The sequence below is a fragment of the Equus asinus genome, chromosome 6 (assembly GCF_041296235.1).
Source record: "Equus asinus isolate D_3611 breed Donkey chromosome 6, EquAss-T2T_v2, whole genome shotgun sequence".
Taxonomy (NCBI): domain Eukaryota; kingdom Metazoa; phylum Chordata; class Mammalia; order Perissodactyla; family Equidae; genus Equus; species Equus asinus.
Window position 1 is genome coordinate 45,039,882 of NC_091795.1, and position 72,089 is coordinate 45,111,970.

General features: G+C 40.2%; 1 protein-coding gene and 1 long non-coding RNA gene across 3 annotated transcripts; both read left to right on the plus strand.

Annotated features, from left to right (window-relative positions):
• The first annotated feature begins 5,091 nt into the window (after positions 1-5,091).
• Positions 5,092-6,461, plus strand: LOC139045595 (uncharacterized). Its single transcript, XR_011504284.1, has 2 exons — positions 5,092-5,462; positions 6,106-6,461. It is a non-coding gene; the product is annotated as an uncharacterized lncRNA (long non-coding RNA).
• Positions 6,462-29,384: 22,923 nt separating this feature from the next.
• Positions 29,385-50,883, plus strand: CNRIP1 (cannabinoid receptor interacting protein 1). Of its 2 annotated transcripts, none has more exons than XM_014836754.3 (3): positions 29,385-30,135; positions 32,237-32,387; positions 49,875-50,883. In XM_014836754.3, the coding sequence occupies exons 1-3, from the start codon at positions 29,957-29,959 to the stop codon at positions 50,037-50,039; spliced, it is 495 nt and encodes a 164-aa protein (XP_014692240.1). In that variant the 5' UTR covers positions 29,385-29,956; the 3' UTR covers positions 50,040-50,883. The 2 variants fall into 2 exon arrangements, with proteins under 2 accessions (XP_014692240.1, XP_014692241.1); XM_014836755.3 differs by having other exon boundaries at positions 29,575-30,103.
• The last annotated feature ends 21,206 nt before the right edge of the window (positions 50,884-72,089 follow it).

A 72,089-nucleotide genomic window follows, 5' to 3' on the forward strand; every position in this document is an offset into this window, starting at 1 on the left:
TGACAAGTCCCCAAGCACCACGCTCCAGTACAAGTTGAGGCTGCCCCGGGGAAGGAGTGCCTTTTTTCTTTTGTTCAATAGTACCGTCCTCCAGTGAGGCACTGTGGTCATCAGGGTGCTCTGCTCAGAGGGGCTGCCTTCTGCTAATTTACACAATGGTGCTCTTTAGGCTAGCAGCAGCCCTGGGGAGTTCTCCCAGAAATCTGCCAGCTGCAACAAAAACAGAACCTCAAGAAGCACCCCACTTCCATCTCCTGGCTGCAATTCCAAACAATTAGGCACCAGGTCTTTCCAAACAAAACAATAGTGAATCTAAAATTTTCCCTACCTTCTTTATTTGGGCTCGAATGATATGAACAGGGACACAACTCATCTCAACCTCAACACTGAAATACATAGGACAAGAAGCAAACAGAAAAATCAGCAGATGTGAAAAGATTTGATGGTTCCAGACGTAACAAGTTCATGAGGCAGCTGGACACAGGAAGATGCAATCACAAAGCATCTGTTTTTTTCTCAGAACTCCCACTCTGACGATCAGCTCTCTCTGCCCCTTGGATGAAATCTTGAGCAGTTTACACAGATTTCCCAAGAACTCTTAGCTTCAAAAAAAAAAAAAAAAAAGATTCACAGCAGCCCAACAATCATATAACTCTGGTCCAGTGTAATATAAAACACTCCAAACATTGTTTCCAATCTACAGTGTTTCCTCATCCCAGTCTGAAACCTGGAGTGAAGGGGGAAGGCTACCACCAGCTTCTTCACCCTGACTGGCTGCCTCAACCCTGTTTGCTGGGTTTCTGATCTCTCTGGGGTGTAAGGGAGAAATAGATTTGGTGAATACATCATCAGGACTATCCTTGGGTGGAAAACATCTAGAACAGCTGCCTTAGCTCCTATGCTTAGGGGCAAGGGAGAGTTTATTAGGCTCTGTGCCTTATTCTTCATTTTTGTACATCACTTAAACTTAATTTGAAAAATTCTGCTCTTCATGAGAACCTAAGGGACCATCGAAGCTGCCCTATAGTGGAGACTCCTTTCATGTGGACTCATGATGAGCAGTCTCACTCATTCAGTTGCCCCAGGCCCATAGACCATTTGGGTGAGCCCTGGACTAGGTCTTGCTCGGCTGGCACAGCCACCGACTGGCATTGGTGCCCCTGCATGGCAGATGCACCATAGCTGGCTCCTTCTCTCCTAGGGTGTTCATCCTGGCTCTGCTGTCGGAGACAGATGACGATGATTCCCTTGATGTGGACAAGGTCTCCATTCTGAATGTTTCTTTTCACTACCCCCTCAGCCTCTGGAGTGAGTTCTACCAGACAAGCTCTCCATAAGGGGTCCCTTCGTCCGTCCTATTGGTCTCCCAAGATCCTTTTTAAACCAACCTAAGGCAGGCTTCCCTCAGGAGGTCTGTATCTGGCCCCAGAATCCAAGCTCTTAGGCCTCCAAGCAGTGGGATTTTTGTCTCTGCCACTTAGTGGGAGCAACTCTGCCCACAGCCTCCCTTCTTTAAACCTCTCAGATGTGGAGCACTCAGAACGTCCCCTCTGAAACCTCTCTCACTTGGTCTTGGATGAGGGGAGCATGTCCTCTTCTTCCAAATGGGGAGATCCATGGGAGTATAGCACACTGACCACCCTCCAAAAGAAATTTTGAGTATAGTGGGGAGTATAGCACACTGACCACCCTCCAAAGAAATTCTCTCCCCAGCCTTTCCCATCTCAAGATGCAGGCAGGAGCTGGGTGACTGGCTGATGGAGATAGAAGCTGTGGTACCTTTTGTGAGTGCTGCCCGAATAGTCTAGCACAGGGGTCAGCAAACGACAGCCTGCAGGTCACATCCCCCTCGCCACTTATTTTAGCAAGGCCCATCATCTCAGAATGTTTTTTAAATGGTTCAAAAAACAAAAGAAGAAAAAGATTTTGCAGCACATGAAAATTACATGAAATTCACCTTTCAGTGCCATAAATAAAGTTTTATTGGAACACAGCTGCTCATTTGTCTGTGTATTATCTATGGCCGTTTTCGCACTACAAAGGCAGGGTTGAGCAGTTGTTATAGTGGTCATATGACCCACAAAGCCTAAAATATTTTCCGTCTCTCCTCTTACATAAAAAGTGTGTCAACCCCTGGTCTAGCACTTCACTCAGAACGTAAAGGTATATAACACCAGTTAGTTCCTTTCTGGCTAAACTCCCAGATCTGGTTTGATGTGTGGTTACAAGTTCAACGTTCAAAAGAACAGCAGACGGGAACTGCAGGAAACCAAACTGATGAATCAGAAAACTAGCTACAAAAATTGTCCCAGATTCACAGCAAACCTATCATATATGTTCAAAGACTCAATCAGACATTTTCAAGTGTTTAAGGATTTGGAAAGTATACTCTCATATACCCTTTTGAAAAGAAAAAAAAGGACTTGATGTAGTAAAGGAACCAACTAAAAAATTAATCCAAATAACCCTAACTATTTACAGGCAGAGACATCAATAAGAAGCCTATTCCTAAGGCCCAGAGTGTGGACTGTGGTAAAAAATATATTTGAAAGTCTGTTCATGGAAGAGTTGCAGCCCCACTCTCTCCCAGCCAGCACAGCCCAATGACTGGCCCATTCCCGCTCTAGTAGAAGACAGAAGGTTTACTTTGTAGAGAAACAGTTCTCAAACGTCTCGGTCTCTGGACAGCTTTATTCTCTTAAAGATTATTGAAGACCTCAAAGAGCTTCCATTTACGTGGTTGACATTTACCAATTAAAAATGAAAAAGTGAGAAATTAAAAAATCATTCACTAGTTCATTCAAAAATAATGATAATAACCCCATTGCAAGTTAACATAAATCACATATTGTGATGAAAAATATTGTTTTCTAAAATAAAAAATAATTAGTGATGAGCAATAATATTTTACATTTTTTCAAAGCCATTGAATGTCTTGCTTAACAAAACCCACCTGGAGTCTCATAGCTGCTCTGTCTTTGAACTGTTGGGATATGTTGTCATGGTTGAAGTAAATGAAGAAAGTGTGACATCACACAGATATGTAGTCGGAAAAGGGAGTAGACTTTAATAGCCTTTTTAGGTAATTGTGGATATTCTTCTTCCAAACTACACCAAAACTAGAAAAGTTTCTTAAAGTTTAGTTGCAGTGTAGAATTTGAACCCATAGGAATGAAAATTTGGTATTCTGTTCATATCATTCTTATGTGTCACAAAATATTAATCTTTTTTTGATTCTTCAACTATAAAAAATGTAAAAGACAGGGGTGAGCCCGGTGATGCAGCGGTTAAGTTCACACGTTCCGCTTTGGCGGCCCAGGGTTCATGAGTTCGGATCCCGGGTGCGGACCTATGCACCGCTTGCCAAGCCATGCTGTGGTGGGCATCCCACATATAAAGTAGAGGAATATAGCACAGATGTTAGCTCAAGGCCACTCTTCCTCAGCAAAAAGGGAAGGATTGGTGGCAGACGTTAGCTCAGGGCTAATCGTCCTCAAAAAAAAAAGTGAAAGATATTCTTAGCTTGCAGGTCGTATAAAAACAGGTGGCAAGCTCGATTTAGCCCATGGACCATTTTTCCCACCTCTAATCTGAAGGATGGAACTCCGTCTTTATCCAGATAAATAGGCTATAGCATGATCCTTTGTTCTCAACTCTAGACAGCAACAGAAAACCCCACAACTAAATTTCTAACAGTTTTCTCAGTACTCCCTGACATGCGTACATTACAATAAATGTAACAGATTTCCTTTTTGTGGTTTTGGGGACCAGGTGGCATCCCTTAGAGATTATCTCAATTCTAACATATTTGTAAATATATTTGTGGATTTGGGGGATTATCAAAATAATACGAACTTGTAAACATTTCAAACAGTGCAGTAACGAATGAAACAGATACAGAAATGAAAGAGGGTGAATTAATGTTTTCCATTAAAACCGGTGATTCTATATTTCAACAGGTTATTTTCATCACATCAGAGCAGGTAGATGCCAACGTTTCAGAACGGCCTCCTTCCGTCGGGAGAGAGTCTGGAAGGACGCACACGAACCTGTCCCCAGAGGACCAAGTGTTTCGGGAAGCGAGGAGGGGTCATAAGGAGCAGCACCTTCACCTTACACTTTAATCACTTGTACGTCATTTGAACTTGTTACAACGTGCATTGCAATCTTGAGCAGTAATCTCCTTTAAATCCGATAAGCATAAGATTTTTCCCCCTGAGGAAATGATTATAGTTGTGGGGGGAAAAACAGCCATGAGGATGTTCTTTGCAGCTTGATTTATAATAATGTCAGGGGAGAAAATCTAAATGTGCAAGAATAAAAGGTTGGTTAAATGAATTATGAAGCACATAGAGAATAAAACAAAGGCGCTCAACAGAAATAAGTGGGAAGACACGACATGAACCAACTGGAGACTTAATGTGCTAATTTTTACGCAGCAAACTTGGAACTGTTCTTAGGCTAAAAAGATGCCAAGTCTGGTGATGATCTAGGTGCTGTGGAATAAACTGTCAAATTTTTAATAAAAGCGTGTTTAAAAATGGTCCATAAACATTTCAATAGCAATGGGTAGAGAGTACTGGAGATTTTACGGTATAGCTTTGGTGTTCAGTTAACAAACAAATGGCATTCACGAATGCCAAAGTGTCCTCTGTTTTCGTGTAGCTTCAGGACACCGAAGTTTCCAGAAGACTAAGCAGCTTCTCAGGGGTCTGAGCCATCCGCACTTCCGATGGCAGCAGCACTCTCATCCGCGCTCTGCAAGGGGCGCCGTGCTCTCAGCGCAGACACCAGCACCCTTGGCATCAGGCATCCGCAGCTTGGGATGCAGCAGCCCTCGGCTGGCGTCACGGGCTGCAGGAGAGAATGGAAGGAGGGCCCCCGGGGGACACCCAGGGTAACGGATAGGGCAGCGTCCATGAGCCATCTCCTGCAGAATCTCCAAATCCATGGGGGATCCGGGAAGGGGGCCAGAGCTCCCATCACAGAAGGCGTGCACAGAGCTCAAGAAACACCATGTGCAACTGTTGTGTGAGGCTAGATTTCCCCCGAGACTTGCAGGTTCTATATCTGCATCACGGTCACTGGATACCAAGGGGATCTTCAATCTTCAACTTGTTCAGACAAGTTCTTTCCTAAAATGGGCTTCGGAAGATACAGCTGCTTGGAGGCCCAGTTGTCACCCATCCTTCTTACATTGCCTGCCCATGTCCAGATGAGCTAAGTGGAGCTGAGGTCACTGAAGAGATTTTTAAATAAGCTATTTTAAAAGTTACTGACATCATCAGCTCAGAGCTCTCATTCCTGGGTCAGCACAATGTCTTCGCTGCAGTAGCCACAGTCAATGCTGATAACTGCCCTAACTGCCCGACTGGGCAGGACACAGTGGGGACCGGAGCAGGGCGGGGTACCGGGAACTCAGGGAGAGAGCACGCCGTCTAGCCCCTGACCTCCCTTGAAAGGTGAGGAAACTGTTTCCCAACAGGATTTAAACCAAAGGAGACATCACATCATGATTTGGTTCTGAAAATATTTTGGCACTTTAAAGTTTAGAAATAATATGTATATGTTTCATTTTGATTTGAGCAGACTTCCCATTTCTTTAGAAGACATCTTAATCTCACTTATAGAGAAAAAGTTAAAATTTGGGTTTATTTAAATATTTGCCAAATAACTCTGGGAAGGGAACCTGGACCAGATAACATCTAAATTCCTTTCCAACATCTAGATTCTGTAATTCTATGAAATGAGTAGGATTCACTGACATTTGGTTGGTTTGCTTTGGGATAGTTTGATCTCTTTCAAGTTGCTAGTTTCTAGGATACTAAGAACATTAACAAAAGAGAAATAATTCACCTTTTCGTGGGAAGGGCAGATGTCAATGCGTCTAAGGCTTGTGTTACTCTTCCAAATGCAGCTCAATGTTTTTTAAATAGCATCCTTCTTAATGCCTTGATCAACATAAATCCATAATAATAATAAGAGCTAAGGTTTATTGAACACTTAGTGTGTGTTGGTGCTGTGCTAAATCCTTCACTTATTTTTGATCTCATCTAATCCTCACAATTTAACAAACCGTCTATTTTTATTATCTGTGTCTTACAGATGAGGCAGCAAGAGAAGCACAGAGAAGTTCAATGACTTGCCCAGAGCAGCTCAGCTCATAAGGACAAAGAGCTGGGATTTGATCCAGATCTGCCTCATTCCAGAACCTGTGAGCTCTGCACAATACTTGGCCGTAGGGTTACCTCCTGGCCGTGGTGCATGGCAGCCAAGAGAAATCAACCATTGAATTCATGGCAACCCCAAAAACAGCCACCATTTCCACAGGAGAAAAGTCTCCTCGACTTTTTTAAAAAAAGTGCTTACTGTATAAGATTTTGTACAGCAATTTCTTAAAATCTCTCAACAAATCTGAGGGAAGGAAATAAACACTCTTCTTCAAAAAGGTGTTAAAACAATAGGAGTTATGTATAAAACTCTCTGTCTTAATCCAGAAATAAAATTTCGGGGAAAAAATACACATGCACACATACAGATACATGTATATACAAAATGTCAGATGAATATCCTTTAGACTATCCTCCATGAAACTCATCTTGCATCACAGTGTTTAAGATAAAAGCTGAGCCACAAAAAGGTTGAGATTATAGTCTTTAGCAAAGACCTAAGGTGTGCATATTCTAGGTGGCCCATTAAAAGTAGATATATGTGCTCTGAAATGTTATTAAATTGTTATTCAATAAATCATGGCTGTTTTATGGATAGCCATCTGGAAAAAACAGACAAATTTAAATTCAACATCTCATACCTGATATCAAAATAAATGCCAGATGGACCAAAAATGTAAATATTGGGGGCTGGCCCAGTGGTGTAGTCGTTCAAGTTCAGCGCGCTCCACTTTGTGGCCCAGGTTTGCAGGTTCAGATCCTGGGTGCAGACATACACCAATCATCAAGTCACACTATGGTGGCAACTCACGTACAATATGAGGAAGAGTGGCACAGATGTTAGCTCAGGGCTAATCTTCCTCAAGCAAAAAGAGGAAGATTGGTAACAGATGTTAACTCAGGGCCAGTCTTCCTCAAGAAGAAAAAGTGTAAATATTAAAAATGGTATCAGGAAAGTTCTATCATGAGATAAAATTATTTTTATAATCCCAGAATGGGGATGCCATAAGAGATAGATTACACAAAAGTAAAAAAATATGTATGAGAAAAACACCACAAAGAAAGAAAAATACGAATGTCAAATTGAAAAAAAATTTTTTTACATTTCCCAGACAGAAGACTTACTTCCTTGATGTACTAAGAATTCATACAAAGAAATGAGATAAAGACAATAGAAAATGGGTAAAGGACATGAACTACAGTTCACAGAAAAGGGAGTTCAAATAATTCTCAAACTTATGAAAAATGTGTGAACTCATTCATAATAAAAAGAATCACAAAGGAACAATGCGGGGCTATCCTCTCCATGTCAGATGGCTCAGATTCAAACTTAGATTGCATCTCATGTTGATGAAAGTGTAGGGAAATAAGCACGAGGCTGGTGGGAGTGTAAAGTAGAGCCAACACTTCAGAAGGAAATTTGCTAACATTCTTCAAAATTACAAAAAGCACATATTCTTTGACCCAGCAAATCTGCTTTGGAGCAAAAACTCCTACAGATATACTTACCTGTGTGCAAATAACACATTTACAAGGACTCCCCTCACTAAGGTAGAAAGCAGCACCTTCCATCATCCTCCATTTCTTTCTCCTTGTTGGTCGTCATTACATGGACCAGGACTGTCCTTGTCATACACTTATGTGTTTTGTCCGTCTCCCCCTCAATAGGGCACATGTAAGTAAAGGTTGAGCAGCAGGGCTTCTTGGGGAGATGATCCTGGGTTTGCCTTCTCACACACCACTTCCTTGCACAAAGGTGGACGATCACATTGGTTCGAGCTGGTTAACTATCTTGTTTACTGGGAGAGCAGTGCACTGGCACCCTAGCCTTGGGGCCACGGAACTGGAATCATATAAAAAGACAGACGGGGAACTAGGGCAGTACATTCTCTGCCTCAAGATGAATCACACATCCCTTGACTTCGTTGCTGGAAACTGTGTTTGTGCTCCCTGTGTGGAGTGGCTGGGTCACTGATGAGACCAAAGATGCTTTGCATGGTGTTTCCCCTGGCCTGTTTCCCCCTACAGAGTAAGCTTAGTGCTAGACTCAGTCCCGTTCAGCCCAACTGGCTGGACTACCAGTCTGAACCTGGGACCACTGCTGGTGGCAGGACAAAGCGCCCAAAGACAGGCTGCGTGCCCAGCACCTAGAGCAGGACCTGGCACATGTGGAGAACTCTATAAACAATAAATAATGATAAACTAATGGATGAATGAACACATTAAGTAAAAAAGAGCAAAGTGCACAATGGTAACACTGTATGAAAAGATAATATTGCCTCCATTTGCACAGGCTAACTCTGGTCGAATGCACAAGTAATTCGCACTCTTAATAGATGAATATACCACTTCCGCATTTGATAGCAAACGGGTTTTTTTTAAGCTAACACAAAGACTTTTCTTGGAGACTAGTCGTTGGTCTGCTCTATCACCTATGTAAATATGTAAACAATTAAGTAGGTTGTATATCAAGGCAATAATGATTTTGAACTGGAAAATTATGGAAGCAGACATTACTGGGATATCTCCATTATCTCCTTCCAGAAGTGTAGTGTCCTAGGTGCTCTGAGGGACGTGAAGATGCCACACCAAAGGAAAAAACGCCCTGAACAGGAGCAGAAGCTGGGGGTATGCAGTAGATAGGCAGATACTAAGCAAGGTAAAATCCTACTGACCCCACCAGGACAGAGTGTTTGGAAAACAGTATAGCTGAAAGTAGTTAATCATATTGATCTTCCCTATGAAGTTGTTGAGTATCAATGAATAGGTTTTGGGGAGAGGGATGTTGATGAAAAATAACTTGGGTTTTGAGGAGTTTGTATTATGCTTTCTGATCATAGTTAGATAACAGCAAACCACTCCCATTTCAGAACAACTAAAAATAAATATATTGAAGCATAGAAAAATATATTTTTTCAATTCCCTACATAGCAAATGGGACAGAGGAGGAGAAGCTTACAGATGATCCAAGAATTGTCAAAGATCGTTAAGAAATAAACTTAAAAGACGGGGTTACAGCGTCGCCAATCTTTATACCATTCAGAATTAGCATGTGCTTTAACAGGAAGCTGTCCCGCTAACTGGTTATCATGGTGTGGATTCTGTATCAGGAGGCCTGTACTGGACAATATTTACTCATATGTTTTCTATATACGTTAGCCCATTAACAGCTTATTTCCACAAAGTTCACGTCCAACCAACGAGCTGCCAATATCACAAAGTCTTTCCACTCTGGCTGGTAGAAATGCAAACTATTTCCAGCCGTGTATGAGCTCCAGGAATCATTCAACCTACTGCTTTCTGGTGGGGTTCTTTCCTGTCTCTTGGAATTTCACCCCACACATGCACAGATGAGTAGTCAGCCAAAGATTCTAGGGGCCTGCTCTGCAGATACCCTGTGCATTCTTTCCCTCTCCAATCCCCTCCTCACTGACAAGAATTCTGCCCTGCAAATTCCAGCCGGTCTCAGCTAATTCTGATCTCTGCTTCTCAGTTCGGTGAGTTCACTGGGTTCTGTCTCAGTTCTCCTTCCTGCTCCATGGCCTGGAAATGGCCTCACACAGTAAGCTGGAAAATCATAGGGCACACCTTATTAATATTCTTCTTCTCAGGTTTCACAGTCTTATGTTGCCTCCTGTCCGCTGTCTGAAGATAGTAGTTTACATATATTTTGTTTGATTTTCTGGTTGTTTATTACAGGAGGGAAATTCTTGTTGCAGTTATACTTTCATGGGAATAAGTTCAAGTTAATAATTTTATTTTTCTCCAAGACTGATAAAGAGTAGTTCCAAGGTCAAGTTAAATGAAATTGGGGTCATGTCAAATGCACACACACACACACACACACAATAATTCTTATCTTTTAGAGATTCTATTGAAATATTTATGGACTAAGTGATATAGTTTCTGGATTTGCTTCAAAAATATGTGTGAGGGTGAAACTGCAATGGGATAAACCCTGACCGTGAGTTGATAATTATTGTTGTTGGGTGATGAGCACTGTCTACTTTTTTATGTTTGAAATTTTCCATAATAAAAAGTTTTCTGAAATCAATTAGAAGAACCTTTAGTTTAATGCCCATAAATGACTTCTGCTATGTCAACTTGGAATGAATGATCTGAAAGCAGGTGTTGAACAATAGAAAGGGGCAGAACCTGAAGGCATGCAGTGTGAAAAATAAACTGTAGGAAAGGGACACTAAAAAGCTAACGGCAGTCTTCTACTGCTGTATCTTATCAGTTCAGGTGACCATCCTCCCTCAGACAGCCAGATATCCAGAACCCAGCCCACCTGAAGCCAGGCTGACAATAGGCTCTCCATTTACTGTGTGACTGAGAGGTGGCAGAAGCTCCACCCAACGCCATGTTGTTACTGCTGCCAGGACTGCCTGGTCCTTTTTTGGAGAGTGAGATTTCACAAATCGCAAAACCAACCTGTCCTGTCACAAACTGTGGCTAAATAGAACCTGGATCACCATGGTAACGGCAAAGGCAGGCAGTGAGGGAGGGATGCATACTTTGTCATAGAGACAAAAAAGCAGGGGGAAAAGCAAAAGTCAGAGAAAGCATCCTATCCATCCTTCGGGATCCAGCCCAGAGTTCTGACTTCTCTCACCCGCCGTGGCCTCTTCTATATAGCTATGTTTGCAAAGACCTAGTCTGTGCATCCAAGGAAGACATCATTATCTCCGTTTTGTGGAAGGGAAAACTGAGGCTCAGAGAGACTAAGAAACTTCTAAAGTCTAATAAGTGCCAAAGCTGGAATTGAAACCCAGATCTACCTAGTACCAAGGCCCATGTTCTCCCATCTCTGATCCTGTAGCATTTTGCATTTGAGAGTACTCATCCAGAAATTATCCATGAAAGCCCTGTAGGGGAGGAGGACATTTCCTCTCCCCAAATGGGGGTTCGTCTGGCCGGAGAACGAATTAAATTCACATGAGACAGAATAGCAAGAGAAAATTAAACAAAGCTTTATGAGGAACCATGGCCCGGGGCCTTTCTTCCCGAAGGAAGAAAGGGCACCCAAGAAGTGGGGTACACATAGTGGTTATATACCCCCAAACAGGGTGTTTCACATATGATTGAAATGTCCCTCCCACAATAGTCACAAGATTGCCCTGTCGGCACAGTGCTTGATGGACACAGCAGGTAATGGTCTGCTATCTCAATGGGCGTAGCAGGAGGCAAGTCGATTGTCTGGAGCTGGGCGGTCACAGGTGAGAGCAGCAGCAATCAGTTCCTAGCCTAAGGAAAGATGCTTAATCCTTAAAGAAATGCCAAAGTTGGGAGGGGGAGGGAAGTCAGTTACAGGAGGTTACCAGACAAGCACAATAAAATGCAGATTTAAGTCCTTGCCTTTGGTATTGATTAAGAGTTTTTGGAGAGAAGGTCATCTCCTTTCTTCTTCCTGGTACAGAGAGGGAGGCACCTTTTACAGATAGAGATTTACCTTACAAAGGTGTCCTAACAAAGGGCAAGTTCCATTCCTCAGAGCCTCCTTCCCTGTCCCAGTTTATTAAAAGCAATCAGCCTCAAATAATCCTGATGCCAAAGAGACATATCTTGGGGTGGCCAATTCCAGGTCCCCACAGCCCATATGTCATCACTTATAAAATAAACGCTACAGACAATGTCAAAGGCAAAAATGAACATAAAATAGTTTTTAAGCATTTAATGGTCCAAAGTGTTTTGAGAATTCATATTTCATTCCCTAAATTTCAACCAAATAAGAGCATAATATTAGAATATAATAATAAGGGGGAATCTCTTTCCCTTAAGGAAACCTAGAAGAGACATATACAAAGAGCTGCATTAAGAGATGAGCCAAACAAGCAATATTCTGGGCCACCAATCTGTGTGTCAATCTAAGCATCGTTGGTCTAAATGAAAACTACACTGTCCCATCTGGGTTTCCTCCTATACCTCCTCAAATAAGCAGAACAATGTAAATCAGTCTTAATATTGTTCAGAGCCTGTAATAAATCCTTTATTTAAGCATTTTAAAATGTGGTAAAGACAAAGATATTTATCATCTCCAACTGGTTTCTAAGGAAGGTGTTTTTGTTGTTGATTTTTTCAGAATATAGTTGTTTGGGGATTTTTTTATGTTTTGTTGAACACAAATACGATTGTTATCTTTAGTCTATTTGCCTTGTCCTATTTTAAGACAGGAATCAAGGGTGCTCTGGAAGGAATACCATGGTCAATAACTGCTAGTTATTGCTAGTTACAGTACTGCTGCTAATACAGAACACCCAGCACTAACCACCACTGCAGTTAATGAATCCGGAGCATATTTCAGTCTTTGCAACATTCATTCAAGATTCAAAGTCCTAAAAAAGACCGATGCCTCACACCTAATACAAAAATTAACTCAAAATAGATATTAGCTCTAAATTTAAAATCTAAAACTAGAAAACTTGCAGAAGAAAAATAAGAAAAAAATCATTGAGACCTTAGGTTAGGCAAAGATTTCCTAGATTTCCTAGACAGCAAATTCAAGATCCATAAGAAAAACAATTTGAGGAACCGGAATTCTTCAAAATTAACAATTTCTGCTCCTCGAAAGGCATCACTAAGAAAATGAAAAGACAAGGCACAGATTGGGAGAAAATATTTCCAGCTAGCATTTCTGTGCTATGTCTAAAATATATGAAGAACTCTCCAAACTCAATAATAAAAAACAAACAACCCAATAAAAAATGGGCAAAAATTTAAACAAACACTTTGTGTTAGGCTGAACAGTAGGCTCCCAAAGAGGCCCACATCCTAACCCTGGAATTTGTGGATGTGTTACCTAACATGGCGAAAGAAACTTCACAAATGTGATTAAGTTAAGGATCTTGAGGTGGGGAGATTATCCTGGATTATCCAGTGGGGCCCAATGTAATCACAAGGGTCCTTATAAATGGAGGGAGGAGGGTCAGAATCAGGTAAAGTCAGTGTGATCACAGAAGCAGAGAAAGATTGGATGATGCTACACTGCTGGTTTTGAAGATGGAGGTTGGGGCCAGGAATCAAGAATGCGGGTGGTCCCATGAAGCTAGAAAAGGCAAGAAAGGGATTTTCTCCTACAGCCGGAAGAAGAACGCCATCCTGCTAACACCTTACTTTAGGACTTTTGACCTCCAAACTGTAACGTAATAAATCTGTGTTATTTTAAGCCACTAACCTTGTGGTAATTTGTTACAGCAGCAATAAGAAACTAATATACATACACATATGTACATATATACACATATTGACTTCATAACTTTTCTGTAAACTGTTTATATGTTTTATGTACTTTTCTCTCTCCCCATTTCCTCCTTCTCTAGATGGATACATATACATACACAGTTTAAAGAAAACATAAAAACAGTTATATATATACATATGCATAAAACATATAAACATTTTAAGGAAAACTATGAAGTGCATATGTGTGTAACCACCACCCAAGTCAAGAATTAGAATATTCCCAACATCCTAGAAACCCTCATGTGCCCTTCTCCATCGCATATTTCTCCCTCTCGCCAGAGGTCACCACTGTCTTGACTGCATGATAATCATTTTCTTGTTTTCCTTTATAACTTATGTGCACATATAAATACACATATAAAAGTGTACCTGTAATCAGTATAGTAATTTTGCTTGTTTTTTTTTTTAATTTTTGACTGTGGTAAAATACACATAAAATTTTCCACCTTAACCTTTTTTAAATGTGCAGTTCAATAGTGTTAAGTGCATTCACATTGTTGTGCAACAGATCTCCGGAACTTTTCATCTGCAAAACTGACACTTTATACCCATTAAACAACGACTCCCATTCCCCCTCCCCCAGCTCATACTTTCTGTTTCTTTAACTATGACTACTTTATACACTTCATATAAGTGAAATCACACAATATTTGTCTTTTTGTGATTAGCTTATTTCACATAGCATATTGTCCTTAAGCTTCATCCATGTCGTAGCATGTGTCAGAATTTCTTTCCTTTTAAGGCTGAATAACACTCCGTTTGGACGTGTATATCACATTTTGTTTATCCATTCATCTGTCGGTGGACACCTGGGTTGCTTCCGTCTTTTGGCTATCGTGAATTATGCTGGTACAAACATGGTTGTACAGTTCTCTCTCAAAGACGCTGCTTTCAATTCTTTTGGATATATATCCAGATGTGGTATTGCTGGATCATATGGTAATTCTATTTCTAATTTTTTGAAGAACCACCATATTGTTTTCCAAAACAAATGTACCATTTTACATTCCCATCAACACAGTGCACAAGGGTTCCAATTTCTCCACATCCTTGTCAACACTTTTTATTTTCTGGGGTTTTTTACAGTACCTACCCTAATGGGTGTGAGGTCACATCTCATTGTGGTTTTGATTTGCATTTGATGCAAGTGATGTTGAGCATCTTTTCATATGCTTGTTGGTCATCTGTATACCTTCTTTGAGGACATGTCTATTCAAGTCTTTTGCCCTTTTTTTCAGTAGTGTTAATTTGTTTTATTGTTGTTGAGTTGTAGAAATCCTTTATATATTCTGGATATTAACCCCTTATCAGATATATGATTTACAAACATTTTCTCCCATTCCATAGGTTGCCTTTTCACTCTGTTGATTGTGTCTTTTGATACAGAGAAGTTTTTAATTTTGATGTAGTCAAATTTATATATTTTTACTTTTATTGCCTGTGCTGTTGGTATCATTTCCAAAAAAATATTGCCATATCCAATGCCATAAACCTTTTCCCCTATGTTTTTTTCTAAGAGTTTTGTAGTTTTAGGTCTTATGTTTAGGTCTTGGAGGCATTTTTGGTTAATTTCTTATATGGTGTAAGGTAAGGGTTCAACTTCATTCTTTTGTACTTGGATATCCAGTTTACTCAACACCATTTGTTGAAAAGACTGTCCTTTCCCCCATTGATTGGTCTTGGCACTCTTCTTGAAAACCATTTGACCATAAACACAAGGGTTTATTTCTGGGTTCTCTTTTCCATTCCATTGGTCTATATGTCTGTCTTTATGCCAACACCAGACTATTTTGATTACTGTAACTTAATTTTGCTTGTTTTAGAACTACTGGAAATCCTATTATTTGTATTTACGAAGATCTTGGTTTTTTTGTTTTGCATTGAGAGATCCTCTTGTATTTTTGCATACAGCTCTAGTTGGTTCATTTTCATTGAAGTATGGTAGTCTATTGTCCACAACGTATTCATTCTACTGCTGATTGATATTTGAAATTTTTCCTCAAATCTATGATTGTTTTTTGGAAATGGATTGCTGCTACTTGGTCTCATTGGGTTTTAAATTCTTTCTCATAGCCTTTTGAGTATATTTTACAGCCTCTTTTGACCTACCTTTTGGTTCTTTTTGGTTTTTTTTTTTTGAGGAAGATTAGCCCTGAGCTAACTGCTGCCAATCCTCCTCTACTTGCTGAGGAAGACTGGCCCTGAGCTAACATCCATGCCATATTCCTCTACTTTATACGTGGGATGCCTACCACAGCATGGCGTGCCAAGCGGTGCCATGTCCGCATCTGGGATCCGAACTGGCGAGCCCCGGGCCTCCAAAGCGGAATGTGCACACTTAACCACTGCACCACCGGGCCAGCCCCAACCTACTTCATCTTTGCGATTTCAGCTTTTCTTTAACATTTCACCCGTAAGCTACTTTATACTTCCTATCTGATATTCTAATATCTGAAGTTCTTGGTGGTCTAAGTTTGTTTTTTTTTTTTAAAGATTTTTTTTTCCTTTTTCTCCCCAAAGCCCCCCGGTACATAGTTGTATATTCTTAGTTGTGGGTCCTCCTAGTTGTGGCATGTGGGATGCCGCCTCAGTGTGGCTCGATGAGCGGTGCCATGTCGCACCCAGGATTCGAACTGACGAAACACTGGGCTGCCTGCAGCAGAGTGCGCAAACTTAACCACTCGGCCACGGGGCCGGCCCTCTTGGTGGTCTAAGTTTGTAGTTTATTGTTCGTGTGGAATCTCATTCTTTTATTTATGTGGGTTTGATGATCTTTGTAAGCTGATATTTGTTTGTTGAAAAATGTGTGGCCTAAGTGGAGGATGCTTCCTCCAGATACGATTTTCACTCACTTCTTCAAGGAGCCAGGAACTGCTACAAATCTGCGACTACTTTTAATCCATATTTGGAGCATCGGCGTCTCCGGTCCAACCCTCTCTCTCTCCTCCTCCATCTCGCCACTGGCCTGACAGCTTAGTTTCTGGAATGCAGGACTGATACTGCAATTTCATTTGCTTCCTGTTCAATTCTACCTTCTCAGAAGCACTCCAGATTCTTTGGGTTTTTGTTGTCTTGGTTTTTCCCGCCTTTGGAAAGTTCCCTGTTTACTGTGATACACGCAATACAATAAAAATTGTGTTTTGTGTAGGTTCTAGTTGTTTTGTAAGAGGAGAGCTCTTTTAAGACTATCTGTTCCACCATCATGTCAAGAGCAGAAGTCCTTCAGATGTCTTTTTTGGCAGGTTGGTAAGGTATTAAGGGCCTTGCTTCAGATTTTCCTGAATAACTTGCTTTTGTTTTTGTTGCTTTTGTTTTGTTTAATAAAGTAGACGAGAGCTGGATTGTCCTCAGCTGACGACGAGACTAAACCTGGACCACGGGGAGGATCGGTAGTGATCCGGGGAAGAGAAAAAGGTAACTGGGAAGAAGAGCAAAATCTACCAGACAAGTTTGGTTAAGTTTCTGCTGTTCAGTGAGGAATGTGAATCACAAGCTAACCACAAATATGTCCATTGTTAAAAATAATGTGGATTTGGATTTACTTGGACAGAAGCAATGAAATGCTGATTTTGGCTCTAAAGTAGGTGACAGCCAAGGTCTACTACCTAAATCAGGTAATATCTGGAGAAAGAAACTTACCTTGATCTTATTATTTTGGTCTTGTACAGAAATGTCTTCACTATGCTAAGATTTAATGTTCTTAGTTTTTATAGCATACTAATATAAAAAATCTATTTGAAGAACATTCTGTCTTTTGCAAAACCACATTTCAAGATATCTATTAAATTACTCAGTGTACCTTATACAAGAACCCACACACATACAAAATTTCTCCTTAAATTCAGTGCCAGGAAAAACTTTGTCTCTAGAAAAATGTTTCTTTCTTTCTATCAGGCTAAATAACCCATGCGTTTCCTGTCTCAAGTTTTTTCCTTAAATCCTGGAAAAATCAGATCTAAGCTAAGGGCTCAGTCGCGGTAACCAGTACATCCAAGGTGCTTGGTCCCATCTCTGTCTCTGATCCTATTTGTAAAAATATTTGATTATCCTTTCATTTCATATCGTAAAAGTAATACATATTCATTAGTCATTGTGGGAAATGCAGACAAGACATGTTTTCTAAAAGCTTGTTACTTTAAAACCTTATGTGTACATTCTCTGATTGTCCTGCACCTACCCCAACCCCAACTCTATTATTCGGTTGCCAGAAAGGCAAACTGACTCTGAGTTATGCAAGAGAGGAAATTTTTCTGTTGCTTCTACCCATCTTAGGTTTATTGGCTGGGGCCCTGCAAATGAGACTGACAAAAGACAGATTAACAAGGGAAAAACAAACAAAGGTTTATTAACATGTGCACCATACCTACACATGGGGCTAGCCAGTGATGAGTAACTCAAAGAGGTGATTAGAACTTGGGCTTATATAGCATCTTAGCAAAGAACAATAATTTTGTAAAGAACAAAAAGACAAAGGAAAAGGACTTTGCATTTCTAGGGGCAGCAAATTATGGGAAGGCAAATTTAAGAGGAAACTGAAGGTAGCTAAGGGCTGGTTTCAGCAAGCTTCGTTATGTAGGTTCCTCTGGTGCCATCTGTGGGTTGCCAAGGGTCTAGGGGAGTCTCAGTGATTAACCTCTGACCTCCTGGTAGAAGGGGGGGGTGGGTACATCTTTACAAATGTATGTCTTGCTTTTAGGCAAATTGTTGGGGGGAGGGGCAGAGAACTTTTTTATATCTGCTCTTCTCCATTGCCTTCAGCTCAAATTACTCATTATGTTAAAGTGGCATATTTGGGGTGGCAAATTCTACTACCCTTCACTTTTTCTTTTGGTGAGGAAGATCCGTCCCGAGCTAACATCCATTCCAGTGTTCCTCTGTTTTGTATGCGGGACGCCTCCACAGCATGGCTGATGTCTGGAGTAGGTCCATGCCCAGGATCCAAACCTTTGAACCTAGGCCACTGAAGCGGAGTTCTCAGAACTTTAACCACTTGGCCATGGGGCCAGTCCCCTACTCTTCACTTTCTTAAACAACAAAAAGTACTTGTTAGAAGGATACTGGAATGCTCCCATAATTCAAGTAGAATGCCCAGGCCTCAGAATGCACAGGAGCCCCCAGCAATAGAAATCACAGACAAACTCCCTAGGACTCAGCCATCAGCTGACTCATCTCCAAACTGCTTTTTTTCCTGAGCGTTGGCCAGCGTGGAGCCCTGTATTTGGAAATCCCACTAAGACTGCATGGATTGGGGCAGGGCCAGATAGCCAGTGCAGATGAGTATGGGGTGGTTCTGTTACCGTAAAAGAAGAGTGAAGAAAAAGGGGTGTTTCAAACCACTGAGCCACTTGTTTTTTTCCTTCTGTGTGGTCATAGCCAAGTGTTCATGAATTTATCTTGCTCCACACTGATTGCCACCGCTGTGAGAAAGAATCCTGGACTGACTCTCATTCTCCTGGTGGATTTGCTGAGCAGTCATCAGTTGAGAATTTTGGCTTTCTGCTGCCTTCACGCTCCTCCTGCCCCCTCTCCCACAAAGACGACTGAGTCATCTGGAGGAGACAAAAGAGGGAGTCCACACTGGGCAGGAGGCCATAATCCCCCTAAGTACAGTAATTAGAGCAAAATAAAAGTTAATTCTGTTTAGTCTAAACATTAACAGTAGATGGTATGAGTCCGTTCTATGCCCTCAACTAACGGGACATAACAGGCAGTACCCGCAGATGTGTACCTAATGCAGTATTTCTCAATGCTTATGGGAACACTCGTTTATGGAACACTAGTGTACTCAGTGATATTAACATTAGTTTTGAGGAAAAAGTTTTGGCAGTCAAAATACACTTGGGAAACATTGCATACTGTATTATATTTTTAGATATGCAAAATACACTGTCTCAAACTAAAGGCTCTAGGAAGTTCTGCAATTTCTCTCTCTCTCTCTCTGCGTATATATACATATACTAAACTAACAGTGTAAGGATAAAGACTAAAATATGTAGTGATTATACTTCATGGGGTAAGTGGAACTGTAGATATTTTTTCTTTGTTTTGCTTGTCATTATACTCTGATTTTTCTGTATTATATATCTAAAGAAGAAAGTTAACAATTTGTACAAAATGGACGACAGTTTAAAGCTTAAATATCTGTTAGCTACAACAAAGGAAGAGAATTTGTTCTCATCGAACACTGAAAGTGTTTGATAACGTCTCTCATTATCTATTAAAGTACAGCACATTGTTCATTAAATACCTGAATTGAATATAAGCTGGATGAATGTAGCAATATCAGAATGCCTATGAGATTCAATATATCACTATTTCATTATGCAAACATTAATCCCTAAGACATACTCCAGTATCAATGAAAAAATTCTTCATATTCTTTCACTAAGTAACAAAGACATTATTCCAAACGTTCTTTTAAGTCAGGGATTGGCAAACCTTTTATGTAAAAAGCCAGATAGTAAACATTTTAGAACTTGTGGGCCATACAGTGTCTGTTACAATTGCTACTCAACTCGGCTGTTTCAGTGTGAGAGCTGCCACGGCCAACACCTAAACAAAAGAGAATGGCTGTGTGCCAGTAAAACTTTATTTATGAACCCTAAAATTTGAATCTCATAGTTTTCACACTCATTAAATATAATTGCTCTTTTTAATTTTTTCCCAACCATTTAAAAATCTGAAGTCATTCTTAGCCCATGGGCCGTACAAAAATAGGCAGAGTCAAATTTGGCCTAAGGGCCATAGTTTGCTGACCTACGTTTTAACTATTTGCAGTGCAGTGATCACACACACACAAATGTTATTTGTTCAAAAAAACATGCCTATGCTTTTGGGCTTTCTGATAAGGAAGACTTCAGATTTGACCTGACATTTTCTAAGGAGAACGATCTTAATAAAGGCTTTTTACCTGTGGTACCTAGCTCCAAGCTGGCCCCCAGTGATCTCCACCTCCTAGTAGACACCCCTTGTGTAGTTGCTTCTCACATCACAATGCCATGTGGTAGAAGTGATGGTATGTCACTTCCAAGATGAGGTTATAAAGACTGAGATTTCGGGGGCCGGCCCTCTGGCACAGCAGTTAAGTGCACACATTCCACTTTGGTGGCCCGGGGTTTGCCGTTTGAATCCCAGCTTCCAACATGGCACCCCTTTTCAAGCCATGCTGTGGTAGGCATCCCACGTAGAAAGTAGAGGAAGATGGGCATGGATGTTAGCTCAGGGCCAGTTTTCCTCAGCAAACAGAGGAGGATTGGCAGCAGATGTTAGCCTAGGGCTAATCTTCCTCAAAACAAAAAAGACTGAGATTTCTATCTTGGGTGCATGCTCTCTCTCTTGGCTCTCTGCCATGTTGTGTGGTGAGGCCCACATGGCAGAGAACTGAAGCCTCCAGCCAACAGTCAGAGAAGAACCCAGTCCTCCTGACAACACCCCTGGGAATCAGCTTGGAAGCAGATCCTCCACCCCCAAACGAGTCTTCAGATGACTCCAGCCTTGGCTAACAGCTTGAATGCTCTGTGCCAAAATCACCTAGCTAAACTCTCCTGGACTCCTGACCTCCCAGATAATAAATGCATATTGTTTTCAGCTGCTAACTTTTGGCGTAATTTGTTACATATCCATAGATAAGTAACACAGCACCCCCGTTAGACCAAGATCTGCTGGGTTCCTAACACTAACCCCTCACATATTGCTGCTCTCGAGACCCCTCTGCTCTGATTCAAAACCCAATCCTTTGTCTGGGTGCCCAGTCCATGAACCCTGCTGTACTCAGACACTCCCTCAAACTGAGGCTTAATTCCAGCCATTGGAACGTCTGTGTGTCACACATGGAACTAGTAAAAGAAGAGGGTGAAATTCCCTGCACGTTATTTTACATAAAACGGTGGTCAGATATGCAGAATCTAGTGGTTTAATAGCATCTTTCCCTCTCAAGAAGAAAAATAAAAGTTTATTTGCTGCTTCCTAACCTACTTATGTAACTCCCTATCTCTCCTCATTGACACTTTTCAGTATCTTTTCCGACAGTATATTGTGCTTTAAGTGACAATTTTATCTCTGAGAACTGTGCTTTGTTTTTCAACCAGTCGCCTGATTTTCCTTTACAATGCACAATCTATTCCACTGTCTGTTGCTCCTTACTCATCAGTATTACAGGTCCTGTGATTATTCAAGATGACATTTTGTAAAGCATAAGGCAGGAGAAGCAAGAAAATCATGGTCATTCTGCCAAGCCAATCACATGATCCTGACAGAAGCTTGAAGCCAGGCCAGTCATTATTAGCAAGAAATTGTCTCATTGTATTTTGTGATTTCAGAGCATTGAAATTTTTTCATGTCCACAGATACCTTCTATACACTTAGAAAAGTATTGGGATTGTGTATTCTGTGAGTGTGAGGGGGTTTCAGGCACTTGAGCATGTGGGCATTTGGGTGAGTGATGGGAAGAGAGGTGGGGGTCAGAAAGTCGGAAATATCCAGATGCTCTAACTTCCTTATTCAGTTTTTTTCTTTCTTTTTTTTTTTTCTGAGGAAGATTAGCCTTGGGCTAACATCTTTTGCCAATCCTCCTCTTTTTTCTGAGGAAGACTGGCCCTGAGCTAACATCCATGCCCATCTTCCTCTACTTTATATGTGGAACACCTGCCACAGCATGGCTTGCCAAGTGGTGCCATGTCCACACCGGGATCCAAACTGGGGAACCCTGGGCCAGCGAAGCAGAACGTGATCACTTAACCACTGAGCCACCGGGCAGGCCCCCAATTTGTTTCTTAATTAATCAGAGAACTCTAAATGTAGAATAAACTTCAAGAGATCATTAAAAATTCCCATCCGGCCTTTGAACTCCATAGCTATGTCTTCCCCAAAATAAGACAGGGGGTCAAGGTTACCATGCTTAGGGGGCTGAGTTTGACCAGCTTGACAAGGCTTATCAGTGATGACAGGCTTGCCAGGCACTGTGCTCAGAGTTCAGGCGCTGGACTTGGACGATCTCAGCTCAAATTCCTCTTCCGTCACTTATTTTAGTTTTTATTTTTCCTTTCGCCTGCCCAGCACCTTCACTGGTCCTTCTTTGGAAACAGCATCTCCTCATTCGGGGAAGTGCTTCTCTCTTTCCAACCATTTGGTTCTAAAGGTTCTAGTTTCAGTTATTCCTAAGGTCCAGCTGCTCCCTTCCCTCTCATAAGCACCGCTCCATAGACTCTCCCTTCTATTACATAAGATACGCACAGTCTTTCCCTAAGCTGGTTAGAACTGAGTTCCTATAGTTGTGACTACTGGCAAATGAATCCTGATTGATTCAACTGTGCTAGGGGTTTTGGTGTCAATAAAAGAAGAGGAAATTATGATCTGATTGAAACACAAGATACATGAAAAAGAAAGAAATTAGAGAATTAGGTAAAAGAGTATACACATATAATTACTATAGTATCAACTATCTGGTGGTGTAATAAGTTTTCAGCTAAAGTGCATTTAAATAGTAATATTGCATTTGTGAAAAAATTATTAAAATTGCTACAATACCTGCATGTTAAAAGACATCTATTAGTTATGACCATATGCTCAGCAATAAACCCCTCGCCAACCAGATACAACCCGTAACATTGTGCCACAGCCAGCCATTCTGCCACGGCTCTGTAAAAGTGATACTCTGTGTTGAACGTCTAAAAGTTTAAGTATTATTAAAATGACTTTAGTAATCAAATATCAGCATCTTAACACTGAAGAAAATATTGCAATTTTTGAACAAATAGAAAAATGGGAAGGGGGAAAATATTAAGCAAAGTGCATACTTGTCACTTGCCTTTAAGAGAGTAAAAAAAAGAGGGTCATTTTTAAAAAGTGCCCCTCTGAGAAGGGAGACGGTGGTGATGGTTGGTTCCATCAAAAGAATGCCTTTGTCTTCTTTGATCCATACTGAGCTAAAAATGTTTGCAGCCTGAGAGCAGAAGAGAGCTTTAACATGTTTTTTTGTTGGATAATCACATGCACACGATACCAGGAGTTTTTCAGAGACTGTATTGAAGAAAGTGGCATTGACCGATGGCTTAAGTGTAATACATGGAAAACTTGTTTGTAAACACTGAGAAATGACAACTTTATGAGGTTGTTCAGTGTGGAGATGGAGAATGATGAGGGAGGGGAGCAGAGAGCAAAAATTAAATTGTGATCAATGTCTCAGACTATAAGTGGAAATACAGAACTCTAAAAAGACAGTTTGTTCAATGAAAAACTCTAGTTCATGGGCTTCATTGTATTGTTTAAAAACAAAGAAGAACTTTGGGCCTTTTTTTTTTTTTTTTGAGGAAGATTAGCCCTGAGCTAACTACTGCCAATGCTCCTCTTTTTGCTGAGGAAGACTGGCCCTGAGCTAACATCCGTTGGGCCATTTTTAGTCCAGCAATGTGTGTAACATTCTGTGTCACTAAAAGTAGTTGTGTCACCTTTACCTTTTGGAAGGACTCTACAGAGTGGAAAAAATATGTTCTAAAATATTAAGTGTACTCTATTTTATTCATTTTGTGCTAGATTTTTACTAATTCTATTCTAATATTACAAATTTGGGTTATCCCTGTTCATCTTCTCTTCCAGTCTACCATTGCCCGCAGTATTCCAATTAGTTCTCAGTTGACTAGTTGTAAGTTGACCATGAATGCTGTAGGACTTTAAAGGAAGTGAGTATTGGTGAGGGCCAGGCTGGTTAGTAACATCTTTAAGCAGAAGCCAAGACCTGACTTTGGCCTTGATGGATGGGACAATTACAAATAATTTTGAAGAATCAATTCATCCATTGATTCATGTGACAAATATTGAGCACCCACTATTTGCTGGGCTCAGTACTAGGCAGGGGGAATACAATTGTAAATAGAATACAATCTCTGCCCTAAAGGTATTTATACGCTGGTGAGGGGAACAGTGCATAAGCAGGCAAGTAAATGTATATTTTATAATTCCAGGTGGAGATAAGTGCTCTGAAAAAAAATAATAGAGAAGGGTGAAGGCATAGGGTGCTAAAATTAGGCCTCTCTAATGAACTAACATTTGATCAGGAACCTGAATGGAAAGAAAGAACAAGGAATTCAGAGATGCGGAGGGATAGCATTCCAGGGGTTGGGCAAGGGGATAATGGGAAGTTAGTGCTTCATGGGTACAGAGTTTGAGTTGGAAGATGAAAATGTTCTGGAGATGGACGTTGGTGATTGTTGCACAACAAGGAATGCACTTAATGCCACAGAACTGTACATTTTAAAATGGTTAAAACGGTCAATTTTATTGGCATATTTTACCACAATTTTTTTAAAAGGTCTGTATCAATTTCAGAAAGAGTAGAAAGCCATCTCTACAGAACCTAGTTTTAATTGAATATTTATTTACATTTGTGGAGAAAAAGTGAATACTACTGTCCTGGTTGGTCACAGATAACATCCATAGCAGGAAACAGTGAAAGTTTTGTCTGGAATGTAAATTCCTATGTTACATTGGCCCAGAACAAATGCAAGCAAGAACGGATGTAAGGATCACCATCACCGAGCCAGAATCTGCACCACTGACTGTGCGAGGAGGTAACCAGATTCCGCCTAGAGGCCAGCAGACAAACAGGAAGCCTGTTGCTCATCACCATGGCTGCAAAATCCTTTGGGCCTAAGGTAGGGCCTGAATCCTTCAGAACTGGTCCAGAAGGATGGCTTTGTCTTCAAGTTGAGCAAATCAGCATAAGAGAGGAAGTCCTAGTACAAATGTACAATGAACTGGTTGAGATGTCTGATGCTAAGACATCCAGAGGCAGGAGGAGGGAAGGCATATGGCAAATCATAAACCATGGACACTGATTTAAAAATAAAAATAAGAAATAACTCCTGCAGATGTTAAACTGTACCTGAACATAGATTGAATGAAAAATAAAATGTGTTGGGATTGGATTTTACATATATGTTTATGCATATACACACACCCACACACCCACCACACACCCACAATCCCCCCCACACACACAACTATGTCCCAGGTCATAACAGTGATTACTTTTTGAAGTCTATAATATGAATTCAGCACAGAAACTGGGACAGTGGACACAGAATGTTGTTAGCCTGATTCCTCTACCACACCCACCCTTCAAGCTTAATATAACAATTCCAAAAGAATGGTAATAATGGTTGCCTTGTTGACAGACAATGTTTAAGGTCATCAATTTGAGGTAATAATGCTAGACATCTTAAAAAATATAGTAAATATAGTAAATATATTTTTTGGTTTTTTTTTTTTTTTGAGGAAGATTAGCCCTGAGCTAACATCTGCTGCCAATTCTCCTCTTCTTTTGCTGAGGAAGACTGGCCCTGAGCTAACATCTGTGCCCATCTTCCTCTACTTTATATGTGGGACGCCTGCCACAGCATGCCTTGATAAGCAACGCATAGGCCCATGCCCGGATTCAAACCAGCGAACCCCAGGCCACCAAAGCACATCATACGAACTTAACTACTATGCCACTGGGCTGGCCCCTAAATATATTTTCAAATAAACAAAAATAGCTACAATTTATTGACTATCTATATGTGACTGATACTCTTGTGTGCTTTATATAATCTCATTTGGTTCCATGAGCAGCATATATGTTACCATCATCATTGTACAAATGAAAACACTGGGTCTCTGAGGGGCTAAGTAGCTTAGCTTGTTCAAGGTCACCCAGCTTGTACTCAGCAGAACTGGGATACAAACACAGATCCATTAGACTCCATATTCTTTGCACATTGGTGTCAGTGATGAGAAATTTTCCAGTTACTTTTGGATTTATTAATTCCATTTTAAGTTGCATCTTATGATTCTGAAAAAGTTATTCCCAATGAGTGTTGCCCAGCATTAGTAATACCTCATATTTGAAAAGTAATTTATGTTCCAAATGCTTTCCATTTTCTCATTTAATTCTCACAATGTTGGGAAAGAGGTATTTTAATTCCCATTTTACAAATAGTGAAAACTGAAATGCAAAGATTTTAAGTGCACTGCATAAAGAAACTAATTAGAAGCTGAGCCAGGATTCAAACTGAAGTCATCTTACTCCATGTCCAACATTCTCTTCAGTACACGGATGGAAGTTGGCTTGAGACTGTGGGATTGTGGAACAAAAAGTTGAGAAAAAAGCGAAATTTCCAAAAAGAGTTCTAAATAATTCCAGAAGAGGGGGGCCAGCCCTGTGGCAGAGTGGTTAAGCTTGGTGTGCTTCATTTCAGCAGCCCAGGTTCACAGGTTCAGATCTGGGCATGGACCTACACCACCCATCAGCCACGCTGTGGCAGCGACCAACAAACAAAATAGAGGAAGATTGGCACAGATGTTAGCTCAAGGCTAATCTTCCTCAAGCAAAAAAGTAGTACTAATAATAATCATTCCAGAAGAGCATCACCCTCTTTCTAGTCCCCATCTACCAGAGTAACCATTGCATTTGCTGTATACCTCTAAGTGCTAATAGAAACATACACAAATTTATATGATTTTAAAATTTTTTAGTGGTTTAAAATACCATCATACTATAAATATTATTTGCAATTAGATTTTCTTCTCTTTACATTTTTCCAGATAAATCATACGAATCTAACTAGCTACTTTTCAAGATATGGAAGAATTTACATACGAACATGTTTAAAATGAGGACAGAAATTCAATTCAAGAAACATTTATGGAGCATTTACTATATGTCAGGTACTGTCCTGTGCGTTCTGGGGATACAGCAATGAACACATAGACAAAAATGACTGCCCTCACGCTTCCACAGCTTGCCACTGCATAGCCAATTCACTTTTTATCATTAACAGTTTTAGCATATGTTTTTCAATACAACATATAATTTATTATTTTAACAGTGGCATAAATTCTATAGTATGGGTACATGAGAATTTATTTAGCCATTAATTTGTTTGACATTCAGTTTATGCTTTGTTTTGATTTTTACAATCAGTGCTGCAGTAAACACTCATATTACATGTATTCAATGTAATGAGCCTTTATCTCTTCTGAAGGATAGGTTTTTAAATGTAGGATTGCTGATTCAACATATATATGTATACATGGTTAAACTTTTAATAAATTCATCAGATTAATTTTAATAAAAAGCTGTAACAATTATATTTTTCTACCAGCTTATAATAGTTTTGATTTCCCTCCCTCTTTACCCACAATGAGTTTTAAGTCTTTAAAAATTTGCCAAGGGGCCAGCCCAGTGGCGTAGTGGTTAAGTTCATGTCCTCCGCTTCGGTGGCCCGGGGTTCACAGTTTCAGATCCTGGGCACAGACCTAACAGTGCTCTTCAAGCCACACTATGGTGGCATCCCACATAAAGCAGAGGAAGGTTGGCACAAATATTACATCAGTGACAATCTTCCTCAACCAAAAGAAAAGAGGAAGACTGGCAACAGATGTTAGCTCAGGGCCAACCTTCCTCACAAACACACATAAAAATTTGCCAAGCTGATGGGCCAAAAATAGTTTGATGCTACTGATTTAATTTGCATTCCTCTGGCTCTTCTACTAGAGATGGTTGAGCATCCTATACATGTTTATTGACCATTTGCATTTCCACTTGATAATAATTGAATTAGAATCAGCCACTGGAAGGTGCATCATCTCATTTGATCCTCACAACAACCCATTCAGAGAGGTAGTGTCTGCTTCCACTCACAAATTTTACAGGTAAGAAAACCAGTTCCAAGAGGTTATGAACTTACCCAAGGTCACACAACTGGCAAAGTGGTAAAGTGGGGATTTTAAGCAGTCTGATTGTGGTGCTTCTGGGCTTAACCACTACACAAAGTGCCTTTGCTGCCAGGAACATTTTCAAGCCACTCCCTCCAGTCTTACTTGCTCCCTTTTAGTGAAGCTTGAACAAGGTGGTTAAATTAGCAAATATTTGAAGGGTCTCCTTGCAGAAGCCTCTGTGGCAGACATTATCGGGTGATCTGAGGAAGCAAAGCTCCTGCCCCCAAAATCTTACTGGGGAACCAAGATACATTATTGATAAGGAATATACATCAGTTTTTTTTTAAGAAGGGATAAGATTTAATGTCAGTAACTGTGGTGTGGCCAGCAAATCTATCCAATGTCAGAGAAGCAGACAATCACACAAAATCCTGCAGCCCTACGGAGTTTAATACTATTCAAAGGGTAGTGTAGGGAATATTGCGAACAACTCTGAAATGAGAGCTAACGCTGATTTATTTTTGTAGAATAGTGTAGGAAACAAATCACTTTCGAGATGATGCTATTCCTAAAGAAAAGCAGTACTAACCTGGGTGGACAAAAACTAACCAAACAGACCCATCTCTACCCGTTTGTCCTCACTAACCAGCTTCTCCACTCCCCAGGTGTGCTCACCGGCTCTGGTACTATCCACCTATGTGGTGCTGAAGCAGGTGCTCACTCTGTTATCTGAAGCCGTTCCCTGTAGAGCCCTGAGACCTTTGGTTCCCTTTGATTCAAAAATCACGAACTGTCAACCGACTTCTGCCATGAAGACTCTCTAGTCACGCTTAATATGTAAATCTAAACTGTGCGGTGTCGCTGTGCGTGCCCTACCAATAATCTTTCGACCAATCCCTCCTCTTGGCCATTGTCACCAGCTATGCCTTAGACACACACGCCGGTTGTCTTTTACAGGATTAATAGCTCATCCTTTAAGATCTTTGTAAATGTACGTGACTCATTACACCGAATCATTCTTGAGACAAAGATATGCATAATGAAAATACACACCAAGAGAAGGCGTAGCTCTCCGCATATGTATCGGTTTTCTTTTACTTTTTGCGCACGTTCCTAATCCAGTGTGGCTTGCTGTCCACATTAGATGGAATTGCGCCTTCCCTCGGCCATTTCCTCTAAGCTTTGGAAAGACTGATTTCCTGAAATTTAAGTCACTGGCTAACGGTTTCCTGCCCTCGCTTCCCGTCTCCCTTTCGCTTCTCAGCCTCCTCCTGCTTGACTGGGGCCAGATCCGTGAGCAATGGTATCCACATCCCTTAGTTGACCAAGGTGATATCCAGATTCCGAGGTCTCGCTCCTTGGTGTAGTGTCGCTTAACCCCAGTGCCTACCTCCTCCCTCCCAATCCTCTCCTCCGCCCGCCCCGAGCCGCACAAGGAGGAGCCTAAATGTCCCCTTCCCCCCACTGAAGGGGATTGCGGTGCGTAAACAGGATTAACTCTCTCGTCCCCAGCTGCGTTGATCTTCCAGCGGCCTGCGGGCCGGAGCGAGGCCACGGGTGCGCGGTGGGCGCAGCACTGAGAGCGGGGGATGGGGAAGCTGCGGGCCTCGGAGCTGTCTCTGGTGCGCGCTTGCTCGCTGTGTGGGGCGGGGGGCCACAGCCTCTGGAGCTGCTCCTCAAAAGCCCGAGAGGACGGCCGCGACGGCGCGGGCTCCTAGAGGCAGCCTCCCCTCCGCCACCTCCCTCTCCCTCCCGGCGCTTCCTCTCCGCCCACCGCGCTCCAGCCGCTCGGCCGCAGCCAGCGCTGTCCTCTGCCCCCCGAAGCCGCCACGCCCGCCCCGCGCCCAGCCATGGGGGACCTGCCGGGCCTCGTGCGCCTCTCCATCGCGCTGCGCATCCAGCCCAATGACGGCCCGGTCTTCTTCAAGGTGGACGGGCAGCGCTTCGGCCAGAACCGCACCATCAAGCTGCTCACCGGCTCCTCCTACAAGGTGGAGGTGAAGATTAAGCCCCCCACGCTGCAGGTCGAGTGAGTGTGGGCGCGTGCCGCGGCTGACCAGCCCCGCTTAGGGTATGCGCGGAGGACCGAGGACCCCGGGACAGCCTGAGTCTCTCCAGGGCCCCTCTTGCCTCTCGCCGCGCCCAGCGGGCCCAGGGCGTTGGGAGAAGAGGCCAGGTCCCTGCTGCGCTTAGTCCCCTCTTCTACCTTAGGCTTATCTTTCCTCTGTTCTCGCTTTCCTCCACCCATTGCGGTGAGGGATGTTTAAAACAGCGACGGGAAGCCAGGGGTGGGGGTGGGGTGTCTTTTCTTATAAATTTCTCATCCCTTCTGTCCAGCCATCAGTCGGACCCCCAAGCAGCCGGGTTGGGCCAGAAGGGAGAAGCTTGCCGCGGGGTTCACCTACCGCAATCCCGGTGCTGCTCTCCCGGGTCCTGGCGTCCAGCCCCGTTCTGCCTGCAAGGCTGAAGGAGAGAAAAAGGCTGAGGAACGAGGTGTAAAGGCGGGGGGGGGGCCGTTATTAGGGCTCCCTGAGGGATGCTCCGCACTCCTCCATCTGCCCTTACGTGGCCGGGACCCCGGGGCAGGAGGAGCAGCCACAAGTCAGAGGGCAGCCTGTGCCTAGGCCTAGTTTCACGGTTTCTTTGCCTGGCATTTTTCTCTTTCCCTGAGTTGTCCATTCAGCCTGTGATGGTGCCTGGGATTAGCAGCATCCTTACAACAAAAGGATATTTTCTGATTTATTCGTGCCAGGGATTATCTCTTCCCTGCTCCACAGACTGATGCACCCAGTAGACCTCTGGCTGGAAAGTCAGTATGGGAGGGTGCACTAGCCCATGGGGAAGGATCCAGGGGTGGAGTCCTTTACCTCTCAGCTTCAGCCTAAGCATGGGGTGAAGTCTAGTGTGGAAAGAGAAAATAAACCAGGATATATTGTATCTACCATATGCTGAGCCTGGGAGTGGGGGTGGGGCAGACTTTGAATCCATCAGACATCTTTTATAGCTCAAGTGTCCATCCGTAGTCGTTCATTCAATAAACCTGTATGGGCTTTCTAGGTGCAGGCCTGAATTCAAGGACCTAGAACCAAACCTGGGTTGTTTCTGATGCTTCCAGTCCATCTATTTGTCAGCATCCCCCACAGCTCCATGCCCCCATTACCCTCACATTTCCCAGTGTTCTGTGCATCTCTATATGATCCAGACTTTTCCTTTCCCTTCTTTCCTGGCAACCTCTTTTCCCAAGTTATCTACTCTATATGCCATTTTCTTCAGGGTAGTTCCTCTATTTTTCAAGCTAATCTAAAAACAAATTGTGTTAAAGGTAAAACTATTTTTTTCTAGTTACACTTTACTTTTTCAAGTGTTTTTCTGTGCACTAACCCAAAGGTTCTCAAATTTGTGTGTACATCAGAATCACCTGGTGGGCTTATTAAAACACAGTTGACTGAGCCCTACCCTAGAGTTTCTAGTTTACCTGGACTAGAGTAGGACTTAAGTATTTAATTTCTAATAGGTTGGCAGGTGAAACTGATGCTGCTTGTCCAGGGACTACACTTTGAGAATCATTACCCTAACACAAGGGAATAATGCTAGTGAGAATTTCTCATGGTGTGGCTGGCTTGAGGAAGAGTATCCCATATCATGGGACCCCTGATTGCTGGAACAGAAAAAATCATTAGAGAACTAGTTCAGTGGCTTTCAATCCTACCTGCACATTAGAATCACCTAGGGAACTTCAAAATAAATGTACCGGTGCCCAAACCACACTCCAGACCAACTGAGTCCTAATCTCTGGGGTTTAGGATGGGGCTGGGTATAGGTAGGTTTTTGATAGCTCCACAGATGGAAACTAAAGAGGAGGACTGCTCATAGAGTCTGACTTGGTCTTGTACAAGTATTCTGGATGGGAATACTGAGGTCAGTTCAGAGAGATTATGTAGTCGGTCTAGGGTCCACATTACTGGTTAGCTGGAGAACTCAAGCCTCCCAGACTTTCCAAACTTTCTAGCATACTGCAGTGTCTCCTTTAGCGACACCCTATAGGGTTCCTGCCTAGGGTTGTGGTCCAGACCAGGACAGGGTGCCTAAGCTAATTCCTACCATATATAATCAACTCAAGTCCATTGCAGGAACATTTCCATTGGTGGTGTGGTTGTCCCACTGGAGCTGAAGTCTAAAGAGCCTGATGGGGACAGAGTTGTTTATACGGGCACGTATGACACAGAAGGTGTGGCCCCAACCAAGAGTGGAGAACGGCAACCCATTCAGATCACCATGCCGGTAAGGCTTGTTTGGGAATGTTGGGGTGTGGTGCCAGGGCAAATGGAAAAGAAAACAATCAACATCTCCAATTAAGAAAATATATAAAATGACATACTATGAACTTATGAAATATTACTTCAATCCATGGTTTCGTATTGAAATCTATTTGTCCATAATGTCCCAATATAAGTAATTAAATAATCCGTGCTTCTCCAATGGTCAGTTTCATAGTAATTTATTATATGGCGAAAGTTTTATGTCTCTCAGTACACTTTCTAATATATTCCATTGATCTGTCTATTCTCATGCCAGTACTGCGTTGTTTTAAATAGATTTCTTTTATAATATATGTTCATGTATTTTGTAACTGGCCATCTTACAGAACTTGCTTACTAAAATTTTTCATTTAATGATCCTGGGTTTTTCAGATAGACATAATCTACATATATAACTGTGTCAATTTCTGATTTTCTTTTTCTGGCCTTATCACATTGGCTAATGTTTCTTGAATAATGTTGCCTGCTAATGGTGGCAAGGGGTACCCTTGTCTCCAGGGTTTCACTGTTAGCTACAATGTTAGTTTCAAATATTCATCATGTTAAAGCAACCTTTTTCTAGTTCACTAAGAGATTCTTTTTTTAATTGGGAGATGTGTTGAATTTCATCTAATTCCTTTTCCTATCTATGAAGACAATTTATCTTCTTTGTTATGTTAACAGAATAATTATATAATACACTTTCAAATACTAAACTTCCCTTTATTTCCTAAAATAAACCCTACTTAACATCATGTATTATTTTTAATATATTGTTAAATTCAATTTGCTAATATTTTACTTAGGGTTTTTAGATTTTTATTTATTCATCTTTTTTTTTTAAAGATTTTATTTTTCCTTTTTCTCCCCAAAGCCTCCTGGTACATAGTTGTGTATTTTTAGTTGTGGGTCCTTCTAGTTGTGGCATGTGGGACGCTGCCAGCATGGCTTGATGAGTGGTGCCATGTCCGTGCCCAGGATTCAAACCAGGGAAACCCTGGGCCACCAAAGTGGAGCATGCAAGCTTAACCACTTGGCCATGGGGCCAGCCCCAAGATTATATATATATATTTTTTTTTTTTTTTGAGGAAGATTAGCCCTGAGCTAACTGCTGCCGCCAATCCTCCTCTTTTTACTGAGGAAGACTGGCCCTGAGCTAACATCTGTGCCCATCTTCCTCTACTTTTTTTTTCTATGTGGGACACCTACCACAGCATGGCTTGCCGAGCGGTGCCATGTCTGCACATGGGATCTGAACCGACAAACCCTGGGCCGCCGAAGCAGAACGTGCGAACTTAACTGCTGTGCCACCAGGCTGGCCCCTCATCTTTTTATTTGCTTGATTTGTTAGCAAATATATAAAGGTTTCCTTTATATCAGGCACTGGGAAAAGAGTGGTGCACAAAATAGATATCCCTGGTTTCATGGAGCTTCTAATGTAGAGGACGAAAACATACTCTATACATGATATTTGATAATAAAGTAAAGAATTATTATTATGCAAAGAGTAGTGAAAAAGTAGAGCTGCCCTTGGAGCGTATCCCAAGGATCTTATCCTAGTCCAAAATTTGGGGGATGGCTTTCTTGAGAAAGAACTAAAGGATGAATAAGAGTTGACGGAAGAGGGACCACTTAAGGAAGAGGAGCTACAAAGGTAAAGAGCTGGGAGAGAGCATAACGTGTTCCATTGAACGAGAGAAGCCCAACATGGCTGGAGCAGAGAGTAAGGCAGAGACTGGCTCAAGATCAAGCTGGAGACATAAGTAGAGGTTAGACATTACAGGAACTTCTTTCCTCATTGGATTTATCCTAATGCCTATAGGAATTCATTGAAGGTTTTTAAATCAACTTTGGTATGCAATTTATATACAATTGCATGTAAATACATAAATGCACCAATTTAAAGTAAACAGTTACATAGGTTTTGGAAATGGATAGTACTGTATAATCACCACCCCAAAAAAGGTATGGAACATTTCTGCCACCCAAAAAAATTCCCTCTTGCCCATTTGTATTCAGCCCTCCCAGTCCTAGCCCACTCTGACTTTTCTGTCTCAATAATTTAGTGTTAGCTCTCTAGAATTTCATGTAAATAGAGTCATACTGTTGTGTCTGACTTCTTTCACTTAGCGTAATGATCTTGGGATTCGTCCATGTCGTTGCACATATCAGCAGTTGGTCCCTTTGGTCACTGAGTAGTATTCCATCGTATGGATATACTACAGTTTATTTATCCCTTCACCAATAAATGGACATTTGTATTGTTTTCAGCTTTTGGTATTATGAATAAAGCTGCTGTGAACATTTAACTATGAATCCTAGTGTGCAAACTTGTTTTCATTTCTCTTGAGTAAACACCTAAGAGGAGATTTTACGAACCACAAGGTAAGTATATGTTTAACTATATGAGAAGTATCCAGGCTGTTGTACCATTCATATTTCTACCAGCAATATATGAGAATTCTAATTGCTTTACATACTTAATTATGTATTTTACACTTGGAAATGCAAAAGAACTAGAAGAGCCAAAACAATTTTGTTTCATGAACTATATAATAGTCTTTAAGTCAGGTAACATAAATCTTCCAGCTCTGTTTATCCAAAGTTATTTTGGCTATTCTCGACCCTTTGCATTTTAATATAGATTTTAGAATAAGCTTGTCAATTCTCTAGACATTTGAATAGTAATTGGGTTTGTATTCAATCTATAGGTCAAGTTAGAGAGATTTAACACTTTAACATTGATCCTTCTAATACATGAATATATCTCCCTAGTTAGGTCTTCTTTACTTTCTCTCTGTAATATATTACGGTCTTCCCTGGACAGATTTTATACATATTTTGTTAAATTTATCATCAATTATTTCACATTTTGAATGCTACTATAAATGGTGTTTTTATTGCTAGTATATAGAAATAAAATGGACTTTTCTATATTCATCTTGAATCTTGAGGCCTTGCTAATCTCACTTATTAGTCCTAATAGTTTTTTTTTATAGAATCTCTAAGATTTCCCATATATGCTATAATGTCGTGATCAAATAAGAAGCTTTTATTCTTCCTTTATAATCCATATTCCTTTTTTTCCTGTCCTGATGTCAATGGTTAGGACCTCCAATTTGATGCTAAATAGAAATGATGAGAGCGGACATCTTGTCCCCCGATTTTAGAGAGAAAGCATTCAGTTTGTCAACACTGAGTATGATGTTAGCTGTAGGTTTTACGGGTAAATGCTTTTTATCAAATTAAGGAAGTTCCCTTCTAACCCTAGTTTACTAAGAGTTTTTGTCATGTATGTGTTGTCAAATGTTTTCAAATATTTTTTCTTTATTTTCTGAGATGATCGTATGATAACTTCTTTATTCTGTTCTGTGTTAGGTTACATGGCTTTTTCAATGTTAAAACAACTTTGAATTCCTGGGATAAATACCACTTTCTCATGATATATTCTCTGTATATATATATAATACTGGATTGGATTGATTAATATTTTGTGGAGGATTTTATATCTATGTTCCTGAGGGATATTGGTCTATGGTTTTCTTTTCTTGTAATGTCTTTGTCTAGTTTTGGGATCAGAGTAATAAGGCTTGCTGCATAAAATGATTTGGAAAGTATTCACTCTTCTGTTTTCGGGAGGGTTTGCATGGCATTCATATTATTCTTCTTTAATGTTGGACAGAATTCACCAATAAAGGCATGCATTTTACTTTGTTTGAAGGTTTTTAGTTACAAATTCAATTTTCTTAATTGATATTAGGCTATTCAGGTTTTATTTCTTGAGTTAATTTTTGTAATTTGTCCTTGATGTCATTCATTTATTTCAATTAAATTGTCAAATTATTGGCACAAAGTTGTTGGTAATAATCCTCCACCATCCTTTAATGCCTTAGGATCTTTGATGATGTCCGTTCTGTCATTCTTGATATTCGTAATTTGCCTTTTTTTCTCCTGACCAGTCTAGCTAGTGATTTATTACTTTTATCAGCTTTTTCAAATACCCAGCTCTGTTTTCATAAGCTTCACTGTCCTATTTTTCTATTTCATTGATTATTGCTCCTATCTTTATTTCCTTCTTTGGGTTGCATTAAGATATTTTAATTGAGGTATTAAGTACACACACACAGTGTATATGCACACAGTAAAATGATCTCTTTATATATTGTACAGTTCTGGTTTTTAATAGCTTGACTATATGCACCTAAGTGTGGTTTTCTTTGTATCTTTTCAGCTTGGGGCTCATTGAACTTCTTTAATCTATAAATTAAAGTCTGCCATTTGCCATCTGCTATTGTGCTTATCTTCTGAATTTTTTTCTATATTGTATTTTTCAGTTCTAGAATTCTTATTTGTATTTTTTATAGTTCCCATCCCTCAAGATTCCCTGTCTGTTTGCTCACTGAGACCATGTTTCCCTTTACTTCTTTGAGCATATTTATAATTGCCAATTTGAAATATTTATCTGATAAATCCAACAGCTGGGCCCATTTTGAGTAAGTTACAATGGAGTGACTTTTTCCTGAATGTGGGTCATACTTTCCTGTTTTGATATATGTTTGGTAATATTGGATCAGAAACTAAAGATTGTAGATAATATATTATTGATTTAGTTTCTGTTTTATTCTTCTGAGGATTATTATCTTTTTATATTCTAGCATGCAGTAACATTCCTAGACTCAAACTACAAACTCTCTTCCCAGCAGGGTGTAGCAGCTAATATCTCTGCTTAATTTTTTTTTAACTTCTAGCTGCTGCTTTTCTAGCCTGGTGCTCTTATGCCAGTGGAGTTTAGCAGTCAAGGAATGGGACAGTTCCTACTGAGATTTGGGGATCCATCCACCTTGAGGTTCCTCTAAATTTCCAGCTGCTCTGCCAGTCCTGAGCCCTTTGCTTTGACACTTCAAACCAGTAAAGCTTCAATTTCTCAAGCTTGGGAATGCACTCAATCAAAAAAAAAAAAAAGACAGTGAATGTACAAATCTTATTCAGCATAATTTTCTCTTTCAAGGATTGACTCCTTCCTGTTTTGTCTGCTTTTTCAATAGATCCCCCAGGATGTCCCCCTCCTACCAGCCCATATGTGCAATTAGCCAGGAATAATGGGAGAGTTAGAGTCAGATTTTGGGTCTCACCTGTTCTGTAGCTCTCTTGCTTCCAGAATTCTCTCCCTAAATTTCCAGCTGCTCTGCCAGCTCTGAACACTGTCTTCTGCCACTTCTAGCAAATAAAGCTGCCATTTTCTTCTGCCATACCTTCAGGGCATTGGGGAATACCCTCAGGCAGAACAGCCACCAAGACAATTCTCAGCTGTTAGAGTTGAGATCTTCCCATGGTAACTCTCCTCTGGTTTCTGTCTTGCTTTTAGTCACTTTTTAAAGCCTTCAAATAGTTCTTGTTTATATTTTGTCAGATTTTATAATTATCTGTGTAAAGATCACCCAACAACTCCTTTCCACCATTACTCCCTTTTCTAAACCTTTCATTGGAGGAGTTCTGGTTCTTGGTGATGTGATAAGATTTGCATGTCGTTAAAATCAGTCTAGTAGCGATGTGTGGATTAGAAGGGGAGAAAGGTGAAGAACAGTTAGGAGACCTTTGCAGTCTAAGTTTTGGTGTCAGGGTTAATAGCTTTATAAAATGAATTGGGAACATTTTTATAGTTTGTGCACTGAAACAATTTACATAGCATAGGACTTAGCTGTTACTTGAAAGTCTGACAGAATTTCCCCATAAAAGTTAGGATCCAAAATGGGGATATTTGGAGGGAATATCTTTAACTTTCAATTTAATCCATAACTTTTGCCTTTTGGGAGCTTTAAGGGTTTTATTGATCCATTTGTGTTGTTTTTCTGAGGAAACCATCTGTTTCTACAGAAGTACATTATAAAATGTATTTTTAGGGGCTGGCCTGGTGGTATAGCAGTTAAGTTCACACGCTTTGCTTTGGTGGCCCGGGGTTTGCTGGTTCGGATCCTGGGTGCAGACCTATGTGTTACTTATCAAGCCATGCTGTGGCAGGCACCCCACATATAAAATAGAGGAAGATGGGCACGGATGTTAGCTCAGCGCCAATCTTCCTCAGCAAAAAGAGGAGGGTTGATGGCAGATGGTGGTTCAGGGCTAATCTTCCTCAAAAAAAAAATGTATTTTTATATTTCTAAGAAAATATTTGCAAACCACATATCCAATAAAGGGCTCTCAGATCATAATAAATCTCTTTTATCATATCAAAGAAGTATCCTCTTACTCTAGTGTATCAAGAATTGCATATGTAATTAGAGGTGAAGGGAAATATTAACTTGAAGGAGAACTGCAGATACTGAAGTTACCAGAATTTTAATGAGAGCCCAGAAGGTCAGTGAGCTCACTTTAAGTTTTTCATTCTTTCACTGAACTTGTACTGAGCACTGGGTCAAGTGCAGAGGAGGCCACCATAAATAAGACTGTGCCCTCTCTTCCAAGTGCTCACAGAGCAGGAGAGGAGACCTCCCCACCTTCTCTCTGGAGCCGGTATGGGCTGGGGGCACCAGAAATGTCACTTCCTCTGTCTCCTTCCTGAGGCTGCTCCCTCCTGGGTCTCTGGTCTTAGAAGGATGGATTTGTACTTCTTTTGCTATAGGTATAAACAGAACACTAGAGAGGAAGATAAGCTGAAACCCTTTAGAAAGGACTTGATTAAAAACTTCTTAATTGGATCCATAAAGAGAGAATTTCTATGTTATTTTGGATGGCTGAAGTACAGATTTTTTTTTCTTAATGTGAGACTGATTCTGATTTAGTCATGAAAAGAAAGATTTTATTACTTGCCACAAGCCTGGATTGCTGTCCAGGCATCTGCTAAAAGTTTGGAAAGTCTTTAAGTTACTTCATGCTTTAGGGGTATGCCACAGGGAGAAAGATCTGCAGTCTCTACTCTGGAACTCATGAATCCTGGGTCCCAGTAATAAAGCCCAGATTCTCTCATATAATTTCCACGTTTAGAAGAAGCAGGAGGTTGATAGTCGGTTGTCCCAACAATGGTCTCACAGCTGTTGGGTTGAGCATTGGCCATGCATTTGTTTCTTATCTGTATTAGGCTGATTCTAAGGACAACAATTGAAATTAGAGAATGTTTCCTGATCAAGTCAGCAGCTCTCAGTTTAAATGTTCATTCTAGTGGTGAAGACTTCAGGTAGCCTTTGTGACCCTTCTGTGACATTTTAGAGTCATCAATATTTCAAACTTAAGTATTAAAAATTATAGAAAAACCACACTCTCACAGATATCACTGAAACCTTGACATATCCAGGTAAATAAAATCAATTAAGTAGCAAGTTCTTGGATTATTAAATTTATATACTCATCAGGGTAAATGTCAGTGGTGTAGGTGCCTGAGGAAAAGTCAGGAACGTCATAATTAGAACTGGAAGTTAGGAAAGTATCAGAGTGCTGTCAACTTCTGTAATTAACTGTGATCCCAGACAAGCCCTAATTCAGTGGGCCAGTGTTTTTCAATGCAGAATAGATGGGTTCCACTATCTGATCTCCGTGGCCACTCTCAGCTATAACATGGTGTGAAGATTACAAATTTACCCTTACAGATGTGATACTGGTACTTGCTGAAGAAAGTCAGATTCTCAAATACTGTCATTTACCATCACACCAAATAGTACTGAAGGCCAACAAGTCCCTGTAGAATTCCTTTCTGGTTGGGCACAGACACAGAGAGGAGGACTGGGAATGGATCCTAGCATCTCAAAGGATTTGTGCGATTAAAAAAAAAGGTGAAATAACATAACAAGGTTCAGAAATCAGAGCAAATTTTTAAAGCAGCAATAATCCCTACGTTTTGACTCAGATCGTTTTCAGATTACCTTCCACATATTTACATTTTAGAGTGGCAATTATTTTCAATATATAATTGTCCAACTTTCTACATGTTCATTGTTAGAATTTTAATGGCAACATAAGACTCTATCAAGATATATCATAGTGATTGGACTACTCCCCAGATATTAGATATGTCAATTGTCACCATCCTGAAAAGTGCTATAATGAATAATGTTGTGCATATGTCTACCTCAATTGGAGCAAAATTATTTGATCAAAAGAAATGAATCATTATGGCTGTTCTTACGTATAACCATTTTGGGTTTTTTGAAGTGTTGTACATAAAATGTTACGGTGTTACTAGCAATAAAAAAGTCTGCTGGCTTTGTTATAATTATGACATCATTGGGAATTTCTTGAAAAAATAATAAATTTTCTGTCTTACTTTTTACTATCACTTACAAGAATGAACATTTCCACAAGTTAATTTTATTTCTTCCTGTGTAAATTATTCTTAGATGTTTCGTCAATATTTCTATTGAAGATTGTCATTTAAAAAAAAAAAATCACAGGCTCCGAATAAAGATTAAAAAATCTGTCATATTTCTCTCACTATTGCTTTCTTTTCTTTTTTTTTTTTGTTTTTTTGAGGAAGATTAGCCTTGAGCTAACATCTGCTGCCAATCCTCCTCTTTTTGCTGAGGAAGACTGGCCTTGAGCTAACATCTGTGCCCATCCTCCTCTACTTTATATGTGGGACGCCTACCACAGCATGGCATGCCAAGCGGTGCCATGTGTGCACCCGGGATCCGAACCGGCGAACCCCGGGTCGCCAAAGCAGAACATGTGCATTTAACCGCTGAGCCATCAGGCTGGCCTCTATTGCTTTATTTTCATTTTCAATTGTGAAAAACATAATTACATCTAAATTTCTCATTTTCCATTATGTCCTTCCATTTAAAATTGAGAATGTTATTTTTCCATTGAGTTGACAGTCTATTTAGATTTTTCCATAATTTTAGATTTTATATTACTTAATTTTCCCCTCATTCAAACTTGATTTATATGTTTCTACTGTACATCATTTTACAAAGAATTTAAGATGGTGTTTAGCATTTTATGAGCCCCGGTGGTAAAGCCTAGATTGTCACATATAATTTCCATGTCTAGAAGAAGCAGGAGGTTGATGGTTGGCTGTTCCAACAATGATCTCACAGCTTTGGGGTTGAGCATTGGCCATGCATTTGTTTCTTATCTGCACTAGGCTGATTCTAAGGAAAACAATTGAAATTAGGGAAGTTTCCCTGATCAAGTCCGCAGCTCTGATGTTAAGATCACATTTCATTCTAATAATGAAAGCCCTATCTAGCCTGTAACACTATTTTATGACTTTTGTCACCAAGGTTGAAGCTTAAGTCTTGTAAATTAGAGACACAACCACACTCACAGATAACAAGGAAGCCATGAGGCATCCCAGTAAATCCAGTTAATCAAGTAGGTGAACCCAGCAAGGGAGGCTGAATGAAGGGGGTACCAGAGCAACTTGTGATGAGTCTAAAGTTACTTCAAAGTCGTTTTTTGGATTTTTTTGTCATTGGATAAATGATGCCAGGATAATTGGCTATTTGGGGGGAACATCGCTGTTGTTCTTTCCCGATACCATACACCAAAAAATATTTCAGATGGATCAAGGGGTTGTCTGTAAAAGTCAACTTTTTAAAAATTCAAAATGAGAACCATTAATCTAAACCTAAAAGAAATGGAAGAAATCCAAAGGTGAAAATTGAAAACTTTGATTACATACAATGTAAAATTTCTGTCAAACATCATAAACAAAGTTAACTTAAATGTTTATTAAAAGGCAATTTAAATTAAAAGGCAAATGGCAATTGATGAAAAAATCGTTTGTAACACGGATGGCCTTCTAAGCTGTGTGGCCTTGATTTGCCACTGCCCGTGCAGACGTTACTGCTGCCTTTAATAACTTTCCGCAGCCCTGTACTGCTCACTGAAATTGAAGGCAGGACTTAGTCAAATGCCATATGCCTTCGATTAATAGCAGGGATCTCTTTATTCAAATAATTCCAGAGGCTCCGGTACCTGGGAGTAAATAAAGTGATACTCAGATCTAAAAGCTCTCAACCCCCACTTAAAAGAGCAATGTTGACTTGTATTTTAATGTGACTAACTCAGTTTCTCAAAGGAGAGAGTCCAGGTGGAGATTCTGTCTGCGCAGTTCATCAGAACATTCCCCTTTTGTTGGCGCTCTACAGTGGCAGACTGCTGGGAGTTTGGAGGCATGTGACAGGGAGGTAGATGAGCTTCTTACAAGGCTGCATGTGTGGAGGGCAGTAGCCTTATGCAAGCACTCCCAGGTATAAAAGTTGTTCCTCAGGTCAGCTCTGTCTAGACATTTGGCAAGATCTGCAGCTTAATATATAAAGAATTTGTAGAAACCAGTAAGAAAAAGATAACCGGAGGGCAAGGAAAATGGAAAACTAAACAAAAAACATAAATAGGCAATTCACAAAAGAAGAAATACAAATGACTAATATATTTTAAAAGTGGCTTAATTTCACTATTGGTAAAAAACACAAATAATGCAATGCTAATTTTCACCTACAAAACTGGTAAAATATTAAAAAATAATACCAACTATTCAGTGCTAGTATATTTCTTTATGAAATATGGTGATTTTTATAAATTGATACTGTATCCTGCAAGCTTGCTCAATTCACTTATTAATTCTAGCAGCTTTTTATTAGATTGCTTAGTATTTTCTGCAAACACAGTTGTTCATCTGTGAACAGAAAATTTTCTTTCTCTTTCTTCTTTTTCTTTCTTTCTTTTCTTTTTGTTTTTTGGTGAGGAAGATTGGCCCTGAGCTAACATCTGTTGCCAATCTTCCTCTTTTTGCCTGAGGAAGATTGTCCATGAGCTAACATCTGTGCCAATCTTCCTCTATTTTTTGTATGTGGGATGCTACCACAGCATGGCTTGATGAGCGGTGCGTAAGTCCGTGCCTGGGATTCCAAACCTGTGAACCCCAGGCTATCAAAGCACAGCACACTGAACTTAACCACTACACCACGGGGCCAGCCCCAGTTTCCCTTTTTTTTTTCTCTTGCCTTAAGGTACTCACTAGGATCTCCAACACAATGCTGAATAGGAATAGTAAGTGCTAATATCCTGACCTTATTTCTGACCTTATAGAGAATGGATTCAGTCTCTTACCATGAAGGATGATGTTAACTATAGGTTTTTTATCCATGGCCCTTAATCAGATTGAAGAACTTTCCTTCTATTCCTAGTTTGCTGAGAATTTTTATCATGAATGGGTGTTGAATTGCCAAATGCTTTTTCTGCATCTATTGATATGATTTTTCTTCTTTATTTTGTTAATATGGCAAATTACATGGATTTTCAAATATCGACCCATCCTTGAGTTCCAAGAATAAACCTCTCTTTGCCCTAATGTAATATTCTTCTTATTTATTGCTGGATTTGATTTATTAATATTTCAAGCAAATAAAACTTATAAGCAAATTTTATGCATAAGTCCATGAGGAATTTTTGTCTGTAATTTTCCTTTACTTGTAGTATATTTGTCAAGTTTTTGTATTAAGGTAATGTTGGCTTCATAATGTGAATTGAGAAGCATTGCTTCCTCTGTTGTCTGAAAGAATTTATGTAGAATCTGTATCTTTCCCTTAAACGACTGAATTTATCAGTGAAGCTCCTTGGGCTTGAAATTTTCTTTCTAGGAAGATTTCTAACTACAAATTCAATTTTTTTTCGTAGATAGAGGTCTACTGATAGTTTGTATTTTTCAAGAAATTTGTCCATTTCATTAAATGTGTTGGAATGAGGTTGTTCCTAATTTAAGGTATATAGAATCTATAGTGATAGCATCTCTTTCATTCCTGATATTGGTAATTTGTTTTCTTTTTCTTGCTCAGTTTTGCTGAGGGTTATCAATTTTAAAGACATTTTCAAAAAACCAGATTTTTGCTTCCTCAATTTTTCTTTGCAGTTTTTCCTTTTCTATTTCATTGATTTCCGCTCTTTATTGCCTTTCCCCTTCTTACCACTAGACTGGCCAAAATTAAAAGGACTGGCAATGCCAGCTGTTGCAGAGGATATAGAGCAGCTGAAACTCTCAATATTGCTGGTAGGGATGTCAAAGGGCACGATCACTTAGGAAAAGTTTGACAATTTCATGTAATTAAAAAGGTAAACATACTTTATAACACCCAGAACTTTCAGTCCTATCTATTCAACTAAGAGAAATGGAAAACATGCATTTACTAATAAAACTTCAAGCGGCACAGGAATAGAAAGGCTTGGAATCCAGTAGGAGTTGATAGATGACCTTACACTAAAAGTCACACATGCTTATTTATACTACATTTGTTTACTAATGGAGTAACATCATGTTTCTATTAACATAATGCGCTTGGTCTGTGCTCCCAAGTCAGTGAATTTCTGAGTGACCATATTCCTGGTGAGTCTCACATGTCTCCAGTGGAGGAGGGCGGCACGGTGAAGGGAGAGAAGCAGTAGGGCTTATAGGCCAACTGGTTTAAGACCACAGAACTTGCTTGAAACAACCTCTTCGGATTCCTTATTTGTTACTGGGACAACAAATGAGTCTTCTCTCCTTGGAATCTGATGGATTCTCTTCCACATTTGTTGTGAAATGAAAATGTACCAAAGCTTGCAGCTTGTAAGGACACTATGGCAAATAAAATGTCCAGGTATATAGTCGAGCGTCAGTTTCAGAATACACCAGCCTGGGTGGCCTAAATGGCAAACATTTATTTCTCACAGTTCTGGAGGCTAGAAGTCCAAGGTCAAGGCACCCGCAGGTCTGGTATCTGGTGAGAGCACTCTTCCCAGGTCACAGACAGCTGCTTCCTTGCTGTGTCCTCCCATGAAGGAGAGCAGAGAGAGGGCATCCCTCTCATGTCTGTTTTAGTAAGGGCACTAATCCCCTTCATGAGGACTCCATCGTCCCAACCTAATGACTTCTGAACGGCCCCACCTCCAAATACCATCACATTGAGGATTTAGGCTTCAACATCTGGATTTTGGGGGCATACAAACATTCAGTCCGTAGCAGTGTCCTAAAGCATTCTACACGTGACAATCCATAAATGTTCTCACTCAGGGAGAAAAAAGAAAAACTGTTCATTAACTCTTAGCTCATTGGCTTATATAAACAGTTTGGTACCGTGATAATAGGTCCTAGATAGGAATTAGGACACCCGGGCTCAAGACCTGCTCCTATCATTGGCTGGCTCTATAGTCTAGCCTAGGGCCAAGTCACTTACCTCTCTGAATCTTAGTTGTTTCATCTGTAAAATGAAGATGTTAAACCCAGTCACAAGATCAGTGTGGAATGACATATGTCAAAGTATTGTGTAGAATAAAGAGTGCTATACAAATGCACAGAATTATACCTGTGTATGAATTGCATCACCCAGGGAGCCTGCCTGGGTAGATTTTCCTTGGAAGGCACAGATGGGGCTGGGAGGGAGTGGAGAGCCTCTGTAGTTGCTTCTGTTCTTCAAAAAGAGCGTCAGCTTTTGAGACCCCATCTGTTCTTAGCCAGAGAAGAAATTCTAAGCTAGGTGGTGAGATGCCCAGGAAATAGAACTCCAAAAGAAAGAATAGGAAGGCCGATGAGAAGTTAGAACAACTAAGGCATGGGAGAGGGAAAATATATGCATAGTTAGCAGCAGTAAAGTTGACTACAGCGTGACCTTGGGTCCAACATTGATAAAAGAGAAACAAAACAGAAATAGGAGCACCTAAATATCCCCTGCCTTTAGCTATGACTGTTGCTGTCAGCAGATTTCTATTTTGGTCTCCTGTGTTACTGCGAACTCTTAGATTGAGACTTTCTTAGTTTTAAGGTTATTCAGACACGAGTGTGTTAGTGCCTTAAGTTTTTTCTTGTCTGTCGTCATAGTCATCTTAGTTGTGTTTTTTTTAACAACCAACTTTTATTTATATCTATTTCAAAAAATGTCTTGGAATTGTTTCTACTACTTACCTACCATGTTTTCATGCTACTTCCCTCGAAAGATTAGCTGGTGTTTGTAAAATATTTTTATAACTTAGTTTAATTCAATTTCACTTAAAATGTGCAATGCCCTGTGCTGGTCAAAAATAAAAGTAAGTAATACTAGGGGCTGGCCCCGTGGCCGAGTGGTTAAGTTCGCGCGCTCCGCTGCAGGCGGCCCAGTGTTTCCTTAGTTCGAATCCTGGGCGCGGACATGGCACTGCTCATCAGACCACGCTGAGGCAGCGTCCCACATGCCACAACTAGAAGAACCCACAATGAAGAATACACAACTATGTACCGGGGGGCTTTGGGGAGAAAAAGGAAAAAATAAAATTTAAAAAAAAAAAAAAAAAAAAAAAAGTAAGTAATACTAAACACCCTTTAAAAGTCTTGGTGATTTATAAGATGAGGTTTCAATTTTTTCTTACCATCACTACCTTATTGTAAAGAAATTTATAATATTTTCATTAGCATATATGTATCCTTAATAGAATTTATAAAATTGCTAGAGTTTGAGGGATATAGATCTTAATTTTTGAGGGGTGATAAATCCATTTCACCATTTAAAGTATACTTTCTGATTATAAAAGTAACATTTTCAGAAAATCTAAGCAGATTGTTAGAACACTGTGATGTTCTTAAGATAAATTATCAGTAGAATTTCTGGACCTATGTATATTCTCACTTTTAACTTGATTCCAAAAGGCTGTCTAATTCAGCTCCCACTGGCACTGTTTAGAACACCTGTTTCCTTGTAACTCACTAAAAATCAGTATTTCTATTTTTTAATCAACTTTGAGTTATAGTTTACATAAAATCTACTAAGACTGCATAAAATCTTAGTAGAAAAGATTGAAAAACACTCCTTGTTTACTTGGAAGCTCCATTGTTAATATTTTTTCATTGTCTTTTTTCTATACATCATTTTACATATTTGAGCTCATACTATACATTAACTATTTTAATCCATCTTTTTCCTGTTAACATTGTTCTAATCATTTTCTGTCAACATTAAAAACCCTAAATTCCTATTTGATGGTTATATAAATCCATCATACACATTGCTACTATTTTCATATTTTCCTGAAATTGGATGCTTTGATTGGTTCTGGTAGTTGGAAATTTTTGCTAAGTTAATAGGTATCTAAGAATAATGTCTCTGTAAAAGTTCGTATTTCTTTAATTATTAATAATATTACATTTGAATATTTTTCAGATGTTAACCATTTTTTCTTTTTAATTAACTGTGTCCCAGTTTTATCCAAATGTTTTTAGTAGTTCTTACTAAATAATTCCTATAATCTTTTATATTAAGGATATTAACTATTTGATAATACTTGTAAATACAGTTTGGCTTAACATTTTTTTCTGATTATAAAAGTAAAATTCAGTCCTTAAATTTTGAAAATAGAAATAAGTACATGGAAGACAAAACTTATTCCATCAGCATTTCCAGCCTTAACATGATAATTTTAATTGAATTAGTACTAGACAGTCTTGTTGGTACTCTGCTCAGTTCATGTAACAATACAGAATAACAGAAAAAATTTATTAAATATTTACATTTAGAATTGCTCTATAGTAGTCCATTATATAGATATGCCATAATTAATTAATGTCTTAAGGACATTAAGTGTTCAGCTTTTCACTACTCTAAACACTGTGATGTTTGAAAATTATAAATGGAATTGCTGGACCTACATATTTTCTCACTTTTAGTTTGAGGCAAATTACCCTTCTAAAAGGCTGTATCATTTAGTTGCCATTGACACGGTTTAGAACACCTGCTTCCTTGTATCTCACTAAAAATCAGTATTTCTATTTTTTAATCAACTTTGAGTTATAGTTTACACATACTGAATGTACCCATTTTAAGCATACTGATCAATAAGTTTTGACATATACATGTACTCATGTAACCATCACCGCAGTCAAGATGTAAAAGGTTTCCATCACCCCAAAAAGTTCCCTCTTGCACATGTTATTCAGTCATCAATCCCTTCCTCCCACCCTAGGCGCTAGGGAACCACAGATGCTTCCTGTCGGCACAGACTATATTCTATCACTATAGATTTTATATACATGTGAGTTTTATATAAATGGACTCACACAGTGTATGTATTCTTTGGAGTCTGCATTCTTTTGCTCAGCACTCCTTTGAGATCTATCCTTGTTGCTGCCTGAATCATGTTCCTTTTTACTGTTGAGTAAAATGCCATTTTATAGATATGCCAAGACTTGTCTATCACCAGGTGAATGATGAAACATTTGGGTTGATTGCAGTCTGGGGCTATTGTGAGTACAGCTGCCGTGTACTTGTCCAGATCTTTAAGCCATGACTCTCTAAAAAAGAGATACTTCATTTTCTGATGGGAAATTAGTGGACTCTAGGTATATCACCCACTGTTTCAAGTCAAGCAGATTTCCCAAAGGAAAGTCAAACTTTGTTTTGGGATCAAATTAGCAGGGTGAGGCAATGGTGCAGGATATAATTTTGAGAGCATCTTGGAACGCTATCTGGGAAGCACCTGATCGCCCTCCTCCTGTAGCAGCCACAAGCATAAGGCTCCTATTGCTCACTGCCCTCCCCCCACAAGTCTTCTGGCTCCTGACAAGTCTAAGAACTCTGCCAAGTCAGTCCCTGTCCCCTCCCATGACAGGGGAGGGTCAGAGGAGAAAATAACGACAGGCATCATACTGTTTAATGCCAGATCCCCTAAATAGCTCCAGGAGGCAGTAACAGGGTCAGGCTACCCCACAGGCCACTTGAGCCCCTGCCCAGTGGCCTCTAGGGTATTCTGTGCCCTCTTCTCAGCTGCATGAGAATTTCATGCTTACAGCTCAGGAGAATTCTGTGCAGTGATTTTGAGGGCCTACCTTCTGGGAGTAGAATGCAAACTTCTTGAGAGCAAGAATCATGCCTTAGACAAACTTTTAAATGTGCGAGGAGCATAGTAGATACTCCAATAGGGTTTTGGATGATGTATAATCGAAGCCTGAGATGCTAGTATGGATTTCTGACTTAGAAACACTCAATAGTGTTTGAAAGTTAAAGTAAGGTCTTTAACAATCAGATGCTTCTGATAAAATATTTTTCCCCGGAATTCAAAATACTAAAGGAAGGGCAACTGTATCTTATGTTTAGTTATGTTGTACATATGTTGTTTTGTACAGCTGTCTTTTGAAATAGAAGCCAAAAGACAATCATTAAACACCATTTCCTCTCCTCTCTTCCCATTCCTCCTTCCGTGGCATGGTCTGAAATTCTGAGATTCTAAGAGTGTTTTCCAGAAATTAAATTTAGAAAACAGTTAAATTGGAGGACCTATTTTTATTAAAGGCTATGATAGCAAAGGCAACTAATACAATGGGAATAACATTTTATAGAAGAAAAGTGGTTTACAGACAGCTCTTCAAGACAGTATCTCTCGTAATAAAGGAAGATGATTCATTAAGGTAAAGGCCTAGGCTTTGCAGACCCAAAGAGACTGATTGCTCTGGATTATGTAAGACCTCCTTCACCAATGGTACCTCTCGTCTATTACTCATGGCAGAATGAGGTTTTCATGGGGCGTGTTTCTCTTCCCTCAGTTCACTGACATTGGGACCTTCGAGACGGTGTGGCAAGTCAAGTTCTACAATTACCACAAGCGAGACCATTGCCAGTGGGGAAGCCCCTTCTCCGTCATTGAGTACGAGTGCAAGCCCAACGAGACGCGCAGTCTCATGTGGGTGAACAAGGAGTCCTTCCTCTGAAATGGCTCTTTCTGATGTTGCTGGACAATCTCTTCAGAAATCTACTCTTAGATAACCCAGCACAAGCCTTCCCCAAGGCACACCACACCGTTGCTGTTTCCCATTGGGTGCCAATGACCTGCTAGCCCTGATTATTTGGAAAGTGTAATTCTCCTCTGATGCAATATCCCTGACATAAAAGATCGTGATGTACCACCCCCGAAAGACCCCTTTCTGTACTCTGTGTCCGTGTTCCTGCATCCAGGTGTTCTCAGTCATGCTATTGACTGCTTGTGAGTGGAGCTCAGTGGAATTGGCAGGCATGTCCCATACTTACTGGTTCCAGAGAATGACTGTGGTGTTTTGTTTCCAAGTTAAGTGATTCCTCCTTTTTGGTAAATTGTTAAATAAAAAATAACAATGTGTGTAGGTTCTTTCCTAAGTGTAATATGGTAACACGTAACTTGCAATGTTTTCCAGCTCCCAAAGCAGGCTTTGTGAAAATGTAATACAAACAGCAGTAAAAGGGGACTCGAATGTTGTGCCCCCATAATGAACTTCTTCAAGGAAGGATAAGAACAAACTAAAAGGACAAATATTTAGGAAGTATTTATAATGTATTAAAACTCTTTCAAGCAACTTAAGGTATTGTGGTGTGGCCTAGCGGAAATGGGAAAAAGCATTTTTGTGGCCCACTGTTAAACAAGGTGACAGGAGTTAGAGGGTAACCTCTTTGCAAGCTACCCTCACGTTCAAACGTGCATATTGATGGCATTCCTGCATTCCCCTTCACTTGAACTTTGTAAAACTGTGTATGGAACAGTAATCAACTTTTGATATTTCTTAATAAAGGTCTTGAAAATCATACCCTGAATTGCCTTCTTAATTTGAGCTATCCAGCCGATGGACCTCTGCTCCAAGCCAGCTTCACTCAGATCTCCATCTACGTTGCAGGGTGAGGGAGACATATGTGGAGTGAGTTAGCACACTTACTCATAGATCAACTCTGACAGTTTAACGGGAGTGCTCCAGTCAGCTCTAACAGGTACTTAGCGGACAATTAAAAAATGCTTGTTCCTGTCCTCTCTCCATTCTTCCTTCTGTAGTGACCACTCCCCTGTCCACCAGCTATGTGGCTGAGCAGCTTGAGGACGTGGTGCTGTAAGTGCGTCTACACCTGAGTGGAGACCTCCTTGCCTGCTCCCAGGGTATGGCAAGGCACCTGGCACAAAGCCTGTACACCATGCAGTCTGAGGATGAACTCCCCAAGAAGGAAAGAAACTTCCTCTTGAAAAGTAACATACTGCTTTGCAACAATATTGTAATGTTCACTTGGGAAGCACAAGTTGGAAAAAATGAGTTGAGGATCTTTAAATCCTGTAAACTTTTCAGGTAAGAACATGCAAGGTTGATGGGAGGGTTGTAAAGAAGCCATTTATTGTAGAACTGAATTTGGAAGGCTGGCACCAAAATCTTTGCCCCTCTGAGTCGCTTACCTGCAATGAGGCTGCACTGCCAGCAGAGCACAGCAATGCCTTGCATTTAGCCTAATCAGGAGTGGCGTCAAAAGAGAGCGGTATGTCTCAGTTTGCTTGTTTTTCCGAGCTAATAAGGTCTATGACAACTGCGGTTAAATATAAGCATTAACTCATTCCTAATTACTGTGTTTTTTAAAACTGGCACTCAATTATTTAAACAGACATTGGGATATTTAAACCAATGGACTCACTGCAGACAGAAGCTGAAGTTTTCTTCCAGAGTATCTGATAGAAAGGCAGAGGGATTAGTAGGTGGGAGAAATGTGAAAACTACGTATTTTAATCTATTGAAACATTTGATGAGTAAATATTTTCAATTTTGAAAAAGGAGGTTTCAAGCTAGTGACTCATCTCTCAGAGCTTTAGGATTTGTTTTGGGGGGTGGAAACAATTTCCCGACTTTTGTAATTTTCCTTTTTAGTTTTTTTTTTTTTTGGAGTTTGGAATGACTCAAGGCAGGGCTGGGGGAAACGTGGCCTAGTGTGCCTGCACACACCTTCCCACAGAAGAGCGGGAAGATGAGCCCCAGATCAGAAGCTGGAGCATCTGAGTCCCACAGACATGCTGGTTGAGCCTAAGAGGTCACTGCCTTTCTAGGGCTCAGTTTCCTGGTGTCTGAAACAAGGAGTTAGGCTGGTAGAATTCTAAAGCCCCTTAAGATTTATGGTTGGTACCTCTACTTTATACTCTTTTTTTTAAAAAAAGTATATGTGTGTGTGTTTTCCTTGGGGCTAAGAGGTAAGCTTGAACCAAGGGAGATGGGAGGAGATGAAGATGAAGTAAACAGGAAATCTTAACAGCTAATCTGCCACGTTAAGTGATCTCTCCTGGCGTGTACTGTTCTACTTAGGATTGGACTCGAGCCCAGTCTCTTTGGCCACTTCTTGCATAGCTCTCCTCCTACTCCAAAATTTGAGTGCTCAGCTATATCAAGCTGCTGAGTTATAACTTTGCCCCTCAGCCATCTGGAAGGGCTATTTTTACACAAGTTGTAGCCACGTCTCTCTACTTCTAAGCATCAGATGGCTACCCAGAAGCTTGAGGAACTAGGCCGTTCTTCTAACCATGAGAATGACTAAAACACTTTTTGAGCAGGTGGAAGAATAGAAAGGCCTTGAATTTATATTTTGTGACACCTCGCGCATTGAGAAGTCACTTATCTAGCCATCTGAACTATCGGATCACAGATGAGAACAGAAAACAGGCCCAAAACTAAGGATCCCAGTCACAGATGTCATGAAGGCCGTTCTCAGAAAGCTTGGGTCTTCCCACAAGACCTCAGCACTCCCATTTTAGAGACAGTTCTAACTTATGGGGTGATCTGATTTCCAGCTCTTAGGAAATTGGAAACAGAATAATTAGAGGAAAGAAGACAATTTGTAGAGGTAGATATACTGAAAATAAATTTTTTCACAGAAAGAGGACAAAGAAAAAACATAAAAAGCAGATAAAGTCAGTCAAAAAGTATAATAGATAGGGACATCCCTCTACTATAGGGACATAATCCTGCACTAAACCACAGTAGTTTCTGTGGATATCAAGTAAAAGTTGATATATGTAATAATGACCGTTGTTGATTTAGCAAGATGATCCATCATCTTCAGAAGGGTATCATCATAACTCAGATTCTAGAGCCGAGATGCTTCAGTTCAAATCCTGGCTCAGCCACTTATTAACTGTGTGGCCTTAGGCAAGTCACTTAATATCTCTGTGCTTCAAATTTTCTCATTTGGAAATGGAGATAATAATAGTATTTACCTTATGGAATGGTTGTGAGGATTAAATAAGTTAATGTATGTAAAACCTTTAGAACTCTGGCACATAACCTTATTATTTAGTACATTTTGTTTAAAAAGACAGAAAGGACAAAATACATTGTCAAATAAAACTATTAATAAATGCCAAGAGAAAAACTGAAGGTGTTTAATGAATTGAATTTGAAATAATGGTCGAAGTTTGTGCTCTATTTTTATACAAAAAAAAAAAAAACGCATGTAGAGACAACTATGTTTTGTTGTGTTTTTTTTTTGAGGAAGATTAGCCCTGAGCTAACGTCTACTGCCAATCCTCCTCTTTTTGCTGAGGAAGAGTGGCCCTGAGCTAACATCTGTGCCCATCTTCCTCTATTTTATATGTGGGATGCCTGCAGCAGCATGGCTTGGTAAGCAGTGTGCAGGTCTGTGCCTGTGATCCGAACTAGCAAACCCTGGGCCACCAAACTGGAGCGTGCAGACTTAACTGCTACGCCACCAGGCCGACCCTGAGACAAAATTTTTAATTATTTAAAAATAAATAGTTTGAAGTAGTTTTTCTTTCTTGCTTAAGGAAGAACACCCTGAACTAACATCTGTGCCAATCTTCCTCTACCTTTTTGTATGTGGGTCGCCACCACAGCATAGCTGCTGCTGAGTGGTGTAGGTCCATGCCTGGGAACCAGACCTGGGCTGCTGAAGCGGAGTGTGCTGATCTTAATCACTAGGCCATGGGACTGGTCCCCTGAAGCTGTATATTTTAAGGTATGCTAGGAAAAGACCTTCTCCACAAACAGCCCACATAATGTCTGTTTTATGAAGACCCAGTTTTGAATAATATGCAAACATCAGGACAGAATCAGAGAACTTAAAATCTGGTAAGGGTCAAGAATGATGTCAAAAGGTCTATTTGTTACTTCTTTTAATCGTCCTAACAGCTCTGTGAGGTAGGCAGCACATGTCATACCTCTGTTTTACAGAGGGCAAATAAGTTTCAGACGTTGAAAAGTAAGGCTCAAGTTTAAACAGCTAATTTTATAAGAAACGACCTTATTTGATTCTCAGTTTTCTCACTTATGAAATGGTGACAATAATATCCACTTCTCAAAGTGTGTTAGGATTAAATACTATATCACGTGCAAAGTCCCTTCCATCTCTTCTCCCATTACCTTCCTCCTGACATATTTCATTTGAAACCATCTCCTGATGTGCCCAGCCTCCGGCGGAGTTTGTTTTTTTAACCTGCTGATTTTGCCTTCATTTATTTGCAGTCTAGTAGATCAATTGGTCTTTCCAAAGAAAATTAATATGGCTATATTAAATATATATATGACAATTATTGCCAGTAAATAGAGGTATTCAATTTCCAGGAACTCAGTATTCAGTGTAGAAACCTATACTACTTTACACAGCAAATTACTTAAGATGACCTTTTCTCTTTGGAGTTGTACTAACTATAGCACTAGATAAGATTAATTAAAATTTTTCCTTAACAAGTATGGTATTCCGTTCCCCATTTGCCAACTAATGAAAATTATGACAATGTTTTTAGTTCTACTCTAGCACTTTCACAGTAATCCTGACTGGCTCTCCCGACCGGCTGCAATGAATTTCTGGTTCTCCTTCAGAGGTACTAAGCCAGGACAGTCTTCTTGCCCCTGCACAGCCTGTTCCCTCTGCTTGGAATGCCCTGCTCCCTTTTCTACCTAGCAAATGCCTTCAAGTGTCAGCTTAAATGTCACCTCAGCTATGAAGTCTTTCCTGACTCCTCTAAAATCTTGAGTCAAGAATAATTTTGAAGTACTGTTTATTCAGATATTTTATTTTGTTACCCCATTTCTGAAAAGCGTCATCAGCTTCCATCTAACTTCTGCTTTTCTTAAGTTCTCTGGAAGGCTTCCATGTATTCTTACTGACTCAGTGAAAATGAGCTGACTCAATAAAAAGGTGATGAGATTCTAGAAAGAGCTGGCTGACTGGCTGGCTGGCTGACTGGCTGGCTGAAAAACCAGCCAGCAAGAAGTTTGGACTATATTAGCCTTTAGTGGGTTAGTTTTGCTCCCTTTAAAGGGGACTAAAAGAAGGAAAGTGGATGAGAAAGAAAAAGCTTCTGAATTCTCTTACTGACATTGCTTTAAGTGAATACGCCTTTTCATGTTCATGTTATTAGTGATGATGGCACTAAGGTGTGTGGTCCTTTAAGAAGTTTATTTATGTCGGGTAATCATTTATGCTGCTCACCAAATGTTTCCAGCCCTCCCCTGTCTAGGCACATGATAGGATTGTGTTTCCATGGCCTGGGGTAGGCCATGTGAGAGTGACTCAGGCCAATGAGTTGTGAGCAGAAATGACGTATATCACTTCCAGGCTGAAATAGCCAACTGTCTGTGCAACAGTAGCAGAGCTCTCTCTCCCTTTACCACGGCAACCAGCTACTTCCAAAGATGATCCATCATCCTGGGTCCTGGAGTGAGAAGATATGGCGCCAACCTAGCCAACCTTTGTTGACCTGTAGCATAAGTGAGCAATCAACTTTTCTCCCCCACATTTTATTGTGAAAATGTTGAAATATACAGAAAAGCCGAAATAACTATACAGTGAACATCCACATATCCATCACCTGATTTCACAGTTAACATTTCGCTATATTTGCTTTATCACTGATCTGTTTATCCATCCTCCTATGCTGTATCAATTTATCTTTTTTATTTATTTATTGTTTTGGATGAATGAGAAACTATTGTAAAACACTACTAAGATTTAGGATTGTTTATTACTACCACATAACTTAAACTTTCCCAATCTACATATCTGGGGAGCCCTGCCCAGCGCCTCTCCTTTTCTGCTGAGGGTCCTAAAATGGAACTACTCCAAAAAGAAAAAAGGAACTGTTTTAAGTTAGTTCTAAGATATCATTTCCTGCCAGGGAAAATTTAAAGTCATGAGATGAATTAGGAGACAGATTAAATCATTTTTTTTCTTTCATGGGCTTAAAAAATAAGATAAACTCTGTCTGAAATAGTTTAAGTGGAGCTCTGTTTGGAGGCAGAGGGATGGATTAAACAGGGAAAGGAAAGGAAAAAATCACATTCATTGAGTGCCTGTTGTGTGGCAGGCATTTTATATCCACTACCTTGTTAAACCTTCCAAACCACCCTATAAAGCATAGAGGATTTTCATTGTTAAAATGAAGATATTAAGCTCAGAGAGGTTAGGCTACCTGCCCAAGGTTGCACAGCTAGTGTGAAGAGGCACAATGAAAACCCAAATGACTCCAACACACTTACCCTTCTCTACAAGTCTATGAACGCCTGGTCTCTGTACAGCCCCAGGAGCTGATGTTTCTCTCCCACTGAAAATCAGGCCGTTCCTAAAAATGGCATGGCCCATGAGGTAACAACAGTGTTAGTGGCAACCTCCCTCATTGTTTGAAGCAGAATTTTAAATGTCAAACTTATTTGACAAGAATATTTTTTGAATGTTCTGAAAAGTTTATCAAACCCATTAAACAGAGGAACATTGTGAACTTCCCAAAGCCGAAACAGTTGGTTTCTCCTCTGCCTTTATCAGTCACTTCCTCTGACAAAAAAACACGTACATACTAAAATACTAATATTTTTTCATTTTTTCAGCTCAAAGCCCAGTTGGAATCTTGATTTTCTCTCAGTTTAGTCTTCAGGCTTGTATTTTGTTGTGGAGTACATATGTGTGTATGTTTGTGTGCACACATGCTGTGTACTTATTTCTCCAAGTCTAGATGATTACACCTTGAAATTGAATGACTATGACCACACTGAGCATTTATGTTCAGAAGTTTCATGGCTGCAGTCTAATGATTTTGGATTCATGTTCGTTACACCCAAAAGCATGGATATGATGGATGTAACTTTACGTCCTCAGGTTCCCATGCAGGACAGGGATGCTTCTCCTGAGCTAGGTAGCTCTTGCTTGCCTGAGTAGGACAGAATAGCCAGCCAACTTGCCTGGGAAGACAACCTAAGAACCCACTTAGGACTTGGGATCATGGGAATTTGTCCTTACCCTGTACCTGGAATCCAACCCAAAATGACAAGTTCCTTCAAATATTGAACACTGTCTTTCTCAACTTTTCTATAGAGCTTAACTTTTCCATAATGATTTTTATGATATTCAGCCTTTAAAATAAAGCTTGGAAATACTTGAGGGGCAGCGAGAGGGAGTTTCCTGGGGAGATGGAAGTGTTCTGTATCCTGATAGTGGTGGCGGTTGCAGGAATCTATACGTGTGTTAAAACTCATAGAACTGTACACATCCACACACAGAGTTAATTTTATTGTATGTTTGTTTCTTAAAAAAAACAGTAAGACATAAATGCAAAGTGGTCTATGAGGCAAGAAATCAAGCTATCAGGGTCAGACCATCTCCACAAAGCATCAGGGACTCCTTCCAGAGAGGCAGACCCCTGAACAGACTTCCCCAGGGGGAGCTGCCAAGGTGGCTCTGTCCTCTTACCTCAGGTATATAAATCCTTCCAGAAAACTCACAAGAGTCAAATATTCCTCATAAACCATCTGAGAAGAGTTCAGTGTCTTCCTCAGATGATCTGCTTTGGATAGATATGCGTCTTGCTTTGGCCTGGTAGTGATGTCTCGATTGAGTCTGGAATGATGAAGCTGAAGAATGGGCACGCTCAGGAGACCATGACTGAGAAGGCAGAACCTAGCAAAGATGGAGTCAGAGAAGTACCTAAAGCAGAAACTGGGTTAATTCAACTGGGTTAGCCTCATTGGGTCTGAGGAAGTCAGCGTCTGTAGAGCTGAGAGGCGGTTTACCAGAAGAAAAGTCACAGGAATGAAGAGTCAGGGCAAGTCCAGACAGATCCATGCAGCTAAGGTCAGAGACCCTGGACCTCTGGGAGAACTGGTGCTCTGCACCCTGTGGACATCTGTTCCTAAAGTTGCTGCTTTCTGAACCAGAGTCTAACCCACGTTTACCACCGTCTTTGCAAGATCCCTTCAGTTAGTTTCTAGAGTCTCTGCTTTGGTCAGTGTGGTCCTTGCAGTCCTGCATTATCTAAAACCTGGGAATCTTTCTGGAGTTTGTCTATCTTGGGAGGGAAATTTGTCTGAGCAGACTTGAAGGCAGAGGTGGGAGCCACCTGCTGAAGACACCAGTGAGCATGTGGCAGGGTGGGCGGGGAGAGTGAGACAGAACAGAGGGGAGGGGGCTGGGAGCAATCCCACTCGCTGCCTCCTGCCTGCATCTGGGGCCCCCGGAGCTGCTCTTAAGCAATGCCTTGCTAATGAGTTGGCGTGAACTTGTGCTTGTTCCTCCCTCAGGGAACAAGAGAAGACAGGCTTAAAACTGCTACAAATCTTGGAGCACATCCAAAGAGAAGCTTAACACAAATGCAACGTATTAATGAAAACAGCTAGGGCCTGGCTAAATAAGGACTATTGTTTTTGTGTGTGTATGTGCGTGTGTAAGGAAGATTTGCCCTGAGCTAACATCCGTTGCCAATCCTCCTCTCTTTTTTTGCTTGTTTGTTTGAGGAAGATTAGCCCTGAGCTAACATCTGTGCCAATCTTCCTCTACCTTTTATTTGGGACACCTCCACAGCATGGCTAATGAGTGGAGAAGGCCTGCACCCAGGATCTGAACCTGCCACCCCGGGCTGCTGAAGTGGAGCACGCAGAACTTTAACCACTTGGTGGGGCCGGCCCCCTGAATGGTGACTATTCTAACAAAACAAACACATGGGAGTTGACGACAATCGTTCTGAAAAAGAGCCAGCCCAGCCCTTGTACAGAGAGCCCTTGTACACTTCTTCAGTCTTCACAGAATTCGCTTCACTGTGGCTTTCTCGACTTAGGCTGGTATCTATTTATTCTCAGCAGTGCCAAGAACAGTCACCTCGAGGGATCTCTTATGGGCGTGAGCACACTCTGCGATGTATGCTGTGTTGAGGAACAAATGTTCTTTGCTTTTTTTTGGATTATTTGCTTTGCCTCCTAGGGGAGGACTTCTCCCAGGCTGTCGGAAGTATCTGGGAGGCTTGTTAAAGGACAGATTTCTGAGCTCCACCTTTTCAGACCTGCCAAATGAGGGGGACTCTCTAAGAGTAAATCCAAAGCAGCTGCATTTTGATAAGCACCTCAGATGATCTTTATCACTGTAGAGTTTGGAAACCACTGCCTTTAGGGTCTATTCACTATAATCCTTCTCTTTAATGTTCATTTACTCATTTAACAAACATTGACATGCCAGCTACTCTGTGGAACAGAAAATGGTGAGGGTACTACAAGAAGTATTCGAATTGCTCATAGCCAAACAATTATAACAAAATATGGTAAATGCTATACTAGAAGGAGATATAAAATACCTGAAAGAACAGAGGAGGGGCCTGCAGGAGCTGGAGGCAGCTCTATAGGTGATATCTGAACTGCATCTTGACAAACGAATAGAATCTAATCAGGAAGACAAGAGAAAGCACATTTCAGGCTAGAGAAGGAATTGCAGAGTATGGCATACAACAGCGTATGATCCACTCTGGAAGAAAGGATTCTGTGTGGCTGAAGCACAGGGAATAGTGGAGGAGGAAAGAGTCAGGGGTTGGGGCCAGACTCTGAGGAGCCTTGCATACATGCAAGTGGTTTAGGCTTTGCTCTATGGAAAGTGGGAGCTGGAGGAATGTTTTAAGAATAAAATGAGGGGCCGGCCCAGTGGTGCAGCAGTTAAGTGTGCATGTTCTGCTTCAGCGGCCCGGGGTTCACTGGTTTGGATCCTGGGTGCAGACATGGCACTGTTTGGCAAGCCATGCTGTGGTAGGCATCCCACATATAAAGTAGAGGAAGATGGGCATGGATGTTAGCTCAGAGCCAGTCTTCTTCAGCTGAAAAAGGAGGATTGGCGGCAGATGTTAGCTGAGAGCTAATCTTCCTCAAAAAAAAAAAAAGAAAAAGAATAAAATGACAGAATGATATGTGTGTTATAGAGTGATCCCTGTTGGCAGTTTAGAGTCAGGGAGAGGATCAGAAGCATCTGCAATAGTGAGGAGCTAGGAGGCTAAACCCAGACAGTGGCACGCAGGGGCAGTAAAGTCTGCACGGGAGCAAGAAAGGGAGCAAGAGGGGTCTTGGAGGTGGAGTTAAGGGTCTGTGAGTCGTCAGGAGCAGAGGCGGCATGGAGGCAAACTGCCCACCGCCAGCTTGGGCCACAGATGGAAGTAGAGGGACTATTGCTCACGTAAGAAATGAGGTCGGTGCAGATTCGGCAGGGGAAGTAATAATGGCTAGTCCGAGTCAAGAACCTCATCCAACAGAAGGCATTTTTCAATGCCCACATAACTCTTCCAGCTCAGAATTTGAAAGCTGATGTGAGGTTTGAGCTTATGAGCAAATCATAGTGTCTGGGCCCATTAGTGATCGTTTCTACTGTGCTAGGGTATAGTTTAAAGATAACTGTTAAGTGAAAAAACATCACCCCATAGTGTGTAGTATGATTCCATTTGTGTTTTTAAAAACTAAGTGCAGTGAGAGACAGGTTGAGGGAGAGACAGAGACAGAGAGACTGAGAGAATGAGAGACAGAGACACCAAGAGAATGAGAGAGAGGGAGAAAGAGAGACAGAAAGGTTGAGATTTGAAGGAAATGCAGAGCAAAGGCCAGTTACTATTAATAAGGAAGAGAAGCGGGATGAGAGAGCGAATGGAAGGACCTTTGATAATCTGAATTTTTGTGCATTTTTAAACTATTTTAACAGTGAGTTTTATTGATGCATGCTTTTGTTACTGTAATTTTTGAAAAGATGCTTACACATCTTCTTGGCTGCCACTAGGTGGTACTAGTGGAAGGACACATTGGCCAGCATTTAAGCTTCCTGTGTTCACCCGTAACACCTGCACGTGGGTGTAACTTCCTACCTTTAAAGGGTGAAACAAATTAATTCACCAATTATTATTAGCATGTGTTCCCAGAGCTTAGGGCTCAAGGCCCCCAGACTACTCTTTTATTCCCCTTTGGATATGAGATACAGTTTTTCTATCTAATTTGTATTAAAATATTTTCAAGTAAAAAACACGTTTTTTCCACATCAGTCTAAGTTGTACACAGTTTGGTTCACATATATTCAGAATAATCTCAAGATCTCCATTTTACAATAATATTCCCAGACCAAATCTTCATCAGATGCATAAAAATAACTGAACTCTTCTCTGTGACAGCACTGTTCACCCAAGGGTGCCTAATTCCAAGACCAGGCCTTTTTTTTCCATCCACTTACCCTAAATTCTCTTGGTCAGTCAACTTCTTCCATCTCCGCAACTGGTGTGGGCAGGAGACAGAAATGCTACCACTTATCCCCTCCCCACAACCCCTGACAATGCAGCATTTGTGATTTCTTTCTGGGGGCTTTTTCCCTTTTAAGCAGGGCTTATCTCCTCTCATATCAAGGAGTGGTCTGAACTGGCTAATGTGATGTCCTGCGGTCTAAAACAATGTTTCATTCCAAACCAAGTACCTGAGGTTCCCAAGCCCGGAGTTAACACAGCCTAGAGGATGCCGTGAAAACACTCATGTGCTCTCTTCAGAACACCGATGAGGCCAGCCTGGCACACACACAGCCACTCAGTCCCAAAGGGTGCAAAGCCAAGAGGTGTCTGGAGCGGCTCTGGCTCGGCTAAGGCATGCTCCTCGTGGTAATCTCCACTGGACATGGCATGATTTTTCACTTTCTTACCCCCCGCCCCCACCCTTCCAGTAGGGGCAGTGTGCTGAGTTAGCCTTGGATCAAACCCAAGAAGAAACTGACCAAGGTTACAGAGTTCTACCTGACACTCCCTGCATGGCCAGTTGAAATACCAGAGGGGAGAGTCCGGAACATTCCATGCCAAGGGCATTAGATATTAAATGGATATCTGCCACTATCCATCATTAATGATAAAGACTACTATTTATTTGCGCTCTTGCTATTTGCCAAGCCCTGTGCTAAATACTTCATATATTTTATCTTATTTGATTTCCTCAACCACCCTGTAAAGGAGCATTATTGCACCCATTTTACAGATATGAAAACAGAGACTTGGAAATGTTCAAGTGACAGGCTCAGGTTTATCCATTTTCAAAGCTTGTCTTCTTAATCCCTATCCTATTCTGAAGATAGCTAAGGGCTCTGATTGTTCAGAGATCCATTTACACCCCATTTAATAGATTACTGAGGACCTCGACTGCTCCCCCTTACCCCTTAGTTCATATCCTTTCCAAAGGGGTTAGAAAAGTTCAAGGCAAGAAAGTGAATGTAAATTATCCATTGCTTTGCACTGACATTTAGAATTATACATTTTTTTAAAGACAAGAACTATGCTTTCCAGTTACTTTTCCGTCCCCTCAGCACCTCCCATGATGTTCCACCCATGGCGGTTTCTCAGCATGTGTTGCTTCAGTGACTGGCTGGCCTCTTGCTCACATTTAGGGCCAAGAAGATTAGTGACGGAATAGAACTCAAGGTTTGTGATTTTCTGTGGGTCAAGATCATTTTTACCATCTGTTTCCCCTTTCCATGAATCCTTGCAAATCAAATATAAATTGGTTTCCAAATTGAAATATTTCTTCTAATTTTTTTCGACGAGTCTAATTTTATTATTTTAAGAAAAACTAATCAAGCACGGTTAGTTGAAAATATAAACAAGAATAACTCCATCACAACCTTCCCTTCTCCAGAACTCAGAGCTGGAGCTTGTTTTCACGATCTAATTAGGCAGGGACTTCTGTGACTTAATTTAAAAGCCTGAATTATAATCACCTTGCTTTTTTTTCAAAACAGTTTTCTTCTCTGCTACCTCTGGATGAACCTGGCTCTGCTTCTCCAAATTCAACGATGTCAGGTCAGCAGGGAGCAAATTCGAGACTGTACAATTCCCATCAGATATTAGCTGGGGAGATCTTTTCATCCCCCAGGTTTAAGTTCAATTCTAAAGGGGATGTTTTCTTCTCAGATGTGGTTATCTCTCATTAACAGTAACGGGTGTTTCGCGTGAACGCGCACCAGACTCTATACCCCTAAGATTTTCCCAAGCATCAATTTCACGAGGCCAAAGTAAACACATTTTTGCTTTTTGGCTCCACCCTCCTCTGCGTTTGCATAAATGTTGATACCTGAATAAGACTCTAAGTTATGAAATGCCAACACATGTGGTTTCTGCATATGTCAACCAAAGGACGTGGCTTTAAAAATGGGTTCCTGTCTTCTCTGTTTAATTCTTGGCCTGTCAAGCCATTGTAACCATATCAGGGAGGCAAGGAGACATTTCTGAATGGTTTTTTTCTGCCCAGATGTCATGCTGTGCCAGTGAACGAGATATGCCCAGGACTGCATTAATGTCCTATTCTGAAATGTTTGTCTCCTGGTCTACCTCCAGTTGATTCAATCAGTATTGGATACTCTTGAAATCACGAAGTGAAAAACAGGCATGAAAAAAGAGCGACTAAAATATGAATAACAAACTGTTCAAGGCGAAACAGCCAGTCATAAGGGCTGGCTCCGCTCGCCTGAGAGGTGTGTTGCCAACACCAAATAAGCCGAAATAAGAGGCAGCCTTGTTTGTATAGTACTTAATAGGCCCCAGAGGGAAAAGGGACAGCTCAATGAAACAATCTTGCCTAATTTTTTTCTTAGCTTCTTCACTCTATTTCATGTAAGTCATGATTCAGAAAGGTCTCTAAAACGTGATGGCTTTAAGAACACTAGTCTGCCACGGCTCTTAAAATGTGTGTTAACAGCTTTTAATCTTGTTGTACATATAGTTATCAATAGCAGCAGTAGCACTTAGCATGTATTTCAACTCAGTAATTTCTGCATATGAAGAGTTTAATAAAAAAGAATGAGAAATAATATGGTTGAGAGTAAGATGAAGACTCTTTCATTTCCCCTGAAATTATTTTTAAGAACATAAACAACTTACCTCCTTCTTTGCCGGTCTTAACCTACAAAACACAAAAAGTCAAGTTGTGGTTATCTTTCATGACTGTTGGCCTCAATTTCTGTCTCAGGAGACAATATAAAGCGGTTCAACTGGTTTTGTCTTATTTGAGAAACTAAAATTAAAATCTCAGGAGTTATTTATTTTAACCCAGAAACAGGAAAGAAGGAGGTCCATCAGAAAAAGTCATAAAGACAGTTTTCCAAATGTGTAGACCTTTTTAATTTAGTAACAATCTAAAAAAAAAAAAAGGTTTTTTTAAAGACTTTCTAAATGTGTTTTTTTAAATATCTTTCTCTAGTTGCAACTGGACACTTTAGGTTTTATTCTCATCTTCCAGCTACTGGCATGACATAATCTACTCTAGGGAATGACTGCCTAAATTACTAGATCCTTAAATATTCTAGTGGAAAACATTTGCAAGGCTCATTCTCAAAAGCACACTGCAGTGCCGCGAAGTTGACACCTATCTCATAAGACCAAACTCAATTCTATTTTTCTATATTATAGCCAACAATTTCAAGGTGTTATTTTAAACATCACAATTCCAAAAGCATGACAGAAAAGAGTTCCATGGATGCTATATAAACCAATTTTGCAGTGTGTTTTGGGAAAAAAACTACCCAGTAATGGTGAATTCTGTTTTTCATACTACCCAATAGTGATAGTCAAGCAGCCTCTAGCATTTATTCTTGGCTAGGATAAGTGACTTTTTAGGAAATAAAATTTGGACAAATGTATGTTATGCTGGCTCTTGACACATTCATTCTCTCTCTGTTTTTTAAAAATCACAAATCAGACCCCAGCTGTCAAATTTTCAGCTTTTAAAGAAGAAATAGCACTATGTGTTTACTTACCAAAGTTAACTGAGTTGAAGTCATCACAGCTAATTCTGGCTCATTCCTGGGATTCTTCTAATTACAAATTACTTGCTTAAATGAGTAAATGTGCTATATTAACTGAATGCTTGAATGAGTAAAGTTGTTTATACATTGTGTTACCCATTATACAACATTCTATACTAGGCACTGGTCAGTCTATAACTGGGAGGGGTATTGTGTTTCAGCCAATGTCTTTACTGAGTGCCCGCTACACATTAAATGGTTCAGACAGAGGAGATTACAAAATATTCTCTGGATTACTTCACAAATTACAGTTGTTGAGACAAAAATGTAAAAGTAAAACTACAATAAACAAGAAAATCACTTATCTGATAAGGGGAAAATTTAATCCACTTACAGGAACAATTTGAAGCTTACTCAGTAAATTTAGATCTCAGAGATTGAGGTGTTAGCATTACCAACAAATCATTTGTGATTGCAGGTCCTGGAAACAAATAGCTAACATTTTTGAGAGTCTCAGTAGGGCACACAAACCACTCCCCCACAATCTATGAATCTAAAAAGAAGCAGAAATATTTTTATACGTGAGGAATGAGTCTCTTCATAACTTGTAAACACAGAGGGCTCCGATTCCACCCTCCTAGGTTCCCTGGTCTAGCTCAGCAACTTCTCCCACACATCCCCAGCGTCAGTTTCTTGGTCTTCTGGAATCTTCGTCTCCCTGCCTGGTAAAAGGAGAGGAGAAGTAATCATGCTTTCACCACAGGGGTGTTGGTAAAAATTAATTAGTATTTATAATGTGCTACATTAAGGTCCTTAGGCGATTCATGACTTAGAACTTACATGGAACTCGATCACTCCTTAAAGTTTTTAAAACAGTTCTTGTTTTCCAACTCAGGAAAAAAAAAAAAAAACACACACAAATCTTCACACTTCAAACAGTAGAATTAAGCGTAGGAACATTTTGGCTTTCCTAGGAACACTTATTTTCCTGAGGTGAAAATATTAGCACATTACAAAAGCGTATTTCCTCAGCATTAGATTCTGAATAGAGCGGTTTTCATTTATAGTTGATAAAAGCCAAACGAAGAAGGTTTTAGAAAAGCCATTTTAAAAGCTTATTCTGCCATCTTTGGTGGTGTTTTCAACTAGTCCCCATTGAAGGGAAATTGGTTCATCTATTTTACAAATATTTAATTCCGGCACTGGAAAGAAACCCAAGAGGTCATTTGGTCGATGTCTCCTGCCTGCAGTAACAGTATTGAGCACCTACTCAGAAAACCAACATTCTCAAATTATAAGTGCAGAAACTGGGGCTCAGTGAGCTCAGGTAACAAAGCAGGGACCTAACCCACACCATTGGACTCCACAGTCCATTCTCTTCCCACCACCTCAGACAGACACCTCCAAGAAGTAGTACCTGAAGCTGACCTGCCCAGCACAGCAAGCCCTTTCTTCTCCTCTTTGTCCCTATCCTCTCTCTGAGCTTAAAAATTAAACTAAAATATTCTAATAGAACTTCCGTCCTAGCTCCAGAGACCTCAGGAGCACCTTCAAATGATACTTCAGTTATTTTGAAGGATAGGTAGTTTAAAATCACTTTAAAAAGACACGTTTTATTGAAGAAACAAAACCTATGTATATCCTTTTTTGAGAATTGACTTACTTCATTCAGTCTTAGCAATTTTTTATATCAAGTTAAAATGCATATTATATTATCAGAACCTTTTAAACTTTGTACTGAAGTATAATGTACATACAGAAATTAAGTATACTTATTTTTTGAAATGTGAAAATCGATCCCATCTTCATCTTGTAATAAGACAAGATGTCATTTCACATCTCAGAGAAAGGCACTATATGAAATAATGAACTCTAAAAAGGTATAAATTAGCTCTTAGCACATCTAAGAATGCTTTGAAAGGTTAAGCTCATTATTTAAATTAAGGTATGATTGGTACAGTATTTTTATCATTGTTGTTATCTTTTTTTTTTTAAGGATTGGCACCTGTGCTAACAACCATTGCCAAACTTTTTTTTTTTTTTTCTGCTTTATTTCCCAAACCCCCCCGGTACATAGTTGTATATCTTAGCTGCAGGTCCTTCTAGTTGTGGGATGTGGGACGCCGCCTCAGCGTGGCCTGACGAGCGGTGCCATGTCCGCACCCAGGATCCGAACCCTGGGCCACCGCAGCGGAACGCGTGAACTTAACCACTTGGTCACGGAGCCGGCCCCATTATCATTTTAAATAATGGTATTTTCTTATGCCTTTGGGGAGCAGGCAAGTAAGATAAAAATAAGAAAAAATTTATAGGTGTCTTTGCACACTATCACTATCTTTAAACAGTGATTGATAACCTATACCATGAATGACTATGTATAAGTTTTGTTCATACAGTTTACCTCCACATAAATTGCACAAATCATCTTAATTGCCTATTACTGAAAAAATATGGCCTGAAAGTCAGAAGTACCTAAGAATTTGAATGGCAATTGAGAGAGATCATTCTTAAGTTGATATCCATCTTTGTCCTTTCATTTTGATTCATGTTCCTCTGTTTAACATTTACTGACAATTAAATGGATGGAGAAACCTTATCAAAATCACACCCCTGTTCTAAGCTGGTAAATATCAGACCCCCAACTGTGGAGGTTTTATGATGCTTCTGGTCTGGGAACACATATTTATTGAAAAATTACCAACAAGCATAGTCTTTTACTGTAGTTGATTGAACCCCTCTTACCTCTAGACAGTGAGTCAAATCAGGCCTACCTTTAACTTAGGGAGAATGATATAGGCCATCAAATATCCTGCTCTATACTAAGGCTCAAATTAAACAAAAACGAAATAGCTACTCTGCACGCACCATGAAAGACTGACTTTGGTTTAATCCCTATTCTCAGTGTCTATTGTGGCAGGTACAAGAGCTGAACGGCCCTCTGGGTACCACGTCTCAGCTGTACAACTCCCTCCTGGTCATGGGGCTCTGGCACTAGTAATGGAAAACACCCTGGGAAGGTTCCCTGAGGAGCTGAATTCAGCTTTTGTCTGCCTGATGAAAAACACAATTCTTCTCCAATAATTCCCTTAGGGTTTTCCCTAGGGAGTACCATACAATGTTAACTGACCCAACTTGAAGAACAAGTCAGCTGCATGAGACAGAAAACAATGTCGCACAAACTTACCAACTGAAACCTTAGTAATTTGAGTTTAATTTGCTGTCAGAAGTTTATTAATTATACTCTTATGGAACTGGAATCTGGCTGTAAGATTTCAAGGTAAAAAATCATATTTTTAGAGAGTATTTAATATAAACACAGGTATTAAAAAGATCATAAAAACTTTCTCGTTTAAGACCTTTGTTGAGAGTAACTTACTTATGAAATTTATTATAGTCCAATATAATGACCCATTTAAATCATTTTATTTTCTAACTGTTTTTCTTTAGAGTTGAAATTTTTATAGTTTTAGATCCCCCAAATTTTTATTTACGTGGAATATTTTTAAAGGTCTTCATTTTATAAACATTATAAGGTCCCAGGACTTAAGCAAAAAAAATAAAATAAAATAAACAACCAATAAAAGAAGTTATAGAATGAGGGCTGGAGAGGAATTAGAACTGGTCCATTGGTCATATCATACATTTCTCCTGCCAAATCAGAGGAATTCTAGGTCAGCAGATAAAAAGCTATTCCAATTTCTCTAAAAGGCATACTGATACTTTCTGCCATGGTAAGAAAGTGTTTTCAGGTATCTAAAATTAATGATAGAGAATGAGCAGTCATTATCTACAAAGAAACATTGTATTTTTGGTATAATAAAACAAAAATTCATAAAGCAACTAAAAATAAGTACACAGAAAGTCTGTATAAATCTATTTCAGAGATGAAGTCTCTTGACTAATTCAAAAAGTATTGGTCTTTCCTCCCCTTCAAACACTTACCTGATTTCCTTTACTTATCTAGTTACATAACTGATTCTGTGACTTGTAAACAAACAGCCCCATGGCTCGACAGTTCTGGATCTGTGGGTTTGTGCTGCTGTTTCCCTGTGGAGGTTGAGAGCTGCATAATGATTTATTCTTTCCCCGCCCCTGCCTTCTTTTCCTGTTTTGCTCCCTCTTTTTTTTGTCAAAGTAGGTTAGAAAAGAAAAATCCAAGAGAACTAAATGTGAAGACAAATCCTGGTGCTATAGGATGAGGCCACCAATTTAAACACCCTGGCCACAAGAAATGCACAATATGAGGGTCTCATACTCAGTCAAGTTCTCCATAGGGAGACTCCTATTATGTAGCATTTTTCAACATCCCCTGGACTCCTAACCATATGCTTTTGTATAAGGCAGCTTTGATTCCCCTGATTTCCCACGCGTGAAACTCACAGCTTCAAAGAGAACTCTGCATGCAAAAGATACATGGGGGTGTAGTTCGGGAGGAGAATGGGGCTAGTAGGCAGAATGTGGGTGAGTTAACATTCCAGTCTGCGCTTTAATTCCAGTGCTACCTGTCACTGGTGTGCCCCAGATATAACAATGACTGCTGGCAAATTAGAAGCTTTCTATTTTGGTGATTAGACCTAATCAATTACCTGGAATTATAACACACCTGATTCCATCATAGGGAAGTAGATTCCAGAATTGGTTGTTAGGTGGATTTGATTTATTTTTGATGGTGTAGATTAAGTACAATTTATACTATGGCATGTCATGTCATGCACTTATTGGCACTTTGTGTTGCTCAAAAATTCTTCAGGAAACATTTTCATTACGTAATAATTTAATCCAGATGAAGTAAATGTGAGTAAATTAAGCATTTTGGGTTTTTCAAAATCTAGAAAATTATGTGGTCTTATGTGAAGAAAGATGACAGAGCCTTTAAATACCTTCAACGGTTACATGAAATTTTAACTAATTCTCCTTTTGTTTGCTATTTTAGGAGATTTTTATTTTTAAATATTTTTAAAATTGTTTTTTCTCCTATTTATCACCGATTCTTCTTTCAGTCTGGGTATTGTAAAGTATTTCTATGCCAAAGAATGTCTTGGAACATTAGAGTCTAATGTACTGGTGGCCGTTCTTCTTTAAAGAAGTCCCTGAAAGTATTTTATTAACTACATCAGGGCAGAACTAAGGACCATTTTAAACTACAAAGGCTTCTTTGAATGCTGTCTTTGGAGGTTCGGTCTTATTCCAAGGAGTGTAAGTAATCTGTGATTAAGGGATATTTGATGACCTCTTTATAAGAAGTTTACCCTATTCCCCTTAAAAAATCATTTTGTCTTGGGAACTTTTTAATATTAGGATATTCCTTAGCTTTATATTTGTTTGTTTGTTTGTTTTTTGAGGAAGATTAGCACTCAGCTAACATCTGCCGCCAATCCTCCTCTTTTTGCTGAGGAAGAGTGGCCCTGAAGTAACATCCGTGCCCATCTTCCTCTATTTTATGTGAGATGCCTGCCACAGCATGGCTTGACAAGTGATGTATAGGTCCACACCCAGGACCTGAACAGGCGAACCCCGGGGCACGGAAGCAGAACATGCGAATGTAACTGCTGTGCCAGAGGGCAGGCCCAACTCTTAGCTTTATTTTTTAAATTAATTTTCACATGTATGTCGTGAATAAGAAGGCCCTATTCTCTCTGAACTTGATCCATATGACCTAGGTTGAAGTGAAAGTGGCAGGCCCCAGTTTTGCAGCTAGCAGACTAAAATGAAAATCTGAAGTGAAATACTTGCTGACTCCAAGAAATTAGGAGGAGCCTCTGTGTTCCCCTCAGAAGCTGCAAGTTGCGGGAGCTTGCCTGGTTTTGCTCTGAGGTTTCACAAGGTCTGTTAGAAACCATAGCAGCATAGACCTTTAGAGCTGGAAGGGATGGTGCTTAGCTTTCATCTTTTCTAAAGCTCTCTTGTTAGACAGGAGAAAATGCATCCCAGACAGAGACTGTGATCTTGAAAGGTACATTTCCTATTTTTATTCCTTTTTAAAAAGCCATTTTTTTTATTGAGTTAATGATAGGTTACAATCTTGTGAAATTTCAGTTGTACATTAATGTTTGTCAGTCATGTTGTAGGTGCACCACTTCACCCTTTGTGCCCACCCCCACCCGACCTTTCCCCTGGTATCCACTAAACTGTTCTTAGTCCACATTTTTAAATTCCTCATATGAGTGGAGTCATACACAGATTATCTTTCTCTCGCTGGCTTATTTCACTTAACATAATTCTCTCAAGGTCCATCCATGTTATTGCAAATGGAATGATTTTGTTCTGTTTTGCAGCTGAGTAGTATTCCATTGCATATATGTACCACATCTTCTTTATCCATTCGTCTGCTGCTGGACACTTAGGTTGCTTCCATGTCTTGGTAAAAAGCCATTTTTAATTCAAGTTTTATACCCTTCCAATGGACAGGGACCCCAACATGTGTTGAGACTGCTCTGTCCATGTGCTGGAGGAATTCGAGGGAAGCACTAGTTTGCTCCTCTGGAAGGACTGAGAAAATGCAGAGCGAAACACTGGACAAAACTTAAGGAGCTGGATCTGAGTCACAATTTTAGTGTAATAGTGTAACCTATTATCTGATTTACTGCATATAATCCCAAACTCCAACTACAAAATATAATAACAAAACTATTATGGAGGACTACATGTTCAAGCTATGGAACCATAGTTGGGTTTAAAAACAAAAAGATAGTTTAAACATTCACTTTCTTACTCGACATATCTGCTTCCTGTGTATCTTGGAAACACATTTATTTACTGTACAAACAAAGCTGTAACTTTTTTAAAGTTTCCTGTTTACTTCTTATTATCTAGTGAGTTGAAACACTAATTGAGGAAATGGTGGAGAAGATTATATTTCTATTTCTACATCATAGCCCAATGTATTACAAGTGAGAAAAAGTTGTTGAGTCTGTGGTCATGAATGGCCCCAAACATCTCCAGCATTTGACTGTTTTTACAAAGTCAGAAAAATGGGACCATTG

Coding starts and splice junctions, on each gene's coding strand:
- CNRIP1 (XM_014836754.3), top strand. CDS start 29,957: ATGGGGGACCTGCCGGGCCTCGTGCGCCTCTCCATCGCGCTGCGCATC. Junction 30,136..32,236: donor CCCCCCACGCTGCAGGTCGA/GTGAGTGTGGGC, acceptor AGTCCATTGCAG/GAACATTTCCATTGGTGGTG. Junction 32,388..49,874: donor CCATTCAGATCACCATGCCG/GTAAGGCTTGTT, acceptor CTCTTCCCTCAG/TTCACTGACATTGGGACCTT.